Raw genomic sequence first — 72,089 nt, 5'->3', positions numbered from 1 at the left:
TCAGCAATGTTATCTTGTCAAGGGACAATGCTATAGAAAGTAAACTGGGACATACTTTAGAGAAGTCAATGTACAACTTGTATAGCAGTATCGCTGTACTGTCTACTGAACAGAGTCAACACACAGCCACTATTGTCTAAATAGCTGCCAACACAAGTGAGAAGAAAGATAATTGTGTCTTACCAACAACCAAGCATGGTCGCGGTAGTGTCATGGTGTGGGGCTGCATGAGTACTGCCACCAACTGGGGAGCTACGGTTCTTTGAGGGGAGCTATTGTCTAAATGGCTGACAACACAACTGAGCAGGAAGATATTTGTGTCTTACTAACAACCAACCACGGTGGCGGTAGCATCATGGTGTGGGGCTGCATGAGCGCTGCCACTAACTGGGGAGCTGCGATTCTTTGAGGGGAGCTATTGTCTAAATAGCTGGCAACACAAGTGAGTAGCAAGATAATTGTGTCTTGCCAACCACCAAGCATGTTGGTAATAGCGTCATGGTCTGGGGCTGTGTAAGTTCTGCCCACAACTGGGGAGCTGCGGTTCATTGAGTGGGAACATGAATTCCAACATGAGAAGCAGAAACTGATTTTTTAAATCATGATAAGAGCTCCAACACAGCTCCAAGATGACAAGTGCCTTGCTGAGTGGCCAAGTATGACTTTTCCACACTTGAACCCTAAGTGGAAGGAAGCAAAGAAGGTGGAGTACAAGGTCTGCAATATCCACCAGCGCCACAAGGCAGTGCTAGATAACAATGGTGCTCACACTAAATATTCACACCAAGGACACAATTTGGACATGCTCACTGTGAGGTGTTGCCAGCTATTTAGACAATAATTCACCTCAAGGAACCACGTCTCCCCAGTGCAGGCAGCACTCGTGCCGCCCCAGACCATGACACTACCACCACCATACTCGACTGTAAGCAAGGCACAATTATCTTGTGTTGCCATCTGTTTAGACAATAATGGCTGTGTGTTGACTCATTTTCAGTGGATAGCACAGACTTCAGTTAAATGCTGGGAGTAAACCTACACAGGGACCATCATCCACGCAGGAATCCACCTTGTTGCCATGAAAGGCTGAGCCTGCGCCGCCCCACCACTCCACCAGCGTACAGCGCTATCTGCGGGTGTAAACGCTTTGGCAAAGAATCTGTCGCTATGAGACCGCGAGGGCAAAATGTTTTTTCAGACGAGCGAGCGAAGCCATCTGGCATGCGGTGGAGACACCAGCTGGAGGGAGGCAGGAGCGTCGCCTCGACGGGCCCGCCAGAGTGTCGTGAATCATGTGATGTTCAACAAACTGGCCGAGAGGTTTGAGTGATAGTACGCACCTGCTCACATCCTCCTGTCCTCTCTAGGGGGGTAGCGTGACTCTGCTCGTGAAGATTGACCATTTTGAACATCTGAGGGTTGAAGGTTGTTATCCTCTTTGGATCACAGTGGTCTTGTTCGCCTAAAACGCACACAAACATTTCAACATTTGCTTTATCACACTGCACTATACTTACAAACCAGGGGTGTCCAAACTTTTTCCACAGAGGGCCACATACTGAAAAATTAAAGGATGCAAATTCCACTTTAATATTTTGTAAAGAAAAACAAGAGCCCATATATATTTTTTTAAAAGCTGCATCTCACCTTCATGATTAAGGTTCAGTCTTTGCTCTTCTTTCCCATTTTTGCCGTTTTTAAAATTTTCTCAATATTTCAACTTTTCTTCATAATATTAGTGTCACGCCCTGCAGGACAGGAGCGAGCGTCTCCTGTACTGCGTTCTTATTTTGGCGGGTCGCACTTTCTCCAGGGAGGAAGTGGCAGCCGCGTCATGCCTGGTGGCCGCGCAGCTGCGGAACATTACCATTAGTGGCGGTTAAAAGACCAGTGTCGTCAGATGTACGGCGCTGGTTTATTGTCGTTAATGTTGCTGTTGCCATTGTTCCTAATGTACCTCCTTGCCGGTGCTGTCACGTAGATCAGTTTACTTACCTTGATTCTACCTTTTGTATTTGTTTTCCACAGAGGCGTTTCCTCTGTCGCTTTTGTTTAGCTGCAATGTATTGTATTGTATTTGTACTTTATTTATCCCACAGCGGGGAAATTCACTTGTTACAGCAGCAAGCAAGAAACGCAAGTACAGAGTACAGTGTAAAGAATGCATATTGACTACAACATGGTTCAGGTGGTGCAGGTGTTGTAGAGCCTGACAGCGGTCGGTATGAAGGACCTGCGGAACCTCTCCTTACACCGTGGGTGTAACAGTCTGCTGCTGAAGGAGCTGCCCAGGGAAACAACAGTGTCATGTAGCGGGTGAGAGGTGTTGTTCATGATGGATGTCAGCTTAGCCAACATTCTTCCCTCCCCCACTTCCTCCACGGAGTCCAGAGGACCGTCCAGGACAGAGCTCGCTCTCCTGATCAGCCTATTGATCCTGCTCCTGTCCCTTTCCGTGCTGCCCCCTCTCCAGCAGCCCACAGCATAGAAGATGGCTGAGGCCACCACAGAGTCATAAAAGGTCCGTAAAAGAGTCCTGCACACACCAAAGGACCTCAGTCTCCTCAGCAGGTGGAGGCGACTCTGGCCCTTCTTGTAGAGGGCGTGGGTGTTGACGGACCAGTCCAGTTTGTTGGTAAGGTGAACACCCAGGAATTTGTAGCTGTCTACCAACTCTATGTCCGCTCCCTGGATGTTCACCGGTGTGAAGTGAGATGTTTTCCTCTGGAAGTTAATGAACATCTCCTTTGTCTTGCTGGTGTTGAGTTGCAGTTGGTTAAGCTCACTCCAGCTGACAAAGTCCCTGATGACCGTCCTGTATTCCAGATCGTTCCCCTCTGAAACACAACCCACAATGGCTGTGTCATCTGAGAACTTCTGGATGTGACACTGTGTGGAGTTGTGTGTGAAGTCCGAGGTGTAGAGGGTGAAGAGGAAAGGGGAGAGCACCGTACCCTGAGGGGCACCTGTGCTGCAGAGTACCATGTCAGACACACAGTGACGGAGCCTCACATACTGTGGTCTGTTGGTGAGGTAGTCTATCATCCATGCAGTCAGGTGTTGGTCTACTTCCACACTCTCCATCTTCACTCTGAGTAGTGACGGCTGGATGGTGTTGAAGGCACTGGAGAAGTCAAAAAACACGACCCTCACAGCGCTCCCGCTGTCCTCCAGGTGTAGCAGTGATCTGTGCAGCAGGTAGATCACTGCGTCGTCCACTCCGATCCGAGGCCGGTAAGCAAACTGCAGGGGGTCCAGCTGAGTGCCCACCAGGGGTTGCAGGTGCTGCAGGATAATCCTCTCCATGGTCTTCATCAGGTGAGAGGTCAAGGCAACAGGCCTGAAGTGGTTAGGCTCCTTGGGACGCGGTGTCTTTGGTATCGGGACCACACAGGAGGTCTTCCACAGGGCCGGGACTTTCTCCAGGCTCAGGCTGAGATTGAACAAGTGCCTGAGAACTCCACAGAGCTGGTCAGCACAGTCCTTGAGGATTCTAGGGCTGATGCCATCCGGTCCCGGGGCCTTCCTTGCCTTGATCTTCTTCAGCTGACTCCTCACCTGATCATCAGTTATGGAGAGGGGGGGTAGCGGATGGCTGGGATGGGGATGTGAGGGTGAAGAGTGGTGAGTTGGTAGGGGAGGGAGGGGGGGCAGACTCAAATCTGTTGAAAAACAGATTGAGTTCATCTGCCCAGATCTTGTCCCCACTAGCTTGGTCTCTCCCCACTCCTTTACCATGGCCTGTGATGGTCTGCAGGCCTCTCCAGACTTCCCTGGCATTATTCTCCTCCAGCCGCTTCTCCAGTTTCCTCCTGTAGCAGTCCTTCCCCTTCCTGATCTTATGCCGGAGTTCCCTCTGGACTCTGCACAGCTCCTCCTTGTCCCCCGAGTTGAAGACCCTCTAGCAGTAGTAACTGCAGTTGTATTATTAAATACCCTTTATTTTTGCACGCCAGTGCCTCATCTCTGCATACTGGGGGTCAAGCACTCGACAACCTCAACTCGTGCCTGACAGATCGTGACAATTAGGACTTTATTCCCATCATTTATATGTTTTTTGTTTGTTTCTCATAATATTAATAAAACAGCTGTTTTTCCATTTTTTCTGTTGTTTTTATTTTCCCACTATTTCAACTTTCTTGTAAATTGTCTTCTTCTAATTATGGCTTTATTCCCACAATATTTTGACTTTATTCTTGTAACATTATAACTTTTTCCGCAACCTAATTTTCCAAAAATTACAACTTTATTCATTGTTTTGTTTGTTTCTCGTAATGTTGTGACTTTAAAAAAAGACGTTCTATAATATTTCAACTTTATGCTCCTAAAATGTTAATTTTCCTGATAATATCACAACGTTATTCTCCTGAAATGATGACTTTTTCTCGTTGGATGACTGCGTTTTCTCTTAATATTTTGACTTTATTCTTATTGCTGATTTTTCTTTTTTTTTGTTGGTTATGTTTTAGTTTTCCAGTTAAATTATATTTTGAGAATGTGCTGCGGGACGCAAATAGCCCCCGGGCCGCCTTTTGGATGAAATGTACCAAGTTTTTTTACTACTGTATAGTAATACTTTAGGAACGTACAGTATGTTACCTGGAAATTGTATAACCTCCACTGTGCTGCTATAGCTGCATTTAGTTGCAGTGTGCAAAAGTCCTTGCTCTTTCATTGCATACATTGAGCACAGCTGGATCTTTCTGACCGGACATAGCAGGCTTTACAATATATTTAACGCCCTGCCAGTATTTTAAGAGCTAGGCCAGAGGGGTTTTTCATCCTCGCTCCTTCGATTAGCCATTTCTGTGTGCTCGAGAAGGTTATTCTCCATCGTGTGTGAGCACCAGGCTCCACAATTCTCAGCACACACACTGGAGGCAAATTGGGTGGTGGGGTTAAAGGGCACGAGCGACACCGGTCCCGAGGTCTCCGCATCAATACTCAGCAGAGAAACTAGCCAGAGGCAGCAAAGGATCCTGGGAGAGAGAGAGAGGGGTGAAGTTGGCCATCATTTATCAGCTGTGGCGAGCAGAGTGGGACACTGAAGCATCAATAACCTCCAGCCTCAGTCACGCTTGCATGCAGTGGTGCTAATGAGGGACAATGGTAAAAGGTCATAGTGGGGTAGCTGGTCGGTGGTGAAGGCCCAGGCTTAAATTGCATGTGATTCCAGTCCCTGTGTTTTCCATCTGTATGATAAAGAGTGATGGAATACCAGAGGTGGAGGGGGTAGATAAAGGGCACCCACGGTAGAAAACAGTAGGAGCGAAACACAGCCAAACTCCTCCAGACAGCCCGCCGCAAATATTGATTTTTGCCTTTGCAGCTCTCTCCATCAATGCTTCAATGCTAACCCCCCGCGACACCCGCCAACCCGCCCACTCCCTCCCAGCCTCCCCGAACCATCGACACTTCTCTTGTGTTAGAGTCCTGGGTGGTTTTTAAAAAAGTAGCACAGCAATGTCATGCTACGCTTCGCTCTCTCTTAACTGGAATCTCTGGTGCCTCCCTGCAAGTCCACTGTCTCGGCCCTGTGCTGCTTTATTTTATATCGACTGCACCTGAAGGCAGCACACAGTCCAGCCAGACCACCGTTTTATTCGACTCTGTTGCATATCGAATGTCCTCAACACGCCACACGGTCATCCGTACTGCATTTCTCTAGATGACCTGCTACAAATCTGCCAGCTTGACATTGCATTGAATCAATATTTTAACCATTGGAAGTAAACAAAATAGAAACAATTACAGGTTACAGGGTCAAACTGTGGCCTGCATCTCATTTACATCTCAGTTTAACATTTTTAACGAGCATACATGTGTAAAAACAATCTAACCACTGTGAATTACGATAAAGTGACTTTGATGAAGACTGAATTTGTATGTACAGTCAAACATCGCTTTTCATATGATTCCGTTTTCGATGAACATTTTCGTACACCGTCTCATTTATTGTACAATATTGCGCGTAACAAGCTAGTACGTTTGTCATCATTCTGTGAAATCGATTGCCCAAACAAGGCACCCTACGCGTTGGTGACTCACTGTCCGTACTGTGAGTCCGACTGCTAAATAAGTCGCCACGAGGCCAAAGAAAGTTGTGAGTGCCAGCAATTTCATAAAGAAGGTGAGAAACACTATAGAATTCAAGAAATAACTCATCTCAAAAGTACCAAGATGGCGTCCTCTGGCCCCGACGTGGCATTTGTCCATTTCATTTGTCATTTATGATTATTTTGCATTTTTTAAACTACATTTTTAACTCATTCAATACCAAAGACATCTTTATACATTTTTATAAACCCAAACGCCCAATCCCAAAAATGTATTTACAGTATATGTCTTTTACGTTTTTTTTTTTGCTCGAGAGGGAAAAACAGGTGGTGACGCAACTGCATACTAAAATATGTCACTTTTAGAGCAGTTTTACGCCATGAAAACGACCACAAGGCGGCAGAAGTGCATTCGATAAGAGCTTGGCCTAATGGTTAGCATGGTGGCCAGTCAGTCAGGACAGGACAGTCAGGGGATCTGGAAGACCTGCGTTCGAATCTCCGCTTGGGCATTTCTGTGTGGAGTTTGCATGTTTTTCCCGTGCGTGTGTGGGTTTTCTCCGGGTACTCCGGTTTCCTCCCACATTCCAAAAACATGCATGTTAGGTTAATTGGTGACTCTAAATTGTCCATAGGTATGAATGTGAGTGTAAATGGTTGTTAGTCTATATGTGCCCTGCCATTGGTTGGCGACCAGTCCAGGGTGTGTCCCGCCGTGCCCTGCCAAAGTTAGCTGGGATAGGCTCCAGCATACCCCCGCAACGCTAATGAGGCGGCATAGAAGTGGCATAGAAAATGGATGGATGGATATTATGAGATAATTCAAGCCTGCAAATAAAAGCCTGTTGTTGCGGCGATCAAGTCTGACGCCTGTTTGTCTCACCGGACATTACAGTAACTTTAGCGTACAATACTACATATCATCAGCTTTGAATGTGTCTTTTGAATGCCTTATATTTTTATGTTAGTTCATTTAGCCGTTTGTATGCTTCAAAAGGCTTAATTTAAGCAAAAACACTTAACATTTTAGGTCATTTTTCATATATTTTTGAAAAACCGTGATAGAACGAAACCACAAAATGCAAAGCACAAAGTGCCAAGGGATGACTGTACATAATAGATTTCGAATTGATTATTTAATGATGAATAAACACACTTACATACTGTACATTGTGACTGCGTTAATATTACTAACACGCTGCATGTTTCTATTTGATTTTCCACAGAAATGCACTTATTGCCTAGCTCGAGGCAAAGACAGCAAGCTCTAAAGCGAAAATGTAATACAGTGAGAATACATGTAAAAAGAGCAAAATAATCCTAAGATGTGGAAGCGGCTATAAGAAGTTGAGAGCGCCTAATGGCGTGAGACCTTTACTTGAAACACTTGAAGCAAAGCCAAGTCAACAGCATAATGTGCACCACCCACACTCGGCATATGGTCTGATCATATAGCCACCTCCAGAGATGGAAAAGTGCAGTCGCAAAAACCTGAGAATACTGCACATTACACAAGCAACGTATAAAAGAAAGGCACAACCCCCGCAGCATGAATGGTGGTGATTGGAATGTGCTGTGGGCATTAATATGTCAGAGCATCGGTACTAAGTCAACTGTATTGTACGCCTCATAAAAAACACTAAAATGTCTCGGCCTCTTTGCGAAGTTGGGGATATATAATTTAATGAGCCCGATCCAGTGGAGTGGAGCGGTGTACTTTGCTGTTAAACACACCCAAGATCCATTTGTGGCTCTTACCGTGTCACACTTATGTGGCCATTATCTGCTCTCTGCTTGTGCGTTGTTTACACATCGGAACCCGAAACTTTGTCAACTTTTACCACTGGGAATCCAAAAATATGAAAAAGTTGTACTGCTACAAGACAAAGAATACATGTTGAGATATCACACTACACCTGTAACACGCAGTAGGTGAAATATACTGCAAGCTATTTGTTATGTAAATATACCTTATGCACCTGCTTAGTAGATATTGACCTACAGTATATTGGCTTGGTTTTAGCCCAGAGGTGTCCAAGGCTCATTTTTTATTATTATTTTATTTTAGAAATAAAATGAAACATCAAAACATTAAAAAACAAGGATCTGGGCCACACACAAACGGAAATAAATAAACGTTACAAACAAAAAGTTACAAAAAATTCACGTCAATCATTTCTATACATTTTTCATGAAAAGTGTACCTTATATGATATTTCTTACCGCGGAAATCATGAGTCAACAATCATCTATACCGTCTATACGAAAGGAGCGCACTGCTGATTCTCAACATGACAGGAGCACTCTTCTGTTATTACAAAAACACTAGTCAAAGATCTTCTACTGTATATGACGAGACCAATCTGCAAAAACACTTGTCAAAGATCCTTTACGTGACAAAAGCCCTCGGTTGTTTTTAAGGATCCACTGCAAAAACAATTGCCATGACCCTCTGCGTGACAGGAGTACTGTTTTTAAGGATCTGTTGCAAACACACTAGTCAAAGACCTGTGGCGCAGCTGCGCCAAAATCATAAGAGTTGTGTTACTGTACATTCTACTTTTGGAGAATTAGCAACAAGTGTGACTGAGGGGGTACTCGTGGTGTGACAAAAAGGCTCTGAGGGTTCACGAGACAAAAAAGGCTGGGAAACACTACCCTATATGACAGGAGTGCTTGTCAACAATTTTTTAAGGACATGTTGCAAAAAGAAATTCTGCTATTTTTAAGAACCTGCCAAAACACTAAAAAATCCTTTATATGACAAAAGCGCTGTTGTTCTTAAGGATCTACTGCAAAAACAGCAGTCGAAGAGCCTCTTTATGACAGGATTGCTATTCAAAGATCTCCTCTATATAGTGCTTGCTGTTTTTAAGGACATGCTGCAAAAACAAATGCTAGTCAAAGTCCCTCTACATGACAGGAGCACACTGCCATTTTTCAAAATCTACTGCCAAAACGCTGGTCAAACATCCTCTATATGACAGGAGCGCTTTTTTTAAGGACCTGTTGAAACAACACGAGTCAAAGCTCTTCTACTGTACATGACAGGACCACTCTATTTAAGAACGTGCAAAAACACTAGTCAAAGATCCTTTATATGACAAAAGCGCTTTGCTGTTTTTAAGGACCTGTTGCAAAAACACTAGTCAAAGATCGTCTATATGGCAGGAGCACTGTCTTGAAGGTCCTGTTGCAAAAACACTAGTCAAAGATCTTCTACTGCATATGACAAGACCACTCTGCTATTTTTAAGAACCTGCAAAAACATTCTGCAAAGATTGTTTATATGACAAAAGCGCTCCATTGCTTTTGAGGAACGACTGCAAAAATGCAAGTCAAAGATCTTTCTATCTGACAAAAAATGCGCTTGTTTTTAAGGATCTACTGCAAAAACACTTGTCAAAATCCTCTTAATTACAGGAGCTTGATGTTTTTTAAGGGTCTTTTGCATAAACAAATGCTAGTCAAAGACCCGCTATATGACAGGAGTGCTTGGATGTTTTTTTCCAAACCGACTGCCACAAACACCCTCCATATGATAGCACCCTGCTGTTGTTGGGAATCTGCAGTAAAAAGATTGAAAGTGAACTTGTGGGTTGGTCTGACGTCATTGCTGGGCTGCCAGTTGAATATCAGTGCTCTGAAGCTGTAAAGGAAAGCTAGTGTGGAGTCATGGATTGCACGTGACAAAGTGGCTTCACTCTCACCTCAGCTTGCAACCCGACTTCAAGCGCACGACTGCCGATGGCCTGGCTGCCAGCGATACTGTCGATGCCATTTGGGTGATTTTGTTTGCGCAAACAGATCCTCTGAGGAAGCCATTATGGAGTGTCAAGACTGTTTTCCTATCAGCGCCTGGGAGTCGATGGGGCCAACTAAGGCGGCAAAGTTTCCCTTTCTTCAAAAACACCTCTTGCACCTGATAAGGCATGAGGGCAGAGGCTACGCAAACACCAAAAGGATGCAGTCAATTCAGCAGAAAATGCAAGATTGACAGGGAAATGGTTTTGAATTTTTTATCATTTTGAGTGCCTCTCATGTAGACATAAAAACTTTTGCTCACTGTTTCTGCGGACGTTCTGGAAAAGTTCATATAAAAGCTGCCATATTACAGTATTCTTCAACAATTTCAAAAGTGTCAGATGGTGCCACAATAGCGTGTGGTCCAAAATCTTGCCATCACGCTGGAAATTAGACAGTTTAAAAGTACTTTTACATCTACCCGTGTGTGTGTAGCTTTAATGCTAACGAGCTGTGTTTGCTAATGAGTGTGTCTCCAAGAAACACCATTGTTTACTTTAGCCACTTTTTACATATTTACGTGTCCAGCGTAATAGATGCCACGTATCACATACAACAATATAATAATTAAGGAGTGGGACAGGAGGACACAAACGTTACACAACACTAGTATAGCTATGTGAGCTAAAGTGCTAACATTCATTTTAATAGCAATATCATGCTACGTTAGCCTATTCGCTGAAGAGGAACAAAATGATCAAAGTTACAGCTCCCATGTCTGTAGCCGACTGATGGATAGTTGACCAAGCTCCAGGCTGTTTTAAGATGCTGTTTTTTACCGGTACGCTGTGGTGCTGTAAGAAAGAAACAGCAACGAGAAAAAAAGCAGACGAAAGTGTTTTTAAATGTTAACTAATGTGAAATCTGGGACTTGCTGATATTCCGTATAATACGCTAGGTTATTGGGTTTTTTTGCAGCTTTTGAGGCATACAACTTCAGGGGTGCCTTTTTGACAATCTACTCTAACTAAAATTCAATATAAATGTTAATTCAATAGTATAGCTGACTTTCAGATAGTTGGTAGAACTTTAAGATGTGTAGCGAAGCCTTTTTATTATATTATTTTTTTACAAAGCTATTCATCCTGAAGTGGTGGGCATGTACACTGGGTGGGCTCATTGAGCTACGGCTAGCATGTCCATAATGAAGGGTTTTTTTTCTTCTTTACATCACAAAAAGCCACAACTTCAAAAGCAAGCGTTTGTTCGCGTCTTCTCTCAAAAGTGGAGCAAACAAGTAAAGGGGATGACAATTTTTTTTCAAGTTTGATGCTCATAAACAGGCTCTAGGGACACATGCTACTGTTAAAACATCATTAAAAAAGTCACTTTTGCATAATATGGAACCTTTAAGTGAGTTAAGCCAGCACACATAAGGACGGCTTTTACATGAATCATCTTACCTTACATAAACGTCTCATTGGTAGACATTCAAGGCTGTAATGTTGTTGTGAACTCTGTAATGTAACCGTCAAGAACTTTCTTTTTTATTTGGTTAACATGATCCCTTTTACCTTTAGGATAAGAGTGCGCATTCGCCGCTCCCAGTATGAGGCAACGCAGGTCTATAGCCACTGTCACGACACCATCCGTACCAGAAACACCATCGGTTATGCACAAGCACGAGACCTACATCACTTTGTCCTTGGATTGAGGATTCATCAAACAAGCGTTACCTGTCATATGATTGAAGTTCTGAAATAATTGTACCTGTTGAGGTGAATGATATATTTTTTGTGACTGAAAGCATAAAAAAAACAGGTGTTAAGTGGTTTTGGCCCATACTGCATTCCCCAGCCGTTGTGTGCTGTCATGTTTTTTCATACCCGCTGCTGAAGTCATTCAATGATGGTGACGTTGATGGTGCATTACCATTACTTTTTGTACAAGCTTTTAGCAAAAAACACATTTTCTGCCAATTAACGTCTACATTTTCACCCCCCCTTGAAATGTCTCACGCTCCAAGTTGTGGGCGCATTAATGTCTCTTAATGTGTTGAAATACCAACTACTGTATGCGGTCGTCCCTTGTTTATGCCGGTTACTTGGTTCCAGACCCAACCGCGGTCAATGAATTTTCACTATATACGATTCAATCTTAATAAATAGAATATTTTCATAGAGCATAGCCTGTTTATGACTAACTAAATAATTTTTTTAAACATTTGAGCCCAGTAGACATAAAATAACACACCTATAGTCACCATTACACTCCTATTGTTCATTGTTTACATCACATTGCTCAGCTCTTATGGTGCAGGGACTCAAGACTGCTGCGAGCCAACCAGCATTTCTTCTAAACCTAAGAAGCCGATTACCGCTTCCACACGGCTTGGGAGAAGAACTTTTTTTCACTCGATCATGTCAGACATTCCTGACTTCATGCAGTGTGACCAGAATACTACATATCACTCATAGCCCATAGTCTACCACAAAAGTGCGATCATTAATTAATTAATTAATTTCTGAAAAAACGATACAGCGAAGTAGTGATAATTGAACTGCGATATTGCGAGGGACAACTGCACAGTAATCCCTCGTTTATGGCAGTTTATTAGTTCCAGACCTATGATAAGTGAATTTTCGTGAAGTAGGATTCCTGATTTATAAATGGAATATTTTCCTACATAGAGCACAGAAAACCCATTTAAAAGCGTTTTTAACATTATTTCAGTCGTCTAGACATGAGCTAACGTCCCTACGCAGTAGTCACCTTTACACTCATATTACCTAATATAGCGGACAAAATAAGAGTAAATAAGCCATTTTTTATATATATATATTGTGAAAAGCAAACAATAGCTCATTCAGGTGTCCCTGCTTTTGAGAGTTCCGTATTAGGCTAATCAAATGTATTTAAAACAAAAACAAAAGCAGAGAGAGCATGCATGGCTGGAGACCCATGTGAAGTTTAAGGATGGAGTTCAGTCAGCTCAAAAAACAAAACAAAACACAGTGAGTCATCCAGCCACACGTACCATTCTCCTGAGTTTAGACTTTCTAGCAAGTTGATTATTGGCACAAGGGTTGCTAGCCCTTGTACTGAGCAGTGCGGTAGAGATATGAACTATACAGTGCATGACTGTATAGCTGAAAGCATTAAGAAGTTGAGTTTCAGCTTGTCGTGTGTGACGGTAACAACAGTAGCTCTTATTTGGGATTATTGCGGCTGTTGTGAAATAATTCCGACCTGCAATAAAAGCCTTTTGTTCCGGAGATCAAGTCTGGTGCTTGTGTGTCTCACAGTAACATTACTGACACCGAGTGACCAGTGCAGAATACCACTTATCAGCACATCTTTGAATGCGTCTTCTGAATGCCTTCTATTTCTATTTTAGTTCATTTTGTCATTTTTATGCTTGAAATTGCTTCATTTAGGCCAAAAAAACCTAAAATCTGCATATTTATTTTTACTAAAAATAGATCACATTTAACCTCAAAACAACATGATTATTATTAATTATTAATTCATCTATTTTTTAAAAACTGTGATGGAGTGAAGCCATGACATTTGAAGTGCGAAGTGGCGAGGGGTTACTGTGTAGTGTATATTTATCAGTTTGGGTGACTTTGCTGCATGAATAACAGCTACAGTCATGCTGGAGTTAATTCGGTGCTGTTGCATGACAAACGGTGATGATGCACTAAGGCATACCATACAGGCTGGATAACAACGAGGAGGGGAAAACAGGTGGCCACCGACCTGCGAGAGTGGATGTCGCGCAATGACGGCAAAAACATGGCCGGGCGTTGTATTAATCCACTCCCATGGCAGTAATGTGGAAAATCCAGCAGCTGTCGGTGCTTTATATAGCAGGGCCTGAGGCAGAGGCAACCTGCAGTGATTCAAATGGCACAAAAGCCTGAAATACAGTCCTCTTCGGTGGGCATATGGAGCTCCCCATCTCCCCTCTGCCTTCCAAGCATGCTCATTTTGCTTGATTTTAATTTCCCTCCAATTTACCCCGGTAATCTGGTGCTCCTCCCGTTTCTTCCCCCCTTCGTCTGCTTGCACTTGCAGTCTTTCATGTGGACCGTACCACCTGATTGGCCGGCACACATCCATCTTGGTGTCCTCATTTTCCCCGCTTCCACTCGCTTGTCCTTGGCCTCTTAGGCACACGTACTAATGAGAAAGAACTAAGTTGATATTTGGTTTCTGTGAAGTGATTACTACTGCAATAATAGCTGAGCTGACAAAACCACGACTGATACATCCTTTGACCTAGGTTACCTGGTTGCAAAAATCAATAACGCTCTTGCTCTGACAAAGAGATGCAAGTTGCGTATAGATCCGCTGGAAATTGTCACTGGTAGATCCTGATTTTCATTTACTTTTTAATTAACCTCAGGTACCCAGGCTGCCATCTTGAGGGTCTCACGCAAAATCAATAAGGGGAAAAAAATAAAACGGACCCACCTCCTTTAATTTCATAGGAATGTGCCATCCCTGATTTTTCAAATGTTTATTTTATATCCCCAAAAGATGTCAACCATAATAGATCATCCACATGATGAGCCTCTAACTTTAATATTATATTTTTTATGACAAAAATTTAAAAATGTTGGACAATGGACAATACTTATTTAATTATTTAAGGTTTAAAAAAAAAGAATGGTTTGGACACACCTCATTAAAAAGCATGCCAATGCAAGTTCAAGCTTATTAAAATTTGTATCCCCCCAAAATTGTCAATAATAGTAGCTAATCTACAAAATAAGCCACAAATAAAACATTTTTATACACATTTTGTAGATAGAGTCGTCCCTTTGCAGCTTCACTCTCACACGATTTTTCAAAAATATATTAAATAATAAATCATTCTGTTTCACGGCCAAATGAACTAAAATAGTCTACTAAATTGTATATACCGTAGATACCGTACACAGCAACAGTGTACAAGCTGCACCCTCTAAACTTAGAGGAAAAAACAGATTTGAACATACATAAGCCACACTGGTGTATAAGCCGCACGTGTCCAAAAATGGCATATTGTGGTGTGCACGAGTCTGTGAGGTCCAGGCAACTCTTTACTTGACAGGAGCCAATCATGAGCTATGAAAAAACTCACGGCGAGCTTGTCAACCCATTGGAAATTACAGGAAGTCATTACTCAATATAACAGTCTGACTCACGGTGTCATCTTACATAGAACACTAAACTCATTGCACAGCAATTTAACACTCAAAAGGTACACCTAATAAATATACAAACATGTACCAATGCGAGTTGAAAATGAAAAAAGGTTTGTCAAGTTTTCCCATAATCCATTTCGTTTGAGCAAAGCACTGGAGGACAAGCATAGAAAATAGTGGATTAGTGGATGCCGCTGCAATGCTGTCTCTGTCCACCAGCGGGAGCCAGAGAGGCCCAGAGAGAGGCTGATGTCATTGCAGCGCCCCAATGAATGCGTCGCATAGCACTGGAACACATTTACACCAACACACATGAGCATGGTCTTATTTGGGTTTTAAATGCCTTATTTACCCTTAATTTGCAGTATGAGTGAACTGTATTAATTTTTTAAACAGAACAGCTTTGCTTTACAACAGGTGAGTCTGGTATACTCCTCACGTTCCCACTGCATTGCAAATTTGTTGTTAAAGTCAGTTAGGTCACATCATTGATTGTGATTGGAGTCTGAGTAGGGACTATTGGGGAATGGATGGGGAAGAGAAGGGCCCAAGATGTAGCCACTTCATCACCCCGAGTGCTGGATGGGCCAGATAGTTGTGAGAACCAACAGGAGAACCTGGGAGCTGGTTATGGAGCCTAGTTGGAGAACCCGGGGATGGATATGGAAAGAGAAGAGAGGGCAAGATATGCCAGCAGTCACAGCAATAACTAAAGTAAAAATGTCTTTCTGTATGGTTGTCATGAACCCTACAAATGCTGGCGTTACTACAATAATAATATATTAGCAAGGACAGAAATAATGCTGATAACAATAATATTAATATCAAGTGTCAAATTAAAGGTGCTAAAAACAGTCCATGCATGCGTGCTAGTCTGTGTCATTAAGTGTCTTAAAATGTGTCGCTTGGTGCCGTTGCTCGTTCCCCCTGGGGGCGCAGCGCCACTCTCGCGCTCCAGGGCAGGGCATCGAAGTCCCAGCCCAGACACATTAATCCCTACTAAAAATCTCTAATAAAACGGGCCACTGTTGCGACTGTAACGCCAAGCTAAAACTGAACTTTCAACCCCCGACGTCACTTCCTGTTTGCCCAGCACTCAGCTCAGCTCCCCAAGAGAAAACATTTATTTCAACACACACGAGCATGAGTCTTATTTTCCTCTTAAATGGCTTATTTTCTCTTATTATATGTGCTATGTGAGGTAATACAAGTATAAAGGGGACTATAGGGCTGTTACTTCATGTCTAGAGGGCTCTAATAATGTTAGAAAAACATATTTCGAAGGCCATAAACAGGTTTTCACTGCTCTAACTAAAAATATTCCATTAAGGCAGGGGTCTGGAATCTTTCTGGGTAAGAGAGCCAGGAAAGCCACATATTTTAAACTGTATTTCCTTGAGTGCCCTATAATATTTTTTAACATTGAATGCACATAAATGTGTGCATTTTTAAGCAAGACCAACAATATTAGAATATAATAAGTCTCTGAATTTATTATTTTTAATAACATTCTTATGCTGAAGCCACTCAATAATAATAAATACTTCTACCATTAATGTGACTTTTGGTGCTGCATGGTTTTGCACCATACTTCATATCTTTCTTTTTTTCCGCCACATTCTTGGTGAAAAGATACAAGATACAAGATACAAGAGAGTTTTATTGTCATGTGCATAGTAAAACAGCAGTTATACCATGCAATGAAAATCTTATTCTGTTCATTCTCCCAAGAAAAGAAATAAAACAAGGGTTGGCTCTGCCGAATTAGTTAGCTAACTATTTGATTAAAAGAGGGATGTTTACTTCTAATAATTGAGTTTTGGTGTCTGACTCGGAAAATATCGTAAAGACAGCTGGCATTGGCTCTGGCCACCCGTATTGGGCTAGAAAATGGATGGATAGATTAAAATGCATTAAAAAGTTTTAGATTTTGAGCATTATTTTGAACACTGTGATTTCTGTAATGTTTTACTGACATGTTAAAAACACATATTATCGTGTTAAGAAATGTCTGAGAGATGTGACCAGATGTGGCTCTTTTAATGACTGCATCTGGCTCCCGAGCCGGAGTTTCCTTAACCCTGCATTAAGAAATGCTACTTCATGGAAATTAACTTATCACAGTAGGTTCTGGAACCAATTAACTGTGATAAACGAAGGATTACTGTACAGTCGTCCCTTGCTCCATCACAGTTTTTCCAAAATGTATTAACTAATAAATTCTGATCACTAGGCATCAGTAATGTTACATTGATGGGACATTAACTTACATTACATTACCTTAACACTGTATGGAGACATGGTATGTCCAATATGATAGAATAAAAAAAGTTATCCCATTCTGTGTGGAAGTGGTAAGTTTTTGGCTTCTTACTTTGTCTTTCTTCCCCACTCCTTGTGAAACACGTTTTCAAGTTTAGAACAAATAAACTGGAAGCTAACTAGTTAGCTTGGCAGAGACGGCTGTCTCTTATGCTCGTGGAGTGATCTCATAGCCTGTGCATTATTGTTGCGCAATGTGGTGTAAACATAGAATAATAGGACAATAACAGGGGTTGTTTGTCTGCGCCCAAAGTCAGCTGGAATAGGCTCCAGCATGCGGCATAGAGGATGGATAGATGGATGTTTGTTTGCATGGTAACTTACATAGAAAGTGATTTGATGGCGCCATCTGCAAGGGGAAAAAAGCGCTATGAATCCAGCAGAGGGGGCTGTCTCATACGTCGATTCATGATTAATTTTCTAGCAGGAAGGTGCTTTTTTTCCCCCCGTCATTCGTCAAACAAATGTACTCAACTGTCTCAGTTGACTTTTTTAGCCTAATTTCAGTTTTTTTTAATTCAATTAAATAATTATACAATATTTGGTCTTTTAAAAAGCAGGTAATACTTTTGCACAGTAATGCATGCTAATATTGTCAAGTTAAGCATAAAATCAGTATTTTAGCTTTGCAGACTTCACACACATGACAATTGGGACAAATATCCAATTTGGATGTATTCCAAAGAAATATGCGTTCTATACGCCTTCTCCTTCGCTGTTGTCTTGTCCCCTGGCGGACTCCCCGCTCCCCCACCGCTCTCGGCATCGAGCTGCAGGTCAAAGAAATGACTGTGATAAAATGTCATGATGAGAAGAGAAAAATGTCACTCTTGTTAGCACTGGAACGTGACTTGAAGTTCAATTGCTGTTTGTGCACATGCACACACATGCACGCGTATGTCTCTGAGCTGCCCTTTTAACGCTCATAAAAGTAAAGCCTTCTTTGACTGACTGTACATGTATCAGCTAGCATAGCCAGTGTCATGCTGTTGATGAAATCAGCAGCGCCTCTGCTGGCTGCAGCCAAGTAGTGCACTTTAATTTGGCTTCCATTGCTTCAAAACATGATTTAACACATTTGCGTATATTCTGTGATTTATTCATATAGTACACTTATAATGCATTTTGTACAGATGTCCCGAAAATGTATTCTGTCTATGAGGATTAGAATTGGCAGCGTGAGAATCTCCCAATGGTCCGGTTCCAGTAGGCCAACATTTGATTCGCTATAATACCTAATAAATATTAATGTTCTTTAACATTCCCAGCATAACGACAGAGACTCTCAAGCTGAGCAAGCTATTTAAACGGTCCCGAGTGAGGCAGCAACTGTCACCTTGAGTGTATTTCCACAATGTATAATCGTATGTTTCCTTACATAATCAACTTTTTCTAGCAGATGACGTTCAACAATAAAGACCTAATTTCGCCAAAGTCTGATTGATGCCAGCGGGTTTAAATCGACTGACTAAATTAACCATTAGCCAATGATTTATGCTGATTTTAATGTAAATTAGAATGGCACCCAGAGTCCAGACCATTGCCAAGACCTAATTTGGATCAGCACCAGAATCCTGGAAGCACATCATGGTCAAAAGTTAATACATTCGTCCTTGAGTCTACACACCAAATTTCATCCACATAAAGTTCATAATTTTTAGAATCATTGCCCATCACGGCAAAGCATTGCTGATCATTTTCCTCGGGAGACTATGGGGGAAAAGTGTATTATTATTATTATGACAATTATCATTCATTATCATTATCAATATCTTTATTTCATCATTCTTAACTACTAAGTAATCCATGAAAGTATTATTAATCTACAGTTTCACCTAATGAATTAATAAATTATCACTGTTTCATGGTTGAATACGGCCTATTTTTTTTTTTTTAACAATGCAGATTTAAGCAATTTGTAAGTATTCCTGGCCTAAATTAAGCATTTTCAAGCATAAAAATGGCAAAATGAACAAAAATGCAAATGTAAGGCTTTCAGAAGACGTGGTATCTGCGACTTCTTTCAGAGGCGGGCCGGGGAAGTGATCTGTGTGATGTCAGCTAGCTAGAGTTGACTGTTTTGAGCTGGTTAACAGTGTGGAGAGTGCGAGTGACTAGCGTGAGTTGTGGCCGACAGCAGCTCCTTTGTAAATGTTCACTGCATATGTGTTCCCTGCTTGTTAACAAAGCACTTGAAGTGCACCGTGGGTTTCTTCTTAAACACAAGCAGCGGCATTACAGTAGTATTCTACACAGGTGATTAGGTGTCATTAATGTTACATTGATGAATAGCCACCACAGCAAGTATGCTGTGAGTCTATTTTAATAATCTTATTTACGTCTAAGATGGCTTATTTTGTATTACTGTATGTCTGCTATGTTGGGTAATACGAGTGTAAAAGTGATTATAGGGGCGTTCCAATCCTGCTAAAAACTGTGTTTAGAAGGTTGTAAACATTTTTTATGCTCTAACTGTGAAAATATTACATTTGTAAAGAAGGAATTCTACTTTTTGGAAATTCACTTATAACAGTCGGGTCTACAACCAATTAACCGTGATAAAGGAGGGATTACTGTATTACCTACATATGAATATGTATATGTTATTAAGATTTATACATATTATGACATACAGTATGTTATGCCATTGCACAGGGTTGTAAAAGCAATTTCTTTTCTTTAGCTTTTTGGGACCGCATTGCTATCGAAGAAGTAGTCAGTGATCACACAATTTAAAAGGTTTCCAAATTGTATTAAAAAATAAGAGCAATATTTGGATACAGTGCTGGACTCTTATGAGCAATGAGGACAAAAGAGCCAGAATGAAAGTGCACAGAATCTGCAGAAAGTGAAACTTAAGCTTGTGTGTCTTGAAAGTGAAAGTTAAGCTTTTGTGACAGAGACTGGCTCGAACTGGTTCTAACTATGCTGATAGCGTGTCTTTTTACTATCTTTTCCTCTCAATACTTTTCCATGGGTTATCTGGGAGTGTCGTCCAACTGTAGTTGTGCTGCGTGGGTGTGTGTGTGTGTGTCAAGAAGGCCTTCGATGAGCAGCTATTAGACTGACTTGACTGACACTGATTAGATTAAACAGTGTCAATATACAAATATACTGTATACACCATTTACTGGATAGTATTTGCATTTTAAAACTGCACCTGTGTTCTACATTAGTCTTGAAATGGTATGCTCCATTTAGAAGGTGTAAAATTAGAACAAATGCTGGAGTTTGTTTTTTTCGCCACGTCGTGAAAATTGGTGGTTATATATTGCTGAAAATGGTGAAAGGTTCCTGTCAGGCGCTGTTCATATCTTAGACAAACATGACAGTAATGTTTTCCAATGTGCATTTTTGCCAGTCCAAACTGTCGCTATTAAAGCTATTTTCAGGGATTTTGACCCGCAGAGGCGCGTCTATCGCTCCTGTTGACATCTTTTTCACTGAGTGCCACTTATTTTCCTTGCCTCTAAATCATTATTTGTTTTAACAGGCAGGCTGGGGGAAACAAGTCATTTGCATACTCTTCTGTTTTTTTTCTAAATTATCAATTTGAATTTGTAAGTGCGTTTTAGAGCGGGGTAGGGAACCTATGGCTCGGGAGCCAGATGTGGCTGTTGTAATGACTGCATCTGGCTCTCAGACATTTCTTAACATGATAAAATGTTTTTTGTTTTTTCGCTGACATTTTTAAGTAAAACATTACAGAAATTACAGTGTTAAAAATAATGTTCAAAATATAAAACTCTCTTATGCATTGTAAACCATCCATCCATTTTCTACCACCAGAGCCAATGCCAGCCGTCCTTCCAATATTCCGGCACCAAAACTTGATTATTACTGGTTCATGCGGTAGCCTACCTGGGTCATTGAGATGTCAAGAAGTAAACTTCCCTCCTTTAGTGAAATAGTCAGCCAGCTGACTTTGCAGAGCCCCTTTTGGGTTGAAGAAGATGGCGAAAGGAAGGAAAGATACGGAGTATGGTGCAAAACCATGCAGCACTAACAGTCGTATTAATGGTAAGAAGTATTTGATTTATTATTGGATAGCTTCAGTATAAGAATGTCAATTTGGTTCTCTCGCCAAAAAGGTTCCTGACCTCTGTTTAAGATGAAAAATTAGGTTTGTCTATCTACGAAATGCTGTCAGATTTTGAAACAAATCTAATTTTTAGCTAAGTAAAAGTGACCGTAATTTATGAGCTCTTTTTGTACAATTTATGTCCAAATAAGTGTGTGGGCGTGTTGTTGTTCCTGCATCGAGATTAGTAATATTTGACTCAGAAAAGATTGATTTCGCTTTGAGGTTGGTTGTGTTTTCTTATTTTTTAATATCAGTGTTGATTTTCAACCCGAAATTTGCAACAAATTTGAATTGAGATGAACTTGTCTTTATTCAAGACAATGTATGATATGCTGCTTGAGGCTATGCCTTATGGAACTCTAGAGGAAGAAAAACAAAACCATCACATAAAAAAGAAACTGTGGCCAGGGAAGATAAAGATAACTTGGGGTTGGTGGTACTTTGGTGGTGCTGGAAATGTCTTCAGTCAAGACACTGCATGATATGCTGATTGCTGCTTTCCTTCACTTAACTCAGAAGAAAGAGAAAAATACAGTATATGTGAACAAACTACAAAAAGGAAGATAACTGTCAGGCAAACTTGTGGCTAGTGGCACTTTAATGGTACGAGAATGGTCTTTAGGCAAGACAGTGCATGATATGCTGCGTGCTGTATGCCTCGCTAAACTCTGGAGTAAGAAAAACAAATACGTCACATGATCAACCTATGGAAAGGCAAGATAAAAGTCATGCAACCTTGTGACTAATGGCATTTTGATGACTCTGAAATGATCTGAAGTCAAGACTGTGTATAGTATGCTGCTTGCTACTATATGTCACTGAACAAAGAAGTCATGAGACCAAGCCCAGAAATCAAGCTAGCTTCTGGCTAGTGGTACTTTGATGACGCAAATTGGTTTATCGTAACGATGGTGCATGATATGCTGCTTGCGAAGAAAAAAAAGGAAAGCTGTCACGTCGCAAAGACGTCAGAAACCATGGGAAGGGAAGCTAAATGTCAGGCTAGTTTGTGGCAAGTAGCACATCCATACATATAGAGCAGGGGTGTCAAACTTGTGCCATGGAGGGCCGAGACACTGCAGGTTTTCTTTCCAGCCAGTCACTAAAGCAAGTGATTTTAATGATCAATACCTTCAGTTTGAGGGAAGGAGCTTATCAATTAAATCACCTGCTGAAGAAACTGGTTGAAGAGAAAACCTGCAGCGTCTCGGCCCTCCAGGGCACGAGTTTGACACATGTGATATAGAGCATACCATGCAATATGACGGGAGGTAGACAGGACAGGATGACTGGGCAATAAAAGGGGTAGAGAGGAGAGGGGAGGAGAAAAAAAAGCAATTCCAAACTACGTATGCTCCTATGGGTGAGTACAGTGTAGGACACACACTTTACAACATAAGAACTCGAAGACTTGCACCAGGTGTTCCAGCGCATGCCGGCAGCCAGCCACAGCCGTTGCAGCCATATCCAGCGCGTGTCGCAGACCCCGCCTGACAGCACTGATGGGCTGAAGCGGCAAAGGCATGGGATGGGGGTGGGGGTTTGTTTAGCACACGTGCATGTGCGTGAGTGTCTTTGGATGTTGCTCCGTCTAGTGCACAATCTTGGTGCCTCAGTCCGCAGGATATGATTGCGATAACACAGCAGTTGCCATGGAGATGACCGTGAACGTGCCCCAGACAGAGTCAAAAATCAACAGGCGTCCATCAAAAAAGGAGGAGGAGGAATCCAGAGCGTCTCACTGCAGCAGTCTTTTGGAGGAGTTGTTCCAGCAGCAACTGAGGCCGGGGGGGTGGGGAGGTGCAGGTGGAAGGCAGAACAATTAGATGTTTGGGTTCCTGTGAGTAGCTGCATTCCAATAGACTCGGCTACTCCGTTTGCCCATTCTGGTCTCTGGCTTTGCAAAGCCGAAATCTTCTCCAAGATTTTTTCCTTGTTGTGATTCATAGTCACAGTCAGAGTGCTAACGGCTTTACCCACTTTACCCCCAATTCTGCGATACACCAGGGTAGTGCCTAATCCAATCAAGAACAGACCTGCTATCATGGTTCTGAATAGGTAAATGTCTTCGATGTCCTCAACCGACAGAATCACCAGGCACACTTCCCCCAACTGTCCATCATGTAACCATGTAACCAGTTGTGAACGTTCCGTCAGGGCAGACAGGTTCCACTGAACTCAAACTTCTCGTCGAGATGATTTTGTCAGTTGCGTGGAGAGACGAGTTGATCAATTCCATGATTTGGATTTGGAGAGCAATGCGGAGAGAGGCTCTTAAAAGTATGAGCCAGGACAAAACAAGACGTGAGAAGCAAAGCAGGGAAGATAAGTGACAGGAGACAGAAAAGATGCGACCGCCTTCTTTGAGAGGCTGGAATGGTCTTTAGTCAAGATGGTGCATGATATGGTGCTTGCCGCTGTGACTTAGAACTGAAATTTTCAAACAAATCTGAACTCCTCCCTTTAAAAACTGTTATCTGTACGAGTATTAGCTGTTAAAACCACAAAACAACAGAAACTGATGTACTGTCATGGATGGAGTGATATAATTTATTAATACCGTAACAGAACACTGCTTCCTTACATTTATATGTCGCTTCCTATATCTAATTAATAGACATATTGTAAAGTAAGAAGTTAAAAAGAGCATCCATTACTGTCATGGGGCAACATTTTATGCCGCCAGTGTTGACCCCACAGATCCAAAAAGCTCTGAGGCAAAGCAAAGCACCTTCAGCATCTCCCAGCAAGCAATTAGCAAACAATAACAACGCCATGTGGCGTGTAATTAGTGATGGGGATCAACCTCTTCCCTGCTCATTACGCCATCCTGACCTCAACAAGTACCAAGAAAGTCAATTTAGAAGGGGGGGTGGGGAAAAAAAGAGGAAGCAATAATTCCAGAAAAAGCAGCGTAAAAGCTATCAGAGCTGAAGAGGCGCCGACCGGCCTGGCTGCTCATAAGAATGATAAAATTAGTGCAAATGGCCGTCACGTCCCTGGCTGGTCATGTTTACATCCGCATGCTTTTGCGTAATGAAGCATTTTGAAGTGTGCTATTGTTTGCCACTTAAATCCACTTTGACTAATCCGAAGGAAACTTTGGTTCAGGTTATTTCCCTCGCTGAAATACACACACACACATGCACACACGCACATGCACACACGCACATACACACACACAACACAGTGTCACATTAAGATTGAAAACATCAGTCCTTGTCAAGTACCAAAAATTGGATGTAATCACCATAATGTTCACAACCTTTTGTTTAGCATTTTTTGCCATCCCATCCCATTCGATTTTGATTTTTGTTTGTTAGAATCCAAAGAATGATACATTAAATTAAGTCAAACTGAGACTATCCCTATGGTGAAGTGCAAAACACGTTAACAAAAAGCAAACCAAATTACAATTACACAATCCGGAAAGGGAGTGTACCAAATCCCAGAGTTATAGGAAGTGATAATGTTTGGACCAATCAGCTCCGTGGAGTTGGTACATTCCTTTGCTAGTTTATCTTTATAGCCGAGTGGTACAAAACACAAAACAAAATGAAAAACAAAGTACAATTACACCACCTGCAAGGGTATTGTACCCCCATTATACCCTCGCTATATCGCAGTTTGAATTTTGCTCCCTCACTATATCACGGTTTTTCAAATAAAATAAAAAAATAATTAATAAATGGTCACTGTTTTGTGGTTGACTATGGCCTATTATTTGTCAAAAAATATTGAAAAACAAGTTATATATAGTAGTCTGGTCCCTATGCATCACAAACAGGCTTTGTATGCTCTAATTACAAAAATATTTTGTTTATTAACATTGAATCCCCTATTGAGGAAATTCATTTAACGCATTTGGGTCTAGAACCAATTAACCGCGATAAACAAGGAACTACTGTAGTTCTATATCGTGGATGTAGTGCCACTTCCCAGAGCTGACGTAATGTTGCTCTGCTTTAGACGTCAAACTAGTTGAGACTGAATCAACAGCACCTCTGCTGGTGATGGCCATTAGTGCACATTAGTTGCCTCATTTGCTTGACGAACCGATGAGTCAACCATCAATTCCACACTATGTGCTAAATTCTTGACTCTCAATCGATTGTGATATCCATCTCTGATTGAGACTAATATAGTTATCTTTTTTGCTGGCCAGTTGACAGAATGCAGTCATTATCCACCCGAAAATCTCAGAAAAAACTGATGGAGAACCATGTTTTTCCCATACATTAATTTATTTGTGGTGGCCACCAGATAAATCGAGACCGCTGCAAATAGATTTGGCATTACCTGTTCATCGGCTCATGAACACATGTGAATGAAGCGTGTCGTGCTGTAGGTGGCGGTATGCATTGTAAGTCCGCTTCTTAACACACCTCATACGCACCTGGTCTGCCAGACAATAAGAAGACGAGGAGGGATCAGTGTTGCTAACTTAGTGTCTTTGTCGCAGAGGTGGGAAAAAGTCAGTATTTTGCAAGTCTCAAGCTGCAAGGATGTGCAAGTCCAAGTCATGTCTCATCACTCAAAATACATTTTAACAATGTAACTATTTATTAAATTTGACAAATACAATGGATGTATTTAAATGTTTTCATTTCTTTTTTTACATAAACCAGTGACAAGACTTTGTCTCAACAAATATGCATTATGTATTTATGTAATCCACACATTTGCTTGTTCGTAAACATGATTGGACGCTAATAGATGCATTCAGTGAGGTAGATTCAAAGGGAACAAATGTTGTCTTGGTGGAAATGACATAATAACAATTGCGTTATTTGAATACTTTGAATGGGGACACATTTTACTCAAAGGATTCACTGAAAAAGAATTTTAAAGTCATCAGGCTAAAGCCCGAGTCAGGTCCAAGTCGAGTTGCATGTCTTTGATGATATTTTCAAGTCAACTCCAAATATGTGACTGGAGTTTCACTCGAGTCCAATTCGCATGACTTGAGTCCATACCTCTGCTTTGTCTCATTTAGCGAGTTTCCAGACCCCTCTAAGCTGCTAGCCTAGAGACTTTTTCTGGTGTTATTGTGGACTTTTGGAGCCTGACAGGAAAGCATGTTTCACTCTTCTCTCCAAGCAACGCGTGTGGGAAGAAAGTTCATTTGTATTAAACATATTTGTTTTGCTTTTCTGCGTTTCTCCCATAACATTAATCCTCTCTATTCCAACTTCCATCACAAATTTAAATGCAAAAGCTTCAATAAATAGCAGTCTTGAAAACTACCTTCTAAATATTGTGTACACATGTGAGACCAAACAAACAGAACATTTGAAGATCTTATCGTCATTTTGGAATACTCTCAAGCGTGGGCGATTGGTGGTTATTCAGCCAAGTGAAGGTGGTCTTACAGGCGGATTAAAGACAACCTTAAAGACAAATTAACACGAGTCCTCTTTTGAATGGACGAGTGCAAGTCTGGAAAGGAGCTCAGCTCACGTCCATCAGGCTGGCTTTTTAATTGAAAAGCTGGGCCTCCCCCGCCCAACCCCCCTTCTGTTTCCACACAGACACTCAGTCATAATTAAACTTGCCTCCCTGACAGGGAGGATGAGATTAAAAAGTCTGCAGGACAAACCTTCAGCAAAGGGCAGTTTTTTAGAGACAAAAAGTCTGCTCTTTCCCTCTGGCGGATTCATCAGACGATGTGGTGTCCTGCAGAGGTATCATCATTACTCCATAGACTGATTTGCCTGATTGCACATATTTCAAGGTTGACTAAACACGCATGAATTGGGTTATATAGTACAATTACTTCTATATACAGTCGTCCCCTGCCACATTGCAGTTCAAATTTTACGGCTTCACTCTATCACTGGATAATGCTGCCTTGCGCGCCACTCTCGAAGAAGAGAAAGCAAAGGAAAATATCATTGAGCAAATGAAAAATACAATTGATTAGATGGACCAGAATGAACGAATGAATGATGCGATCCTCATGGGGCTCCGTATTACACCCAGGGCAGTCCAGAACAGAGAACCAGATGAAATGGATGTTGCTTCAACAAAGCAACAAATGACCAATTTCCTCCAATCAAAGGAGGTGGATGTAGATATCGACACCATCGATACTTGCGTCCCACTATGGCAGAAACAACGCCACACCCATCATTAACGTTAAGTTGACCGAATGGGAATTCAAAACAGGGAAAGAAGGTGAATGGCAGAAACGTCCACATGAATGAGCATCTGACAAAACGCAACGTTGACATCGCCAAGAACGCACAAGACCTGAGGAAGCAAGGAAAGATGCGAAGTACTCAGTGCACCAATGGCAAAATCTACATCAAGCTACTGTAAATGAAGGACCAGCAGAGGCAAGAGTGCTTGTTGTCAAACATATCAACAATTTTGATCAATATTAAAGATCACATCAACAAGGAAAATAGAAGATACAACCCACAAAGAAAGAACGACCCTGTTGGAAGGATTAGATTCAACAACATTTGCCATCGCTACCATGTCGCAAGGGCCTGTTCAACAACAAGTACTAGCATTAGGAACCCATGTATCTACAGTCAACGACATTCACAGTATAACACAAAAGACGAAAAGGCAGGAAGACCTGGAAGTTCAAACCTTTAGCTATCCAGACCACAAACGATATAAACAACTGCTTTTATTGTATGGAAGAATATTGTAAATGGTGCATGTTGAATACAGGAAGTGAACAAATGTATTAGCAATTGATGTGCAACGGACAAGGGGTGGGAGTAAAGAAGCTTTGCGTCTTCCTACTCCTTTTGGACATGTGGAATTATGGATGGTAACATGAAGCATTTCACTGTAAACTGTATGCATGTTTGAAATCAATTAAACTATTATCATCACCATCATGGTTTTTCAAAAATATTTTAATTAGTAAATCATGCTGTGGTTGAATACGGCTATTATTATTTGTGAAAAATAGGAACATTTTAGCATATTTTACCTAATGTTTGCCAAAATTAAGCATTTTCAAGCATAAAAATACAGTCGTCCCTTGCTCTATCGCGATGCAAATATTGCTCCCTCAGTGTATCACAGTTTTTGGTCATTAGATATGAGTAATATTATGAGAAATGACGCTAAATTACATTACCTTTCACAGTGCATAGAGACTGGCTACTGAGCCAGCAGAACCTCTCTCCTCTCCTCTGTGTGGAAGTGGTACGTTTTTAATTACAATAACGTTAAATATGTTAAAACCCGTATTAAAACCCATATTTAGAAAGTCATAAACAGGTTATTCTATGCTCTGGCTACAAAAATATTCAGTTTATGAATATTGAATCGTACTTTGCGGAAATTCACTTATACCGGTCAGGTCTGCAACCAATTAACCACAATAAACGAGGGATTACTGTATAAGGCATTCAAAGACATGATGAGATGTAGTATTCTACACTGGTCAAAAGGTGTCAGTAATGTAACTGTAATGTTTGGTGAGACACACAAGCACCAGATGTGACTGCCAGAACAACAGGCTTTTATTGCAGGTTTGAATGATCTCACAACAGGCATAATAATCCCTAACATGAGCCACTGTTGTAGCTGTTATCCATGCCAAGCTAAAACTCAACTCTGAACCCCCGATGTCACTTCCTGTCCACCCTAGCACCAAAACACATTTATAGCAACACACACAAGCATGAGTATTATTTATGTTTTACATGTCTTATTTTCTGGTATTCTCGTCTTCCTATGAGAAAGCAGAGCCTGGGGACTCCACGGTGGGCTCTCCTATCTCTGGGGCTGAGGTTGCTGAGGTTGTCAAAAAGCTCCTCGGTGGCAGGGCCCCGGGGGTGGATGAGATCCGCCCGGAGTTCCTTAAGGCCATGGATGCTGTAGGCATGTCTTGGTTGACACGACTCTGCAGCATCGCGTGGACATCGGGGGCAGTGCCTCTGGATTGGCAGACCGGGGTGGTGGTTCCCCTTTTTAAGAAGGGGGACCGGAGGGTGTGTTCCAACTATCGTGGAATCACACTCCTCAGCCTCCCTGGTAAGGTCTATTCAGGGGTTCTGCAGAGGAGGATCCGCCGGATAGTTGAATCTCTGATTCAGGAGGAGCAGTGTGGTTTTCGTCCTGGTCGTGGAACTGTGGACCAGCTCTACACTCTCAGCAGGGTCCTTGAGGGTGCATGGGAGTTTGCCCAACCAGTCTACATGTGTTTTGTGGACTTGGAGAAGGCATTCGACCGTGTTCCTCGAGGAATTTTGTGGGGAGTACTCCGGGAGTATGGGGTATCGGACCAGCTAATTCAAGCTGTTCGTTCCCTGTATGACCGGTGTCAGAGTTTGGTTCGCATTGCCGGCAGTAAGTCAGACCCGTTTCCAGTGAAGGTTGGACTCCGCCAGGGCTGCCCTTTGTCACCAATTCTGTTCATTATTTTTATGGACAGAATTTCTAGGCGCAGCCAGGGCATGGGGGGGTCCGGTTTGGTGGCTGCAGGATTGAGTCTCTGCTTTTTGCAGATGATGTGGTCCTGCTGGCTTCATCAAGCCGTGAACTTCAACTTTCACTGGATCGGTTCGGAGCCGAGTGCGAAGCGGCCGGGATGAGAATCAGCACCTCCAAGTCCGAGTCCATGGTTCTCGCCCGGAAAAGGGTGGAATGCCATCTCCAGGTCGGGGATGAGATCCTGCCCCAAGTGGAGGAGTTTAGGTACCTTGGGGTCTTATTCACGAGTGAAGGAAGGATGGAACGCGAGATCGATAAGCGAATTGGTGCGGCGTCTGCAGTGATGCAGACTCTACATCGGTCTGTTGTGGTGAAGAGAGAGCTAAGCCAAAAGGCAAAGCTTTCAATTTACTGGTCGATCTACGTTCCTACCCTCACCTATGGTCATGAGCTTTGGGTAATGACCGAAAGGACAAGATCGTGGGTACAAGCGGCTGAAATGAGTTTTCTCCGTAGGGTGGCTGGGCTCTCCCTTAGAGATAGGGTGAGAAGCACTGTCATCCGGGAGAGACTCGGAGTAGAACCGCTGCTCCTCCGCATTGAGAGGAGCCAGATGAGGTGGCTTGGGCATTTGGTCAGGATGCCTCCCGGACGCCTTCCTGGGGAGGTGTTCAGGGCAAGTCCGACCGGTAAAAGGCCTCGGGGAAGACCCAGGACACGTTGGAGAGACTATGTTTCCCAACTGGCCTGGGAACGCCTCGGGATCCGCCGGGAGGAGCTGGACGAAGTGGCCGGGGAGAGGAAAATCTGGGCCTCCCTGCTTAGGCTGTTGCCCCCGCGACCCGATCTCGGATAAGCGGTAGAAGATGGATGGATGGATGTCTTATTTTCTGGTATTCTGTCTGCTATATTGCTTCGGGTCTGGAACCGATTAACCACGATAAACGAGGGATTACTGTACATCAGGATGTTGCCTACAGCCACAGTTGTTAATGCCAGTGTTTATTGACCTGGCACTAATTAGAAAACCCTAGTGGTTATTTGCTTTTGTCGATCACGTGCCCCAAAGGATTTCTTTTCTTGTCGTACTTTGTCTTTAGAACAGAGAAGTCTACATTGTGTACACTTTTTAGGACTTTTTGTAGGTGCGTCTATTATTTTCATTTTTTTCACCATTCGTGGGGGTCTTGGAAAGTAATGAATGGCTAATAGGTATCTATTGTATTTGTTTTGATTTTAACATAACTAACAAAAAGCATTTTTCTTTGAAATATATTCATCTTCTATGGATATCTTGACCTACATAAGAGATAAAATATGCTCACACTGTGACCGGCGTCCTCTGTGTAGACGTAAACATGTATACAAATAAAGTCAGGGTTTATTAATGAACGAGTAAAAAAAATGAAGAATATTCATTTATTATTTATTTATTGGTCCTGTGGAGAAAAACAGTCTGGACACCCATGCTTTAGAAAGTCCGTCCTCATTTTGCACCACCATACTTTGTTGTTGTTGCGGATATTTGTGGCTTTGACCTTCCTGGAAGAGTGAACTCCTCACCCACTGTAAAGGCCTCATGGGAAATCAAAGTGCTTGTACTTGATTGGCGATGCTAGAGTTCATGTAAACAAGAGGGAAGGCTCCCCGTGGGAGGTCACAACCATAACTTGCTTCCTGTTCGCCACGCAGGGTCCTTAAATAGTCATTCAGATAAAAGCCCGCAGGGTTGTTTTTTTCTAACATGCGACGGGAGCGCGAGAGATTGCGTGGCGATAGAGTGCTTGTCCATCACACTGTGTCTTGTTTCAATCAGCCAATTAATGCAAGCAGTCTGGCCTTATGGAAGCACATTAAAGTGCTGCATGGAACATCTCCCTCTGAATGTCCGTAAGGCCGACTGTCTCACAATCTGTTCTCACTGGAGAAACTTCCAGAAAGTCAATTTAATTTGGTCCTCATAAGAGATGTTTTATTGCTTGGAGAACGGCAGGAAAGTCACCTCACACTAGATGACCTTTCAAGCATTAACTTTTTAAGTTCAATAATTAATTCTTCTCACAATATCTATTTTTAATTTATAAAACCTATGCTGATAGAAGTCTTTCACCTCCTTTCTGGCCATTCTAGTTTCATTTGTTGGTCTAAGATGATTCTATTCATTGTCATTATGTTGAATTATTGCAGAAATAAAAGTCCCCTTGGGGCTACCACCCTGATTTATTGCTCGCTTTCCCTTGAAGGCGACTTAATGAATTGATTACTTGAAAAAACTAATGTTGTACTTTGACCAACTGCGCCAAAATAATAGAAACGATAAACACAGACTGTCAATACATTTTAATACTCATACCAACTTTGTACCATTGTTGATTTTTTATTATCTCTTCTTGTGAGTCTCATTTGTTTGTGTAACCAAGCAATGTGCAACCACAATATTTAGTCGGCTGTAAAAATACAAGTTTGCAAAAGGATAAAGGTGACAAACACTTTAAATATATGTATTTTTTTGTACATTCTCCGTGAACCAGGAAATAGCCTGCTAGCTAACAAACAGACAAACATGTTTTTTTTTCACTTTGGTTACAGAAATGTTTCTGTGTTTGCCGCTTGAATCACAATGGATCAGCCCCATCTTTGGACATGGTGCGGTCCTGTTTGTCTATTACCTATCTTTCTTTGTGAAACCGGAAGTAGCCTGCTAGCTAACAAATGGACAAACAAACTTTTTCACTTTTGTTACATAAATGTTTTTGCTTTCCTTTGAATCACAATGGTGCATAATCCGTCACGTTGGTCCATTACATCATCCTCCATGAACCAGGAATTAGCCTGCTAACTTGTGTACAGACAGACAAACACACAAAAAATGACTCTTCTAGTTTTTATTTTTTATATTGTTAGAGCAGTTTCTTTTTGCTGTTGGAGTCACAATGGAACTAGTCTCCCCGCATAGAATCAAACATGGTACTGTCCTGTTTGTCCATTACTTCATCCGCCATGAACCAACAAGTAGGCTGCTACCTGACAAATGGATAGGCAAATAAATACGTACAAATAAGACCGTGCCTGATTTTTTAACTATTGTTAGAAAAGTTCTCTTTTTGCTCTTTGAGTCACACTGGAGCTAGCCTCTCCGGCAAAAATCCAAAACTTTTGTCCATTACCTAATCCTCCATGAGCCAAGAAGTAGCCTGCTAGCTAAAAATGAATGGATGAGCAAACACAAATATGACCCTTCCTAATTTTTTCAGTATTGTTATAGGAGTTCTTTTTTGCTTGTGGCACAATGGAACTAGCTTTTCCCCCAGAATCAAACATGGCACAGTTCTGTTTGTCCATGACCTCATTATCTATAAACCAGGAAGTAGCCTGCTAGCTAAAATAAACAGGCGGACAAATACAAATATGTTGTGCTGTGATTTATTTTTTCCCCATTTTTTTGAGGATTAGCACAAATACGTACGAAGAAATACCCAATTTTAGTGTCACTAAAAATGCAGATGAAAGCAGTTTAGTTTGTCATTTTCACAGTTTGAGTTATGATAGAATTCAGTCACAACCACTCCGAAATGTAAATGTTCGAGTAAAAAACGCGAACCAGGAAGTAGCTAGCTAAGCTAAGCAGGAACGAACTACCTAAGAAACGAACAAAGAAATTATTTCCTCTTTTTGCCGTGTGTGTTTCAATAGAGCTGTCTCCCCAGACACAGAAACAAACATGGTACGGATCGATGAACAAACACAAATATGGCGCTTTGCAAGTATTCGATGACCTTTTCTATTTTTGTCATAATGTAACATTACCCACTACCTGAGAATCCATTGTCCATTACCTTGTCCAATGCATAAATGGCACTCTGTGATCTTTACGTTCAGTCTTGGCGGAGGCCTGCACTAGTTTCTACTTTATTTACCACCATGATCCCTATCAGCCTCCATCCCATAATGAGTTGACTTGGGCCAGATGTCTTTCGAGTGCCGTGTGGCTCGCAGTAATTGTATCTGACTGGTGTTGCTGAGTGATGCTCAAGTGTGACTCCGCCCCGAGGCCCCAAAAACCCCCTCAGGTGTTTTGCCCCCCACTTCCAACCCAATGCACAGCATGTCATTAATGCGCTTTCTTCACATTACATCAAAGGATCTTGAGTCATTTTAGGTGAAACTTAATTGGCTTAAAAAAAAAGGTACAAGTGGCTGTGCAGTGGTGTTGCGTGTCCTATCATCATTTATCAAAGACACAGCGAGTCATACATATTTATACTGTCAGATGACATTTATGCTTTGTAAATACTCAGCGGACTTCTGACTAAATGGGAAGGGAACGTCCAAGTAAATTAGTGTACAAAGCATCTTCCTTACTAGAGGCTGCCTGCACTCATGCCCCCCACTCTTTGCATAATTACAAGTACTTCTTAGGTGGAAAACTTGAAGAACAACTCACGCATGTGGACAAGCTACTGTTTTGTCTGTTTTTTTCAGTTTATATTAAAATAGTCGGCCAAAATGTCCAGCGTGGTTCAACTGACACAACTACAAACAACATAATACAGTCAGACCTTGGTTTTTTGACGCCACGGTTTTCTTATGATTTGGTTTTTGGTGAAAATGGTCGCCAAAATCGGTTATCGTACAATATTTATTGCGGGTAAGAAATTGTTGAATTTTACCTTTTGATACATTGATAGCATTGCTTGTTAATTCAGCCCTCTTGGATCGCACACCCAACACCCAATCTCATGATACTAAGTTTATGCAACACTATGGTGTTGTCCTGTAAGGCACATTCATTTAGCAAACTCAAATGAGTGTCGGAAATCATCTGAAAGCTGAGAAGATCCTCTTGCAATATATGGTCAATACGTGTAGTGTCCCTGCTTTCGGCTGCCACACATCCCATACTGCAACGACCCCTTTGACCCCTCCAGAGAGTGGTGAGCCCAATGGAGGGTGCTCAGCCAAAAGGGAAAGCGCTCAATTTTCCGGTTGATCTGTGTTCCTACCCTCACCTATGGTCATGGCCTTTGGGTAGTAGCCAAAAGGACAAGATCGTGGGTGCAAGTGGCCGAAATTAGTTTCCTCCATAGGGTGGCTGGGCTCCTCTGCATTGACAGAAGACAGATGAGGTGGTTTGGGCATCTGGTTAGGATACCTCCCTGGGGAGGCGTTCAGGTAGCGTCCAACCGGCAGGAGGCCTCGAGGAAGACCCAGGACACATTGGAGAGACTATGTTTCCAAACTGGCTTGAGAACGCCTGGGGATCCTCTGAGAGGAGCGGGACAAAGAGAGGGAAGTCAGGGCTTTTCTGTTTCGGCTTAGGCTGCTGCCCCCGCAAACCAACCCTGGCGAGTCAGAAGAAGATGGATGAATGGACATGTAGCATCCAACTAACCAACCAGCCTGAGACAATGCAGAACATCCAATGCAGTGTGTCAAATCCTGTGTTTCTATCCTGATATGGCTTTTATTGTCAGCAAAATATTGTTTCCTCACACTGTTGCCATCAGTTTGATGTTGCGTTCTAGTGGGCTTGTGGCAGAAGTATTTTTAATTTCACTGGAGATTTCAGTCATAGCTTCAGTCGTGTAACAAGTAAAGGTTCATTCATAAGGTCTGTAAGGAACAACCAAAAAAATAATCATTCTGGCTCGTTTTATTTGTTTGAGCATAGTTTGCGCTGTCTGTAACGATAACATGCATTAATTATTCACGTAATTTGCTTTGCCATCATGATTATATGCATTCATTATTCATGTATCTATCCCATTTGTTGCTATAATTGCAGTTTATCACAGTGTACTGGTGCTAAATGTATGTATGACGTAGAGCAGGTTGTGCAGAAACCGAAGGTTTTGCGGTGCAAACCCAGCTTCCCAGTCACTGATGTTGTGTCATTGGGCAAGACACTTCACCCACCAAGCCTCCAGTGCCGCCCACACTGCTGCATAAATGCGAATTAATGATTGGCAGTGGTAGGAGGGGCTGTTGGCGCAAATTGGCAGCCACAATTCAGTCAGTTTACCCTAGGGCAGCTGTGGGTACAGATGTAGTATACCACCACCAGTGTGTGACTGGAATGAACGAATAATGGGTTCTCAGGGTAAAGAACTTTCGGTGTCTCAAAAGGTGCTATATAAGTCCAATCGATTGATATTATACTCAAACACCCAGTTTTGAACGCCACAGTTTTCGTATGCGTTGGTTTTCGTCTGACCTTTTGGAACTGAGGTTCTCTCGTGTTATTGAATGGGATGTTTTTTTTCTCACCCGTGACCCTTTTGACGGACCCATGTGGATGGATGGATGGGATGGTCGTTGCTTAATAAAGCTCCTGTTATATGTAATAATCGAATCCTTCGGAAAAAGTGACAGACAGATATATGTTACAGATTGTCTTCAAAAGAATGACTCTATTAATCACTCAAAGCAAGTGGACTTCATTTAATGAGGCGTCTAATTTCAATGCTAGTCATATTACATTTATTATATTGTAGCTGACACAAAGGACTAGAAAAGTCTTTTTATGTGCAAAATGACACAAGGCTCGATGGTAAGATATACATGCCATTAATTCAATATATTATTTTTCTAAGGAGGACTTACAGATCAAAGTCAATATAATGTATTCAAAGTGAAACGACAGAAAACTGTTCAACTGAACTAATTAGAACTCCATTAATCATATAATTAATTACTCTTCACGATATGTACAAGAGGAAAGACCACTACAAATGCTGTTAATGTGCACTTAATTTGACTTTGCTAACTTTGTGCTGCTTGTTGCTTTTTTAACTAACTGCAAAAATGTGGATTACCACTTTAATATACAGTGTAAACATTAAAACATGATCCTATGTTTATATTTTTGTTTTCCAAACTCCCTCTAAGTGCATTTGCAGGTTATTCCCAACTAAGCATGGACTCCTGGGTGTCCCTCTTTAAAAAATGGCCTCTTATTATAGCAAAGCTGTCATCTTTGGGGGCCATTTTGAGGACAAGTCTAAAAACGAGTTCAACCATGAGCTAAAAAGTAATATAAGCGGATCTATTTGCTCCCCAAAAAAAACATTGCACCATTAACGCTGGTACTTACAGTCCATTATTTTACTCATTGAGCATTTAAATTATTTTTTTTTCCACTGTGTGGTACCTGCTCTGCTCACTATTGGCTGCTTTTCCAGTATTACCAGGTACTAGTAGTTGCAGTACTAATTCCATTACCTACATGGCTAGAAATAACCAAGATAAGCACATATATTGTACTAACATTAGCTTAACCTGTTACCTGAGGTGGGAGCAAGTCAGTGTTTTGCAAGTCTCAAGTAAGCCTCAAGTCTCGAGTCAATTCTCAAGTAACGACGTGTAAGTCCAAGACAAGACAGGTCGAGTCAATGCCGAAGTCATAGGCTTGAGTCCTTATTATTATTATTAAATAAGACCAGTGTGACAAGACAAAGCATTCTGGATTTAGTCAGTGGCCAGAAATGTAATGCACACAGTCGTTGTTTGCTCTTAAACTGACTGGACATGAATAAATGCAAACAAAGAAACAGATTCAAAAGGTTGTCTTCCTGGAAATGACATAATAACAACCATGTTAACTGGATACTTTGGATAGGGGCACATTTTACTGAAAATCTCAAATATTTTAAAGTCATCATACTAAAGTCCCAGTCAAGTCCAGAGTCATTGATGTCAAAGTCCAAGCCGAGTTCCTATTGCTATGCCTTAGCTCTGGACACTTGACAGTTATGTCAAACAATCTCCACTTGGCTGCTTTTGGCCTTCAGTGTCCGAATGGATACAATTCTACAGTGTTCTACTATTATTTTAAGTTTCACACCTTAATTCGGATGGATTTGAAATCTCTCATACAGCTCTATGCGGCCTCCAAAAACACTCACTGTAACTTCAGGGTGTTTAGCTGAATTACTGCAACATTTGGTATACACCGTCAGGGGACTGACAAGAACGGGTGCGTCAAATTTGAGCATGATTGCTTGAAAAACATGGCTGCCATGAAAAGGTTTTTGCAGGGGCACAGGCGGGTCGCAGCAACTAATTGTCCATAAGTCACTGACCATTTGTCTGATGATTATAAAACTATTATGAAGTATTACATGTATTGTATCTGTATTACATGTATGCTAGTGTAAAGGCTATTGCTTCTCCGTAGTCTTTCTTCCCGGTTCTTTGGACCAGTCAGGTAGTCAATGATCACACAATTTAAAAGGTTTTCAAATTGTATTTAAAAATAAGAGCAATATATTTGGTTAGAGCACTGGACAGTACCATTAATGAGGAAGATCGAGGAAGAGTGCATGAGTGAGAACGATGCATTTATTGTGTGTCTCCCAGTATTTTTCCATCAGTCACATGTATTGTTGTTCCACTCTGATTGTGCTATGTGAGTGTCTGACAAGAAGGCCTTCTATGAGAAGCTATTAGACTGGAAGTGCACTGAGCTAGTAGACTGAATATAAAAGTGTAATAATAATAATAGTATTTAACACTAGCATTTTGACCAGAATCTATTTCTGCTGGATGGCACAACAGTGCATGTTTTTGCTTTCCAAAGCAAAATTCTGTTCTATAGTTTGATCACGCAGGTTTTTAAGGTCAACGTCATGTTATATTACCTTAGTTTTTGTGTGGATGGAAGGGAGTGTGATGTCTTCAGGTGTGTTAGCACCTTCATCATGTCTATATTGCAAGAGATTGAATCAGGTCAGGGTAATGCACCGCATTAATGTAAGCGAGGTACAAGCTCAGCCTCTTGAACTCTGCCTAACCCACAAAACAACCTTAAATGTCTTTGTTTGCTGACTCTAAGCGCAGACTTTATCGTCATCCAGCTTGACGCGCACAAAGTACGGCGACGTTTAACGGCCGGAGGATCAGCGGCTCGGCCGGCTTTGAAGTCATATGTTTTCTTTACCTGCTGTAAAAGGCGCCTTATCGCCAGTGATAATGTTAGAAGTGCTCGAGCAGCAGCAGCGGCAGCAGCAGCAGCAGCAGCCGCCGCCACTTTCTGGCTAATCCCCTGAACCCTGCCAAAAGCAAGGCCACGGGTGCGTCATTACTCTTTCATGTGGCGGCCCGTGACACCATAGAAAAAAGTGTCAAAGTGTGTGTTTCCATCAAATATTAAAACCGTCAAGTCATAACCGCGTTGCTTCTGTCGTATTTCTTGAAAGTTTGTCCCTGAGCCGACCGTTCCCCAATTCATATTTCCGTATTGTTGGGAGTTCCACGGTCTGGATAGCAAACCTGCTAGGATGATGGAGAGATATTGCTTCTATTTATTTTCTCTTCAGCATCGTAAAGGTTGCTTGCCGAGGCTTATGGTGCTGTGTTATCTTGGAAATGTGTTTTGGGATTATCAGATCATGTTGGCCTATATTGTTTTCACCTTGTGACTCAGTGCGGGTGTTCCATCATGGCTGTTGAATGTTGGATGGCTTGTTTCTGTGTAACGGGCACCACCAGAAATACCTGAGGACACAGGAGCGAGAAGCTATCATCACAGTGGTAGTTGAGATGAAAACCAAAGATCAGGATCCAAAATGGTGGCCTCTAGTTGAAATGTATTAGTTGTAAACACAGTTGCAAATCTTGCAAGCTAACGTTACACTTAGTGTCAGTTGGTGTCTAACAGTTTTACATCTAATATTTTTTGTGCATATCAATTCCAAATGAGAGCAGACGAAGTGAGAAATGGTCAAAAGTTGTTTTTACTGTTGTGAAGTGTAATTAATGACAAATCTGACAAGCATGCATTTCATCATTTGCCCATAAAAGCAATACATTTACACATTTACATTTACACATTTTACCAGAAACACAAAAAATGTTTTGTTGCTTTATATTTAATTAACTTTTTGTGTAATAATTTTTTTTTGTTAGATGCATTAAAAAAGAAAATATAAAGTAATTATATTAAATACTAATTTGTTATTTGTTTCATAATTAAATTATTAGAATAGTAAAATATTTGATGTATGTAAAATAAGCTGTACTGTTATTTTATATATACAGTATATATATATATATAATGCCTAGTGAGGAGAAGCGGCATAGAAAATGGATGGATGGATGGATGGGTTCATCATTAAATTGTAAAAAAAAAAAAAAAGCCTTTTTTGTTTGCATATTTTTGGTGTAAATAAAATATTGATTATTGTTAATTGTTTGTTGTTTACTAATGAAATTAAGAAAACAATATAGATTACTATGAAATAATACTCTATGTATAAACTACTGTGGAACCTTGGTTAGCGTATGCCCCAGTTAGTACATTTTTTGGTTACCGTCGAAAATTTACGCCAGCATTTTACATTTTTTAGTTAGCATACAATATTTGTTATGAATACACTGCACGAGTCCAACTGTGTTCTTTATGTATGTTTATTACTAAACGTCCTTGTTAGCAACCTGTTAGCTTGGTAATACATGGAAACAGGAAGTAGAACACAGCTCCAACGCCTCCAACGACTGATGCTGTAGTTATTTGCTAACCAACATAATTATGCTGCTAATTAAGTCTCAAAAATGTCAACACAAAACCTGTATTTATAGTTTTACAATTATAATTTTAAATGTATAAAACAATTCTGAATGCATATAAATGATGAACGAAAGGGCAAAAGAACTTTTAAGGTTACTTTTACCTTCATTGAGGGCATGATTGACACCGATTGAAAGACACAATGTGGGAGCGAAATCAACACGGACACCACTTTCATGTTTTGAGTTATTTCTCGAATTCAATAGTGTCCTCATCTTCTTTATCAAAATGCTGGCACTTGCAACTTCCTTTGGCTCCATTGTGGGTTCTTTTGTGGCTGTGATCATGTGAGAAACACTATCACGTCTTCGGTGAAGGTAAAAAAGTAACCTTAAATGTACCTTATATTTACCTTATATTTACAGTCGTCCCTCGCTACATTGCGGTTCCGACAGCGCTCCCTCACTCTATCACATTTTTTCAAAAATTAGAGTGGAAAAAAAGTTCTCCTCCCATTCTGTGTGGAAGTGGTAAGTTTTTTGTCTTCTTCCTGTTTTTCCCCACTCCATTTGAAACACTCTCTTAAATTTAGAATAAGTAAATTGGAGAAGCTAACTAATTAGCTCGGCAGCTTGCTGTGCTATCGGTGGCCTTCTCTTACAGTGATCCAGTAGCCTGCGCAATGTGGTGTAAATAAGAGTAATACGAGTGTAAAGGTGGCTGGGGTGTCTGAAGGGCTATAATAATGTTAAACTTTGTATTTAGAAATTCATAAAGATGTTTTCAATGCTCTAACTATGAAAATACAGTAGTGCATCGCATAACATAAACCTCCTTTTACGTAAATTCCACTGAACGTAAAGAATTTATGTAAAGTTTTTGCATCGTATTACGGAAGAAATTCCATATAACGTAAAGCGTCATGTCGGGGCATTTGGTTAATAAAGTTGATTAAAAAAAAAAAAAAAAAAAAAAAAAGAGTACAATTGGTGACGCCTTCTGACGCTTCAAGCTCTCATTGGCTGATTTTCGGGGCACAGCCTACGCTCTCATCTCATTGGCTGATTATCGGGGCACCGCCTACGCTCTCATCTCATTGGCTGACTTACACAGCAGGTACGTGCGTGCGTTTGTGTGAGAGACAGGATTGTCCCTTAAACCTCCCTTCCTCTTTGTAGTCGCCCTTAAACTAACTTAAACAATTAAGTTAAGTTACAAATTAAAATTTTGCACACAGCATTATCGTGCGTGTGCATTTGTCTGTGAGACCAGCTGACTCTTAGACTCTTTGAGGTGCGTTTCGACTCCACTTGTGTGCTCCTGATCAAGACATCTCGTGAACGGTAAGATTGTTTTTGTTTTTCAGTTTTATTCATTTACAGTAATCTTATTACCTTATTTTATATTGGAATGTTACTCTACTATGTTTATGCTAACGTTTTCTTATATTTTCCCACCATATTTGGTGGACTTTGAATATTTTGAAGGGCCAAAGGGGTGAGTTTGGTAAGATCTTGGAACGGATTAGACTATTTATATGTATTTTACGCTTCGTATAACGTAAAAACCCTATAATGTAAACGCTCTCGGAACGGATTATTTACGTTGTAGGGGCGTCTACTGTATTCTGTTTATTAACACAATCCTACTTTGCGGACATTCACTTATCGCGGTAAGGTCTGGAACCGGGACGACCGTATTTATATGCATTTTTATTATTTTCTGCATGTAAAACTATAATTGTAGAACTATACAAACGTGTTTTGGGTTTCCCAGCATAATAATTGGATTTACTTTATTTCTTATGGGAAAAATTTATGTGGTTAGCGTATGTTTCAGTTGGAGTAGGACAATCTGTAATGGATTAATGATTAATGTAGGTTCCACTCTGTTACATTTCACTGGATCGTGAGAAATTGGACATTGCATCCAGTTTCTAATGAAGTCCAATCCCGGTTTTTAAATGCCACGGTTTACGTATGATTTATTTTTTCGACCAAAAATGTTGTAAAACGTTTTCATACACTGTCAAGTGTCACTGTCAAGTTTCAAACAATGGGCCTCATTCACGAACATCTTCTTAAAAGTCTTTTTAAGAACTGTACTTAAGAAGGCGTGGGTTGGAAACTGCGCCACATTCACGACACGTTCTTAAGTAGGGATAATCGTTCGCACCGGTGTTCTTAGGTTGATGAATGCCAATGCGATGCCCGTGCATGTAAGGCCTAAGGTAAAAAATGTGCCGTGCGCAACAGGCAGCTGGAGGCGGAGATGGCAACTCGCAAGGGCAAGACTGAGAAGCAGCTGGACAACAAACAGAAGAAAAACTTCATTTCTACTGAAATAGAGGTGCTTTTACAAGGAGTGACCGAACAAAAGACCACCTTATTTTCACGTGTATCCACCGGTCATCAGGCCATCCAAAAAGAGTCGGCATGGAGCACCATTGCAGGAAACATAAATGCCGTTTCCACGGAGAAACGCACCACCGCAGAGGTTAAAAAGAAGTGTTTTGACTTAAAATAGACTAAAACAAAAGATTAGACTGCACCGGAGGGATCTGGAGGAAATGGGAGGTGGGCCATCAATCAGAAACCAAACCATTTCGGAAACTCTAGAAAATATTTACACAATCATGATGGAAAAATAAAGTCAAAATACATAGTTTGTGTGTGACAATTTATTTTTTCTGTGGTTACATTTGATTAGACGCTGCCTAATTAATACAGCAGCCCCGTGCTCTGGCTCAAGACGTGGCTGGGGGCGCATGTCGTTATCTGGGGGTGCTCTGTGCGCAATAGACACACCACGTTTCATTGCGATGTTATTCTGATGATCCTGAACACCCGCAAGAACAGAGAGGGAAGCCTGAAGCCTGAAGCGGGACATCAAATATTCGTCGCTTTCAGCAAATAAATCTAATGGTCCCTTTACATTCTCTCTCTGCGCAGCGCACGTCCAGCCAGCTACTTTTTTTTTGATGAATTGGGATTTGAATATATATTTATCGATGGAGTATATTTTCGTTGTTTTGATGATAAATAATTGTTGGGATATTTTATTTGCACTACCGTTTTTGGGATCAGGTTGCAAAATCCATCATGAGGGCAACTGCGCATTGAAAGTGCAAGCTTTGCTTGTGCGTAAGAGTCCTCCTGAGCGTTCGTAGAATTTGTTCTTACATCTAAGAACTGTGAGTTAAGAACACGTTTCGTGAATGCCAAAAATCTTCGTAAGAAGGCTTTAAGAACACATTTGTGCGTAAGAACGTTTCGTGAATGAGGCCCAATATTCCGTATAATAAAGTAGTCTGTGTGCTAACTCACTGTCCATACATTTTTTATTGGGTCTCATTGGAGAAGTAGTGCAAGTGTACCTGATGGTGTGTGTGGTGAGCGCATGTGGTTGTTTGCACCCTTTCAAAATCTTTGTTTTTTCATCTCAAAATGAATACCAATGACGCACTTTGTTGGTCTAATGTTTTAGTCTGGCGTAGCTTAATCAAAGCCTATTGGCGAGGGCCGCTACGGCCCAGCTACCGCAGACGTGGACATCAGAGATGATAAAGCTGAGGAACGCTGCTCGCACCTGAGTCATCCGCCAGACGCGACGCAACTCTGTGTGTGTGCGTGTGTGTGTGTGTGACACGTGGCAGACGAACGAGTTCCCGATCTGCCGCCACGCGCTTTGTGGAGCATGACAAAAGGTTCCATGCGGGGGAAGGGAAGCTTTGCGCATCACTCGAGCTGTCAGCGAAGTTCAAAGCAGGTTCAGGAGATGAGTCACACTCCACACTTTTGACGGCAGTTCTCGCCGCGGAGAAACACTCCCAGACTCCGCCTGACGTCTTGCATCCTGCAGACACGTCCTGTCTTTTGACAAAGGCAAGTTAACACTGAAGGAACCTCCAACCTGAGGAGTTGCCTTCTGATCTCCAACAGATGGGAGATGTTTGCTTTTGGGTGTTTACAGCAGGAGAAACCGTGGCAGGAGAAGATGAAAAGCCAGGTTTTTTTTCTACTGGGAGGTGCACTGTTGGACGGTGAAGCAAAGAACATCTCCACAATGTTCCGTCTGCTTTAAATCACAATTTGGCCTGTCAAGGTTCCTACTAGTCACACTCTGTCTGTATACATCCACAAGACAGAACACTATTGATTTGGAATGATAGCCAACTCACCAAGGCTGGAGTAGCTAGAGTCAAAATTCAGATACAGTGCTCTGCCAGGCACGAGTTTCTACTGATCTTCTTCACACTGTTGTTGTAAAGCATGGCAAGAACCCTTTTGATCTTAACAGGATGATGGCAACAAGATCTTCAAAGCTATCACACGGAAGATGAGTTTAAAGTATGTTTTGGTCTACAAATGCTAACATTAATGTTGCATGAAGGTAGCATGGACCCCTATTGATTTTAAGCACTCATAGCAAAAACCTGATTGATTTTGAGGGCTGTCCAGTGATGGATGCGAGATTGAAAAGCGAGAACCCAGTGAATTTTAAGAGCTTTTCAGTGATGGATGTCTGAGGTGATTAAAGGATGTTTTTGTCTTCAGATGCTGACACATTCATGAGTGGCATGGCTTCTATTGATTTTGAGATTGAAAAGCAAGAACCGAGTCTATGTTGAGGGTTCTCCGATGATGGACATTTGAGATATCGGACATCAAAGATGAGGTTAAAGTATGTTTTTCTCTGGAAATGCCATCGTGTCATTGTTCCATGTGAGTACCACAAGACCTATTGATTTTATGCGCTTAGTGCGAGAATCCATTTGATTTTTTTTAGGGCCAGTCTATGGTGGATGTCTGAAGCCAACTATGAGAGTTGGGAACATTATTGCTCCATGTGAGTGGTGTCATCCCTATTGATTTTGAGTTCAGAGCAAGAACACAGTTGATGTTGAGGGCAAAGATGGATGTCTGAGGTACTATGGCTTCAAGATGAGATTAAAATATTTTTTCGCCTCTAAATGCTAATATGTTAATGTTCCATGACCTATTAATTTGGAGCACTCATAGCAAGAACCTGATTGATTTTGAGGGCTGTCCAATGATGGATATTTGAGGTATCTGAGGTCAAAGATTAAATTTAAGTATGTTTTGGTCGTCAAATGCGAACATGTTATTGTTCCATGAAAGTAACATCCTGCTGATTTGGAGCACTCATAGCAAGAACCCAATTAGTTTTGATGGCTGGCCAATGGTGGATGTAAGAGATATCAGAGGTCAAGGATTAGTTTAAAGTATGTTTTTGTCTTGCTCATAGCGAGAACATGTTTGATTTTGAGTGCTACTCTCATGAACAGATTATTGTGATAAAAACTATGTTACTTTTATGGTATCTAATGTGAGATACTCAACTTTCTTGTTGGTCATATATTTCTTGTCAGCGCCTTGTTCATCTTGAAATGCTAACTCGTTATTGTTCTATACAAGTGCAAAAATCCTGCTGATTTTGAGTGTTTTGTGATATAGGGCATTTGAGATAAGCTACCTGATGTTGAAAAGAAGTAGGTACCTAGGTATTAGTTTCTTTTTGGGATGGTGTCATTATCGGGTTCTGATCATAGTTCACTTTTCGGAACAAACAAGGTGATGCCACCGGAGTGAGCCACATCTGTGCTTTAATGTTGTCAGCTTTTTGTTTGCAACCGTAGAAAGAAGAATATCAGCAAACTTAGCGAAAACAATATCAGCAAACGTTGCTAGGACAATGTCAACTACAGTAAGTGATATTCTCTTGGCTATGTAGCCAGCTTAGCTGATATTGGGTTCCAAGTTTGCTGATATTCTTCCGGCTGTGTTTGCTTATATTCTTCTAGCTATGTTTGCCGACAACATTAAAACATACACTCATGGATTGGAAATCTATGCAGAAAGTATCAGCAACTTTGATGCATACCGCACATATTTAAATATTGTTGTCAGAGCAAGATGTCTGTCGGTTTTGAGTAAGATCTGACGCACGTTTTGCATGATGGGTATTTCTTGTCAGCACACAGTTACAGTAAATCCTAATTCTCGACCGAGTATACTGAAAGAGATCGTTGTCCTGCCTCACAGCAAGAGCTCTACTGATTTAAATGCATTTGAAGGGTAAAATTGCTGGGGGGTTTTCTTACTTCAGCTTAAAACCCAAAGACACACAACTAGCATCTGCTCCTGCATCATCATTGTCAGTCATTGCACCTCCACGGATAGCTAAAATATGACAATGACAAAGCTCTCCAAAAACGATCCATGCCAGCGCTGGGCTGCATTTTGGTTGCGGTGGTATTCCGCCAGATGGATGATGGATGCGGGATCAGGCGGGGTCATGAATCTTGTTGACGCCTCTGCTCTCGCTGGAGGATCTGCCGATGAAGGCTGGAATTTTAAACGTGCATTAAAAATCCCAAACAGCTGCATAAAACCCCTCGTGAGGTCTGGAGAGCGCACAGGTCAAACGCCATGTGATTTGATGGACAAGATTACATTTGCAAAGATAATCACGCTCACTTTTTGATTGACACTGTCAGAGGACACGGGGAGGCGGCTTGAGTGTTGATTACACTTTGGAGGTGTGCCGTCTTGTCAGAGTGTGAGAGTGTGTGTAGCCTTTCTGGAAGGTGCCGTTGCTGTAATTAGCAGATGTGACACTCTTGGGTGCCTCTTGTAGTTACACGGCTTTAGTTTCCTGCATCACAACAGCCCCTGCCCTGCTTGGCAGCTTGTCATTGATGCTGAGGCTGACAGCTCAGAGGATGGAGGGATGGAGGCAAAGGTTCTTCGAGGTGCTGGAAGGACTTGCTTATGGTTTGCTTGACCAGTTTGTCCATTTCTTCACGGATGACACGTTTAAACATCAGTTACTAGGGATGTGATGATACGCCACAATCACAGTTTGGTACGTACCTCACAGTTCAGTTCATTTTGGGTAATGAGTAAAATAAAACTGCTTAGCTTTTGTGTAAACAACTAATTATTTTGTCAAATGAAATGTGAAAATTTGCAATTTAAATAAAACCGGAATAATAGTTAACAAGTAGAAACACTCGATATTGGCTTCCTTACCGATATTTGATGTACTGATATTGTCCAGTGTGGAGAACGTCATCACTCATGCGCCACTATCATCTTCGGGAGAAAAAACAATACGAATATGAATGGATATCTAATTCATATGATAATATGATATATGATATGATAATATTGGTTGGAATTGGACATCCTTGCCCCCCATGACCCCTGCTGGGCTGCTCTGTGGTGGTGAGTTTTCACGACTCGCGATGTGATCATCGATTGGGCAGCAGCTAATTAGCCAAAACGCAGGACACGCACGAATGTGTGCGTGGCAGTCGGAGGAAAAAGCAAAAAGTGGTTGGATTTGTCGGACTGAATGGCCAGCCATCGTTGGCGGTGGAGGAAACCTGGTCTGCCGACTGCCAGGGGTTCCTGCTGGAGCGCCAGCAAGCTGATCTGCCATCCAAAGTCTCCTTTAAAAAGGCGTTGATCCCCTAAGTTTCACCAGTGATTTTGAAAAAGTAAGTCAAGTATGTTTTTGTCTAAATTTGATGGTTCCACTTTCATATCATCTATCCCAGGGGTCACAAAGTGAGCCTCCCCATGACAACATGAGGCGCCTGCAAGCCTGCTTTTCATTCAGGTTTTGAGTTAATAATGTGAGAACACAAGAAATACAAAACGTGAGCTGTGGATACCAGAATATTGTTAATGTTTGTTTGGGTTGAAATAAACTATGAAAATAAATGTTACAAAAATGAGTAGCTCTTGGCCATTTTCATTTTGTAAAAAAGCTCTCACATAGTAAATTTTAAAATGTACGAAGGTAAATTTTAAAATGTACACTTAATCTATGTGATCGGTATGGGCCAATTTCACTCATGGATGATCGGTATCTATATCGGCACCATAAAAACCTGGAGCATCTCTGTTTTGTGTTTGAATATGGCCTATTATTAGTTTTAAAAAAAGAAAATTATTTAGCACATTTGACATATTTTGGGCTTAAATAAACCATTTTCAAAAGTGCTAAATAAACAAAAATGCAACTATAAGACATTTAGAAGACATATTTAAAAACATGATGTGTAGTGTTCTTCACTGGTCGCTGGGTGTACTGTATAGTTCTGAGCTTCTGCTTAGACTGTGGGTCATAGAGGGCAGTGATGTTCTGCATGCTGAGTTAGCGCAAGCTCTTAGGAAATCAGTCCATAGAACAAGAGAACTAGGAAGTGTTGAACTTCCTACCAGATGTTTTTTGAAAAGAAAAGAAGCTTCACTTTTTTTCCATTTTGAGCAATGAATGAAATATTTTGAGAGTAATTATTATATGTTATTTATAACATAGTCCGCTTGCGATTCCTTCAGCTTCATGCCAAATAATATGTTGTCCATCGTGAGGGTGTCCTGTAGCTGGGTTTTAGAAGAAAGCCAGTCCTCAAAGTCCTCCCAAAAAGAGAAAAAGATGGTCTGTGGTTTCAATCTCCGAGTCACAGAAAATACAGTTGTTATGATCAATATTAAATCTTACTCTTAGCATTTAACTAGATGGATAAATCTCATTTATGGTCTTAAAATGTACTTCTTTCACTTTGGGACTTACAGGGAATGATAAATATTGGGTCCTCCATTTTTTTTAACCTCTACATCAGAGAACTTCTGCATAATGGAGTTTCTATTTGAACATATTGGACATAGAGTGTTATTCAAATGATTACGTAGGATTTGGTTTGTTATCGCTTTGTTAAGAAAGTCTTGCTCATTGATGTAGTGTATTGGTATATTAGGAGAGGGCAGACTCTCCAAATCAATGTTTTGTACAAGTTGTTTGACTGGTGTAGGAACTGCTTTGAGCACTTTATTAAATTCAGATTTCTTACAATTAATACTATGAACTGAACAGAAGTTTTCATCTGATAACCAGGTGCCCTGGTTATCCATAAGATGAGATATTGACCAAATACCTTTATCTATCCAGTGTTGCAAAAAGAGAGATTTTCTACTACACAGAACTTATCTATTATTCCAGATTGGTGTTTGTTGTGGCGAAAGCTATCAAGACACACGAAGATCGCTGTATACAAGGCATGCATCCTCACTACCTTGCTATACGGCAGTGAGACGTGGTGTTTATACGCCTCGCAAGAGCAACGGCTCAACGCCTTTCATCAAATGGAGCGACTGTATCACCAACAACAAGGTACTCTCCCGTGCAAATTTATCTATCCTATTCACCCTGCTCCGTGAGCGCCATCTCCGCTGGGTGGGATGGAAGAATACCGAAAGATATACTATACGGAGAGCTTGCATCCGGAAAACGAGCTCAAGACCGGCCCCATCTCCGCTTCAAAGATCTGTGCAAAGGAGACATGAAAGCTCTGGGTTTGGACGTGAACAACTGCAAGGAAACTGCAGACGACCGAATCCGCTGGAGTCATGAGCTGAAAAATGGACTCAGTCAGCCGACGAAAAACAACTGGCTCGAAAAAATGTATTGGAAAAGACACCAAAACCAAGCACCTACGTCTGCAACCGCTGCAACCGTGAGTGCCACTCGCGTATCGGGCTATACAGCCACAAACAAAGTTGTCGGAATCCCACTCTCCCAGCTCAAGGCGCAGACCCATAACCTTTCGAGACTGACAGATGCCAAGTTTGATTGTACAGAAGTTTCCAGTATAACAGAACCTGCTTGTGAAAGGACGACAACTTTATGGATAGTTTTTCTATATTATAGTCACATTTAAGGACAAACTCTTTGCCTCCAATTTTTTCAAATAAACCTCTGGAGAGGCAAAAGCAAATACTATTTCTATCTAACACAAAAGATTTTAACCATTTTATTTTTACGACAGCATTTAGACATTCAAAATCGATTCCTTGTACGCCACCTTCTTTATATTCTTTAATAATTTCAGGTTTTTTGATATACTGTAGTATATCTGACGTATGCCCCTCGAGCCTTCCGTTCATAGATTTGGTCTAGTTTTGTTTGTAGTTGTAAAAGCCTTATATGATCATTCTCTGACAATAGTGAGTGAGTATTAATTGAGAGTATATCGTTTATAATACTTTCCTCTTCTATATTATTTTGATTTTTAATTTGTTTGCGGAAAAATTATTGAGTATTGGCGGATTTTATATTTTAGGAATTCCCATTTCTGAGTGTATGATAAAAGGGATTCATCATGTAAAACTTCTTTAATAAGATCTTCTATACCATTACAAAAGTCATCATATTTTAATAAACTAGAATTAAATTTCCAGTACACTTTTCTCCCGCGGGACAGTATTGCGGGTGCAACAAGTAACTCAAGGCAACAGTGATCAGTTAGAGTTGCGGGCATTATTGTGTTAAATTGCAACACCTGCTGATATTGATGTATCATGTGAAAAACTAATTTTGTCTCTCCATTGATTTGTCCAAAACTTTTCATCAGATTCATTTGAATGGGTTTCCTGAAGTAGTATACATTTGGAGCCTTTCTCTTCATACTATCTCTTAGACCTCTAGTGTTAACTGTCAGCAGTTTTAGATTACACTGAAAAGACATTTTCATTCACACTCATATTCACTCAAACAAAGACAAAAATAAGGTGTAAAACCTTAAAGAACAAAAAGCTTGCTTTTGAAGCTGAACTTAAACTTTAGGTGGGTCCTTAAAAACAGTGCAGACAATGTCCTCAAATAATTCTGTATTCAGAGGAGTGAATATCTCATCTTAGAACTTAGACACTCCATAATTAAAAGACATTCCCAAAGAGGAAATTGGGAGAGTATGACAATTTTGATTCAATTTGAACAAGTAGAAAACAAAACTATTTTGTATTATTATAAGTAACTTATAGCTTGTAAAGTATCAACTTGCTCTATGATCAAACTCCATTTGGTGCAGTGACTACACGCCCATCAATAATTGCTATGTGGCCTTTGTAAAAGGCCATCTTACCCTAGGCTCCAGCGTGCTTTATTTGTGGCCATCGTTGTTCTCTAGCCAGTTTGTCCTCCCTGGTGAAGTCTTGGGCGAAATAGACCCCTCGCTCCTGGCAGATCTGAGAGTCTTCCAGACCGCATCCCGGTGAAGTCTCCTCACAAACTGCATGACGACCTGCCGACTCCGTCCGTTTTCTTTCTTGCCTACACGGTGCGCCGAGTCGATCACGTTGCTGATGTTGTCCGCCTACTGTGGAAAAATATTCAGCAGGAGCTCTTCAGTTTTCCCTCTGATGTTTTCTCCCTCTTGTTCTTTGAGCCCTGAGAGTCGCAGGTTCCAACGGCGTTTATAACGTTCCATCTCAAGCACCTTTTGACACAGTGTTGCTTTCTCTTTTTTCAGGTCGGAGTGCTCTTTCTCCAAAATGTCTATTTTGGATTTGCTTTCTGTGATTTCCACAGACAGTTTTGGTCTACACGTTGCACAATGCTGTTAAGCAACTCAGAGTTCTCTTTAAGTTGTTTTCCAAAGCCATCTACTTTGTCTGCCAGGTTGCGAATAGCTGCCAGGACGTCAGCCAAGGAAAACTCGGGTCTGGTTTCGGTTGCCATTTTCTTAGCGGGTGGCAGTTTTGTCGGCGTGGTGTTTATCGGTCTTCTGGTGCCCTGTGTGTTAGTATTTGCTTTGCCTGGTTTTGATGTGTCCATTGGAGTAGCGGCATCAGCTCCTGCAGTGTTGCTAATGTAACACTGCAGAGAATGATGGGCCAACTCATCTCCCGTGCAACATATTTATTTTTGCAAAAGCTGCAAAACAAGGAAATATAGATTATTCGTGGGCACCTTCGATGTGTGTCTGCACACGTCTCATCACGTACTGACTAACAAGTTTTTCTTCTAGTATTACAATAACCAAAACACAACACACGTGTTACGGTATGAGCACATACCTTAATCAACTCAAAATACAATGTTACAGTGTTTTAACCATTGTTTCCAATCACTGTTTTATCCTCTTTTCCATTACTCTCATGAATTGTATTTATTAAACTAAATTTATGTCCAACAATATACCCCTTTACTGTATTCTCATTGTAATCACTCTGAATGAAACAAACACCAAGTATTTTACACTTTCGATGACCACACAGAAATTACATAGTGTAGCTTTCGCTTCACATTCACATGTGGATCATCCTTTCTCCATCACAGCTTCCTGAATGGGTTAGCAATAGCACAGCACATGTGCTCTTAGCCTAGCTTTGCCTTATACTTAGCTTAGTATTTACAGGAACACAAGCATCACATGACAATACATGTTCACTCTGTTTGACAAACGTTTTGGCTGTACATGTATTCACCTGACTCATGTGCGTCCCTTAACAATATACACGTAGAATTTGGTCATTCACACATTGCCAAGGACGACGAGTCCGCCATTTTCAGTACACAAGAGGAACGTCACTCTAACGAGCTCATTAACGTGCATATTCACTCTTTAGCTTGACACCTGTTACACTCTAAAGCGCTAATTAACTGTTACAACTGCTGTCTATTACTTATATATGGTTTACAAGTCGTTTTACCTGCAAAACAAGGAAATATAGATTATTCGTGGGCACCTTCGATGTGTGTCTGCACACGTCTCATCACGTACTTACTAACAAGTTTTTCTTCGTCGTTCACCAGGACGTCAGCTACTGATGCACATGGCACCCTCTGCTGGCGGAAACCTATATTACACTAACAGCATATAAACAGCAATAGACATCAACAGTGGCTCTTATAAAAAGTGACTTTAAACATCAAAATTAAATGGGGGGGCAACTATTTCCATGTATTCATCTATATCATAGTGCCACACTAACGTTAGCTTTGCCTGGTTTAGCAGTGCCTATTGGAGTAGTATCTGCATTTGCTGTGTAGGTATGGAAGGCTAGCGGGTGTCCGGCCTTACTGTTAGCTGCTTTGAGCGGAGGAAAATCTTTGTCTTTGAGGGCAGACATCATCATACGTCACTTTCTTTCGTTCCAGCAAGTTGAAAACTACATAAAGAAGTTACAAAAGTTATTTTGTGTGAAGAGGACAGTTCAAGTCAAAGCTTGGGACCCAGCAAACACAGCTTAAAAAGTTGCTTGTGCCCTGATCGCCATCTTGCCGGAAGTGTTGAACTGTTTTGAGCACCTGCCTGTAATAATAAAGGATTACATTGTATATAGTGCTTTCAAGGTCACTGTAGCAAGTATACTGTCTGGAAAAAAACAAGGAACTCTCCTAAAGCTAATATGTGAGTCTATGTTACGTCTTATTTATATCTATTATGTCTCACTTTCTGTTATTATGTCTCCTATATTGGGTAATAGGAGTGTAAAGGTGACTATAAGGATGCAAATTTCATGTCTAGAGAGCTCTAATGTTGTCTAATGTTAAAAAAAAAAATTATTTAGAACGTATTTAGGTTTTCTATGCTCTAACTACGAAAATCTGTCCATCCATCAATTTTCTTCCACTTATCCGGGTCTGGGTCACGGGCAGCAGTCTGAGCAGGGAAGTACAGACTTTCCGGTCTCTGGCCACCTTTTCCAGTTCCACCAGGAGGACACGGAGGTGTTGCCAGGTCAGCTGTAAGACTTATCCACATGTCCTAGGTCTACCCCAGGGCCTCCTCCTGACTGGGCATGCCAGGAACACCTCACCAGGGAGGCGTCCAGGAGGAATCTGGACTAGAAGCCCAAGCCACCTCAACTGGCTCCTCTCGATGTCAGAAGCAGTGACTCTAATCTCTTCCCTGATAGCTGAGCTCCTCATCCTATCTCCTAGGGCAGTGATCCCCAACCCCCGTGGGTCATTTGGTACCGGGCCGCACAGAAAGAAAAAATAATTGCCATTATTTTTTTTACATTTCTTTTGATGCTTTATTTTGAAAAGTGGCTGGATTCTCTCTGTTACATCCGTCTCACTTGACGCATGTCCATTGTGCGTGTGCTAACTTTATCTCATGCCGCACAGATAGACTACTACTGTATTTTTACCATTTTTCTTTCACCTCATATTTGGTGTCAAATGCTGATACTATGTGGGAATGCATAAAGGTAAGTTTTGATGACTTATTGAGTGCTAATGTGCACATTTGTCTCAAGTTAATTCATGCTAGCACACTGCCTTTTACCACACACGTCAAACAGCGATGTAATCATCTCTCTGGAAAAACTCCAGGATGGAACTGCTGGATGGTGGGTCGTCATCCATTTTGTGCTTTTAATTTGATGTTTTTCATGTCTTAGTTTTACACAATACATACAAAATAAGCTAAATTAGATCGCTATAATGTACGAACAACCCCGGGAGATTTGTGGGAACACAAGCTGGTCCGTGAGTCAAAAAAAGTTGGGGACCACTGTTCTAGGGTGAGTCCAGCCACCCTACAGAGGAAACTCATTTCGGCCGCTTGCATCTTCTTTTGATCACGGCCCAAAGCTCATGACCACAGGTGAGAGTAGGAACGTAGATCGGCCGGTAAATTGAGAGCTTTCCCTTCCAGTTCAGTTCTCTTTTCGCCACGACGGGCCAGTACAGCGACCACATTATGGCAGACGCTGTGCCAATTCGCCAATTGATCTCACGATCCAACCTTCCCTCACTTGTGAACAAGACCACAAGATATTTGAACTCCTCCACCTGGGGGAAGACCTCGCTCTCAAACTGAAGGGTGCAATCTACAAAACAAATGTATTCTATTTATAAAGAACAAATCCTATCATGCTCAAGTCTGGCACCAAATAACCGCGTTAAATGACGGATTACTGTATATCCATATCCAGTGCAATATTCAAGCATTAAATATCCCCAAAGAGATGTCTCACTCCTCCACACAAACAGGGACAGGTGAGTGGCTGCGTGGAGCATCACACATATTTTAACAAACAACCTAATCCATATTTTGTCGTTTGCTTTCAGAGAAGTCCAGTAAGTTTGTCTGTCTTTGCATTGAATTAACGTTGCATTTCCATTGTCGCAGTTGCATTCCATTGAGTGATTGTGCAGAGTGTCACTCAGGACTCCAGCGTTGCGTGACAGCTGTTAATCATCATCACGGCTGAGAATACGGACCACCAGGTGTGAGACATCTTAGCCGTCCCATCAACCTCCTCTGCAGCATGAATATGGAGATTCGCATTTAATTATCAGCCATTGTGCTGGAGTTCCCGGGAAGACGGCTCAGTTGGATTTGAGTCTGGGGAAAAGACAAGAGCCAAACACCTGACAAACAAGTGCTTGATTTTTCTGGAAAAGTTCAAGGCGAAGCTCAAAGTCAAAAAGGAGCGTACTCCATCGGCTGCGTGGTGTCAGGACTCAAAGATAATGGATATCCTAAACAGTCGTGACAGACTCCCGGCACTTGTTGTCATGCTGCGGGTAACGCGCTGCAGTGTTTGCTTCATCAAGCCGCCGTGGAGCTAAATTGTTCTTCGAGTGTGATGATGAACGTCTCAGCTTAACTTTGCTGACTGCCAATTAAACAAAGCACAGCCGCTGTGGTTGTTGATGTTTGAGAACGTCAGGGTTTGTTCAAGTAGGCCGCGTCACGCTATTGTTATCTCCGCAAAGCACGTTTGTGGACTTTGGCAGGGCGATCGCAAACACCGTGTGTGCGTTTTGCATGTGCGTGTGTATGTTGTTGGCTATAGAAAGGAATAAAAACTCCACGTAGAAGAACAATGTAACTCTAAATAAAAATACACATTTAAGCATAAACCGTAATAACAAGTGCACTTTGAAAGATACAATGAATGGATGCAGGTCCAGAAGAGTGGGACAGTAGTAAACCATCCCACTCCAGTCCTGTAGGAGGCCGTCATGCAAGTTACAAACTGCAACTTGACAAACAAATCAAGACCACATGGCTGCCATATCTGTCCAAAAAAAAAACAAAAAAAAAACAATCTTAGTGGATTATTCCACAGGCCAGTCCTAATTCTACATATTTTGTGGAATCGTTTGTTGAGTACAGTACAAGATAGATTTATGTTATGATGTGCAACTGTGTCACAGATATACTGCATTGAGACTAGCAGACTTCTCTGGAAAAAAGTCTGAAAAAATAGGTTGTCTTGTTTTTGGGCTCTAGAGGTTTATACTGTACATGCAAATGTTAGGAATGGAATATTTTCCACTTTGTTCTGGATTCTGCAACATGTATGTGCTTATCTACAACTGAGAGATAACACATTCACCAAGACCTTTCACCTTGTTCTTTTTAATTAAGCACACACACACACACACATAGTTTCATATGTTTACATATATGTACATATATTTCATACATTCTAAACAGTTCTTTTCACAGACCAGAGTTAGCTAGTTTTTCCTACCTGACATTTTCGACTGCTCACTCTTTTTCAGAGTGGTCATGTGATGTTCCTGTGATGGGTCAGGAACATCAGTAGTCAATGATCACGCAGTTGAAAAGGTTTTCAAATTGTGTTACAGCGCTTGCCTCTACATTGACAAGGAAGATGGACAAAGAGCCTAAATGAAAGTACACAGAGTATATATAGCAGCTCCCACGTCCCTCTAGAAAGTAAAAGTGGAAGGTAAACTTGTGTAGAAGTGAAAGTTAAGCTTGTGAGTGAGAAGAATGCATCAATTGTGTGTCTGCCGCTTCCAGTATTTTTCTATCAGTCATATGTAACTGTTGCGCAACTCTGATTGTGCTATGTGAGTGTGTGTGTGTCAAGAAGGCCTTCTATGAGAAGCTGTAGAATTAATCTAAAAGTGTAATCATAGTATCTTACAGTGTAATCAAACTTAATAGACGTAAAACCAATAAAGTACCCACATGTAATGGGAGCAGGAAGGAGTTTGCAAAGCGATACTGTCACCTAGTGGCCTGTTATTAGTATTGCTGGAACAAATGAGCACTATGCTGACGTTACGCGTAATGGATCTTCAGCCCTCAGGTTTTCTTGGACTTAAAAAAAAAAAAAAAGATTCGGTTGCACTTGAAATGGTACAACGTTTGGCCTTGAATCTTCCATCGTAGTTCAAATGTCCTGACAACATCTGGTCTGAGTTTGGAGCTCCAGCTTCTCAGTCCTTTGGAGTGTTGTCTTGGTGAAGTAGAAATGTTGTACTTGAAGTTATCCTTTGTCATAGAGTTCCCTGGCAGAGCCCACCTTGAGAAGAGTAATCAGTGTTCCGTTAGGGGAAATTTACACCTGTGCTGATAAACACTGACTAGTGTGTTGGTGCCAGCACCCATAAAATCAAGAGTCTATTTCATCACAACGCTGCCATCTAAGTCTTTCCCTTAGCCTTAGCGCTGTCGCCACTGAGCTACAGCCGCTAACATTTAGGGTCATCCCGCAAGGCCCCTCATAAATTCCTGGCGTTACCCGTTTTTCGCCGCCTGCTTGATGACACTCATTACGGCTCAACGACCTGGAAGGCGAAGCTTCACTCTGGAGCCTTGTTGTCCTCGGGACACGCTCGTCCAAGGCGTCCCCCCACTACCTAGCGTCTCACCTTCTTTTCTAAAAGCCATAAAGCCATGCCCTCCACCCCCACCACGCAAGTAAGCTAGGAGACGAAAGTCACAAGCGGTGATTATTAGATATTGTAAAGTGAGTTACGTCCTCCACTGTCCTCCCTAACGCGGAGGTATCATTCCCGAGCGCTTAGGGGGACGTGGCCAGGATGTGTGGCGCTTTATGAGACTCCTCAATCACAGTGTGGGCTCAACCCAAGGTACCAACGGAAGCTCTGTATCTGAAAATAATAAAAAGCATCTGCAGCAACCATTCCAATTAAAAATCCATCTATGGGTGATGGCCATGTGAGTATTCAGCGGCGTTAAATGGCGTTTGCGGATGAAGCACCTTAGTATGGCGGCGTAAACACTCCTCTTCAAACACTTAGGCCGGAGTAGGGAGATGTTCAACACAGGGGATGAGCCATTTCATCAGCCAAATAGAGCGAGAGAGCCCTAGGAGGCCATTCACACTAGTGCTGGAGCTTGTTAAAGCCCTGTGTGCTTCACTTCAAATGGCTTTAGAACAGCTTGTGGATGTGAGCGGGCCAATAGGGCAACATCCAAATACACTCTGGGAAGTTCACCTCAGGCTCCGCGATTCGCAGAGTGTCCCACTCAAAGCTACCCAAGAAAGCCCATTGATTCTATGCGTGGAGTTGTTTCCATTGAGGAATGGGAGAACAACACAGAAAGCACTTTTATCTCAAGGCTTCCCAATAATCAAAGCTTCAATGAAAATAGCTAAAAGCGGAATAGACAGTGTAACCTGGGATAAACAAACACTCAAGTAAATAATAGTGCTGGCTATTTGTCATTCTGCTTGTTTTTGATTTGCCCCAAATCCATGGATGGTAGCACTGCATGAGTCCTTTCAGCAGGCCACGACTGGCATTCAGTGCTAGAACAATGGACTCTTGTAAGGCTAAAGTCCATTCCACCTTGTGTTTATTTGACAAATATCCTCACAGTTTGATAATCATGACACAAATGCTCAGTGACAATTAGTTGTTAAGTTCCGCCAATGCCACTGCAAAGACATTTTGCTTTATTTTGTTTATTTTTTTTTACCAATCTTGCTCAAATGTGACACACAAGTGCTTGCTAGCATACACTCAAAGTTGCATGGTTGTATGTTATAGGCAATTAGTTAGCTGCCCCTGGAAAGACTTTTTGCTTGACGGCGGCCACGTTCTGCAACCAATCTTGCTCAAGTTTGACACGTCACTCCCCCAAAGATTCGTACCAAATTTCGTGGTGATTTGGTTAAACACCGTAAAGTTAAGGTGGGTTGTTTTTGTACAGCAAAATTGTGAGAACTTGCGACTTGTGGGTTCATATTTTGGGGTTTAATAAAAAAATGCAAAAAAACGCAAAGGACAACATAGATGCTCACCATCACAGTATGATGATGGTTCAAAGTTTGGTTTGACTTTTGAGGCATACTTTCACCACAACATTTTAGTTTGCACTCCAAATTGTACCACTTTTATGACGTTTGACATTGGGACAGTTTTCTTGTGAGAGCTTCTCTGTTTGATCGACTTTTATCGTGGTGCCATTAAAAGCTTCCGCTTGTTGGGTTTGTTTATCCTGCAGTGTTGGAGTGTGTACATAGAAAAAGTCAACATTTGTTAGACGTGGAGCTCCTTCCTCTTTAAAAACATCTGCTCAACGGTGGTAGGCAATTAACTTCTTAATTGCTATTTGATAAAGTGTGTGTGAGATTGGGTTAGTTAGGTTAGCGTGGCGTATCTGTAATTGACGTACATGTGTTAGAACGGGGCGGTGCATCGATAGCGGTGCCACGATTCTCAAATACCCAGAAAATAAAGAGTAGCTGATCGGATAAATTATTTCATAGCAATTACACAGTGATTTATAGTGTTTAAAATATGCCATTTTTCAAATGGCAAATGTCTTTGAAAAAAAAATTCCAAAATATTTTTTCTGATACTTTTATTAACATGATCATGATGATAATAATTATTAGATAATAATAGTAATAATTATGATAATTATTATTTTTATATCTCATTTGTAATATGATCTAATTATAATTAATAGCTACATGTATTACTTGTAGTAGTGCAATTATATAATAATAATAATTGCCATGCTGCTTGGGTCCCTTGTGCTCAATGTCATACATGTGGCCTCCCAAGAAAGCCACTGTGCCGCCATCACTGGAACACCGTTTTTTGGGTGAAAAATGGACACAAGGGGCTTATGGTCAGTCGATAGGGTAAGCTTTTGTCCATACAAGTAATGATTTAATTTTTGGACGCCCCACACAAGTCTTAGGGCCTCCCTATCAAGTCTGGGCATAGCATTCTGCTTCTTTCAAGGTTCTAGATGCAAATGCTATTGGCCCTTCAGGCCATCTGGGAACTTGTGTGATAACACAGCTCCTATTCCATGAGGGGAGGCATCACAAGCCAGGGTCAATGGTAAGGTGGGGTCATAGTGCACAAGTACTTTTTCTGTGGTTAAGAGCCTATTAGTTTCTTGGAAAGCGCACAGTCCAAATCCATGGTGTCCCCGCTTGTAGCAATGCATTTAGAAGATGTAGAACAGTAGACAGACTAGGCAGGAACCTGTGGTAGTAGTTCACCAATCCAAGGTATACTCTCAGTTGGGACACGTTTTCTGGGGCTTGTGCCATGTGCCATGTGCTTGTGCCATTTTTATTAATCACATGTCCACAGAATGATATCTCCTCCTTGAAGAACTCACACTTCTCGCGATTGGCTCTGAATCCACACTCTTGTAATCTGGTGAACACTTGTTCCAGATTGGCCAGATGTTCATCACCATTTCTTCCGGTGACAATAATATCATCTAGATAACATTGTGTGCCTGGAATTCATTGGAGTACTTGGTCCATTGCTCTTCGCCAGATAGCAGGAGCTGATGCAACTCCAAACACCAACCTTTGTGTGTGTTTATAGTCGGGCATTTCTTGGATTCATCATCGACTTGCATTGGGAGATAAGCTTGGGCCAAATCAATTTTTGAGAAACGTTCCGCCCCGACAGGGAAGCGAAGATCTCTTCAATACAAGGTAGAGGATACTTCACCTTGTGGGGAACAGGATTAACAGTCACTTTAAAACCTCCACATATATGGACCTTGCTAGGAGCCTCTGGTTTTTGCTTTTTCTTCATCACTGGTACCATAGGTGTGGCCCATTCGCTCCATTCAACCTTCGATAGGACGCCTGTCTGCTCCACATTTTGTAGCTCCGCCTCCACTATGGGGCCAATTGCATATGGGACACATCTGGCTTTGTGAAATTTAGGAGGCACTTCAATCCTTTTTTTTCATTTCTTTCAGCTTCCCTATCTCCTTCCCAAACACGTCACTGAAGGTAGCTAACACTTGTGACCGTCTTTCTGGTGCAGCATCATAACGTCCTTTTCACTGACCCAACAAAGCCAAACTGGAGTTTTCTAAGCCACTCACGACCCAGCGGAGGTGGACCTCCATTTTTCAGTACATATGCTGTAGGCTCAGCTCCTTTGACTTTTCTGGATACGTCAGTGTCACTTTAATTTTTCCTTTAGGATGCACTTTCCCTCCAGTGTATATTTTGAGCTATATTCTGGTTGGCTTTAGGGGAATGTGTGCGAAGGATAACAGATAAGGCTGAGCCCGTGTCCAACGCCATTTTTAGTGCCACGTCCGCCACGTCCATATTATCCGACAATCATCTGTATCATCAACACTGCTGAGCTACAAACAAGACAGTTCGCTGTCTGAGTCAGCCTCCTCGTCAGAACTGCTTTCTTTCATTTTCTGTAGTATATATTTTTCTTTTGGTGGTTTCTTATTTTTCTGCTTGTCCCTTTTCTCAGTTCTGTCCATTTTCTGCGGCTAACTATCTTTGCACAGTCTTCCTATGTGGCCCTGTTTGCCGCGCTTATGGCATTCTTTGTCTTGAAACCAATAGTCGATCGGGTCATGTGACATGTTTCCACAACGGCAGAATTCCTTTCCTTCTTTCCTGTTCAGTGACATTTTGTTTGTAGCATATTCCAACACACTGAGTAAACACTTCTCTTCGCTTATGTCATTGGCAGTGCAGTATAATTCAACTCTTTCAGTGTAAGTTGGCCAGTCTTCACTGCCACTGTCAAACTCTGCAATGGATCCATCTTCACTACAGTGCGACTCTATCTTCTTAGCACATTGCATTGTCTTTTTTAGGGTCACTCATTAATTACTTACGCCATCCGTCACTCACTTTTGACAGTTTTATGGCTCTTGTTGTCGCTGCTTGCTTCATGCTCCGCGAGGATGTCTCTCTTTCTCTCTAATTATTATTACTGTTATTATAATATTACTATATCAAATATGTTGTATAATTTTAAATAATATATATTTACTAATATTTATAAGAAGAACAATGATTATTATTATTATTATAATGTAATAATTAATTTTTATAATTATATTTTAATAATAAGAAGAATTAGACACTTTTAGAATAGTGATAATAATGATTATTATTACTGTGTTTTTGTTTTTTGTTTTTGTTTTGTCCTGTCCAGCCATTGGGGCAGATAGTATTGTTGACCTAAATGCCCTTACATGCGAAACAGATTTGCTCTGCCAGGGTAGTGTAGTGAAGTGTAGGATACTCGTCTTCTGTTATATAGATTTTATTTGACTTTATTCTGTGTTTTGTTGTTATGCAAATTTGGAGCGGCTGGACCGGAGCAGGAGGGGATAGAAAAGAAGACAGAGGGAGGAGTGCCGGGACAAGAGGGGGACAATACAGAGAGAGACAACAACAATTGCAATGACAATAACAAAACAACAGAAACAAACGGGACAAAGACCATAATGGAAATGACAAGATAATATCAACAGCCACAGTGATAATACTGAATTGAAACCGTCATAGTTATTAGTGGTAATAGTGGTAATGACAATTTTAACCAAGATAGTGAACAAATGGACAACAACTGTAATGCACACAACTGTAATAACTATAATCATATTTCCGACATCACCATCTGTAATTGTCACTGAGAATGTATGAAAGGAAAGGGACTGCTTCCTAGCACATAGCAAGCCCCGCCCCACACAGCCAGGCCGAGCCACCAGTCCCATGGGGGTGGGCAGAACCAAGACCGGCCCCCCAACAGCCAACCCACAGAGATAGTGCCCACAATGCCACCGCCAAATGCCACGGACCAGCCACACGCCTCGAGGCAGCCCAAAAGATCATGAATCGAGCCCACGCAACACACACACACAGTCATTATTGTTATAGTTAGTATTTTTATTATTTTGGGTAATAATAACAATAATAATAATAGTTGGGGTTACTATTATATATTCAGAATAGTAACAATACTAATAATCTAAATAATTATTAGTCATAATGAAAATAAATATAAAAATATTAATAATACTACTACTAATAATCATAATAATTATTATTGTTGTTATTCTTATTTAGATTTAGATTAGTAGTAGTAGTAGTTTCCACAAAATTCTTAAAACTAAAAGTACAAATAGATGTACAGTACGTACAGAAGGTGTTTGCCCCCTTCCTGATTTCTTATTTTTTGCATGTTTGTCACACTTCAATGCTTCGGATCATCAACAAATATAAATACTAATCAATGACACACAAGAGAACACTAAATTACATTTTTAAATTAGGGATGTCCCGATCCGATCTTCAGGATCGGGATCGGCTGCCGATCCTCTGTATTTGTGAAGATCGGATAATATCAGCTTCCGCCACGAGCTCGGGCCAATCCGACTGCCGTATCACGTTCATAACTCCAACGTGGTAGGTGCAGTGATGCGCATGAAAGCTGGTTGCCACTCGACTCGCTCCACCCGCAAGAAGAAGAAAACACTACACCACCATGCAGAGATGTCCGCAGTGTACCGTGGTGAAGTTAGTTTTTTCTGAAAGACGAATTGCCATTCTCAACACACACCTTCAAAATAAGAGCACTCTTTGCCATATAGTTGTGTAAACAAAATAAGGTTTTACTGTGCATATGACAATAAAAGTCTTGAATCTTGAATCTTGAATTCCAATATCTTACATTAATAACACGATTGGAATGACATCTGTGACTACATCTTCCTTGATCACAAGCACGGGAATTACAGTTTGTTGAAGGTTTTCTAGCAATATGTGCTGAGGCTGACATCCCATTAGAAAAGTTAGCTAAGCTACATCATTTCTCAATGACTGGACAAAATGGGTCAATGATGTATTGCATCAGTAAATGTAAGGATTTTTGCATTTAAAAAACAAATCCGAATAGCACACACTCCATGCTGGTAAAATAAGTGGAAAAGGTAAAAAACTGAAAAAAAACAAAATAAAAAAACGGAATTTGGGGAAAAAATAAAGCGGATGACATATGGCCCTGAAAGAGTTGTGTCAAAAAAAATGTCATATATTCGAAATCACACCACAAATTGATCTATAACCATGTGAAATGATTAGTCCTACCCTAAAGGTATTTTGCACGCCCATTTTTTCCAATTTTATCTTTTATTGGATGGACTTTTATTGGCTCTTTAATTGGATTAGGGCAGGGGTCACCAACGTTTTTCCTTGTGAGAGCTACTTTTAAAAAATTATACATTGGCCAAGAGCTACTCATTTTTGTAACATTTATTTTCAGAGCTTATTTTAAACCCAAACAAAGCGAATATGCTTGTTTTACCAGAACATGAACAAAATGCTGGTGTCCACAACTCACATTTTGTATTTCAGAATGCATTTCTTTCTACTGTTCTTTCATTATTAACTGAAAACCTGAATGAAAAGCAGGCTTGCGGGCACCTCATGTGGTCCTGGGGGGCTATCTGGTGCCCGCGGGCAAATTCTACAAATTCATATTTGAAACAAAAGCTTATTATTATTAAAAAAGCAAACAAATGAAAAAAAAGGTATCGGATCGGTTCGGCAAGACTATAAATAAAATCGGATCAGATCGGAAGCCAAAAACCGTAGATCTATTTTAAATTAAACTTTTTATTATTAAGGGAGAACAAAAATCCAAACCTGCATGGCCCTGTGTGAAAAAAACTAATTATTGGTTGGCAGCAACAACTGCAATCAAGCGTTTGTGATAACTTGCAATGAGTCTCTTACAGCGCTGTGGAGGAATTTTGGCCCACTCATCTTTGCGGAATTGTTGTCATTCAGCCACATTGGAGGGTTTTTGAAGCGCCTTTTTAAGGTCATACCACAGCATCTCAATGGGATTCAGGTCAGGACTTTGACTAGGCCACTCCAAAGTCTTCATTTTGTTTTTCTTCAGCCACTCAGAGGTGGACTTGCTGGTGTGTTTTGGATCATTGTCCTGCTGCAGAACCCAAGTTGCTTTCAGCCTGAGGTCACCAACAGATGGCCAGACATTCTCCTTCAGGATTTTTTGGTAGACGGCAGAATTAATGGTTCCATTTATTGTTGGTGTGATGTTCTTTTTCTGAAATGCGGCGTTACTTTTACGCCAGATGTAATGGGACACACACCTTCCAAAAAGTTCAACTTTTGTCTCGTCAGACCACAGAGTATTTTCCCAAAGGTCTTGGGGGTCATCAAGATGTTTTCTGGCAAAACTGAGACAAGCCTTAATGTTGTTTTTGTTCAGCAGTGGTTTTCGTCTTGGAACTTTGCTATGCAGGCTGTTTTTGCCCAGCGTCTTTCTTATGGTGGAGTCATGAACACTGACCTTAACGGAGGCAAGTGAGGCCTGCAGTTTTTTGGATGTTGTTGTGGGGCCTTTTGTGACCTCTTGGATGACTCTTGGAGTCATTTTGGTTGGCTGGCTAGCTGGAGTCTCGAAGCTTTAGAAATGGCTTTATAACCTTTTCCAGACTGATGAAAAAAAAAAAGATATTAGGAAGGGAGCAAACACTTTTTCATGTATGTATGTGAAAACAGAAACAAACCCCCAAAAAATGAAGCACTTCACTACCAGAGCCATTTATTTAAAAAACAACAACAACAAAAAAAACAGAAACATTGTATAATGTCATTTAAAAAATACAATATATATTTATTTGTGAATTTTAATTATTGAATAATTACTTGCTAGTAATTTTCAGTTTTTTTGTTTCCGTTTTTCAAATCATTAAAGCTAAACAGTTTTATTTTGCATTTTGTCCCCTTCGTATACCCAAAATTAACCGAACCTTAATAACGACTCTGCATCGTGTGCGCGCTCTTTGTGACATTGTCATACTAATACACTTTCTCACCCAAAGGAGACGTGAATGGCGTGCGTGTCATCCTCCAGAAACGACATAATTTGTATTCACTGGCAAAACGACGTCCTCTGAAGGAGGCCAATTAATGAAGCTGTCACTCTCTCTCACGGAAGGATGGCCTCCAAAGAGGAGAGCAACCCTGACCTCTGGCACACGCTTGCATAGTTTGAATATTCATGAGGATTTTTGGTGTAATTTCACCCTATAAGTAATTTAAATGTGTTGTGGTCTCCTCAAACCAAAATTGGGCAATGTCTTGCCTTGAATGAGTTTCAGCTAACAGATGGCGCCAATGCACGAGAAAGATCCGTAAACGAGTGTAAGAATGAAATGTAGTGACTTTGTAGTCATTTTGATGGCATACGTTGAACTGTCTACGTTTTTTTCAATACATAGCATATTCATAACGAGTTTGACGTATACATGATGTATTAGTAACTTATATAGAACGTTTCTCTAACTTATAGACAACTTATACCAACGAATGCGTAGCGTGTTGCCGGCATTCACAACTTATGCCCAACGCCAGTCTAACTTATGCAAACCGCACGGCAGCGTATGACCGACGATCACGTGTCGTAGCCTATAAACAGGCTGCCTTGACTTGATGACTCAAATCATAACCTCACTAGACATCGCAGTGTCAACATCACCATCATGCCGAAGAAAATTTCGAAGACCGTTGCCAAGAAGTATCAGGGCAGTGACGGAGGGATCCATCACCACCCACAGCCTCCCCCTCCCACTCTCACTCTGATGGAGATGACGCAGGTTCTAACGCCTCTCAGGCATCGTCAATGGTATCGGAAGCTGCTTCCCCAGTGGTCTCCATCTCCTCTCAGCCAACCCTTGCCAAGAAGAGAGCCAAGAAGACACAGTTTTGTCTCAATGTCCAAGAGGAGCAGCTTATGTGTGATTTCCTTCGTGAGAACACCATCCTCTGGGACATCAAGAAGACTGACTACCGAAGAGTGGACAAGAAGGCAAACGTACGCTTGATATTATCTTGACGTATTACGACTTGTGCGTAACTTACAAATAACGTGTGTGAACGGGCGCTAACGATCGCATAACTTATTGCCCGCGTATGCGGGACGTATGAATCATACGTTGATATACGTCGAAAAGTTTTGTGCATGCACAACATTTTTGGACGACTTGGACGGACTACGACGTATGCCGGCGTGCTTCAGCATTCTCTTAACTTATACAAAACTTACCCATAACGTATTCAAAGTAAGCCAGCGTATTGGCCAAATTTTTCATACGTTGGCGTATGCTGGCTAAATCTTCAAGGTGTGATAGGGCCTTTACAAGTGTAAAAATAAATGAACCGCTGTTAATAGTAAAAGACAGTAGAGATGCACTATGAGCATCTATCCTTAATTGTCATACGAGTGTAAAAAGAAGCTCAGCACTGTTAAAATCAAACAAGTTTGCTTTGACTTTCTTGTTCAATGCCCCTTGTTTTAGGCTGCTCCTTCTACTGGAGGTCGCGAAAAGCTCAACAAAGAAAAAAGCGAAACACACCTTACTTTGATGTTTGCTGAACTGACAACAAACAGACGACCCATTTTAATTGTCGTACAAGTGTAGAAAGAAGCTAACGACTGTTAATAGGCTGCTTATGTACGTGGAGTAAGTGTTGCAAAAAGCAGAGGAAAAAGCAAAACGCACCTTCCTTTGATGCTTGCTGAACCAAAAGCAAGCAGAGGAGAAAGTTGGATTGCATTTCAAGTGTAAAAAGAAGCTAACCTCTGTTAAACCTAAAAGACGATAAAGCGACACAAAATAAAATCTTATTGAGGCTGCTGCTTTTTTGGAAAAAGAGTTGCAACAAGCCAAAGGAAAAGACAAACGCATCTTCCTTTCATGTTACATTGCCTGACAAGTGTAAAAAGAAGCTAATATTAAAATAAAACAATTAACTGACAAAGGCCTAATGACTTTCTTCAATGTAGCAAGTTAACCGCTGTTCATAGTAAGACATAAAACACTTAAAACAGGCCACAAAAAGCTAAACATGACTTCCTTAGGATTGCCTTACAAGTGTAAAAAGAAGCTAATGGTAAAATGTTTTTTTCAAGCTTCTCTTTAACACCAATTCAGGTTGTCCCAAAAAATAATAATAATAAAAATCTCCTTCTTGTAGGCTCCCAGTGAGACGTGCGGTGCAGAGCCACTACTGTAATCTTTAGAGGACTACTTCCTGGAGTACTCCATCGAGTACTTTGAGGTAACAACACAGTGGAAGTGAGTGAGTGAGCGTGCAGCAGCTGCTCAGGAAAGAACACACACGCTAGTTTGTCCACCTTTGAATAAGTGGCGAGTGTCCATCCACACGTGCACGTTCATCAACAAGTGTATCTTTGTTGACATCTGCACTCGGTGGTCCTGCCGGGCTCGCCAGCTACAAAGACGCTTTTGATGGTGACTGTGCTCGCTTGACTAAAAGCCAAAGAGGGACACTTTGATGAATGCCTGGATTTTGGCGTCCAACGAGGCTGCAGGACTTTGTGATCGGCGTCCTCTCGCATGAGGGAGCCGCTAACAAATATTCTTCTTGACGCCACGCAACTAGCAAACAGTGTTTGGATTTGAAGTTCCAAATGAAAGCTTTTTTTTTAGCGTGATACAGTTCACCAAAAGTACGACAACGGAAGCTTGGTTCATGCCGACAAGGAACATTTTGGACATTTTTTTCACAAACCAAAGCGCGTTTTAGGAAGGCTCAACATCTTTTACCAATAGGAATGGTTCACCTAGTATCCAGTTAGCACAGGAACACATTTCTTATAGTTTATGCCCAAATTTACACATGAAAGACTAAAGAATGTAATTGAAATACTATTTTATTTAAAAAAAAACACAAAAAAACACATCTACAGTATCTTAAAAGTGTAGTGGCATTTTCATATTTTAACAGTATTCCATTTTATTGTATTAAAATTAGTTGTAATTTGGAGTATACGTACATATATAAAGTATAAAGGATAGGAAAGGATAAGGATAAATAAAGTACAAATACAAATATATGCACTTTGTCACTTGTCTTGGCTTTGATATTGTGGCGGCGACCCCAGGATGGAAATGAGACCCAATAGTTATTTTTTCATTACTTTTTATTACTTAGTACTAAATATTAATTGTGTTTTATTATTACTTATGATTAATATTTCAATTAGTATTTTTTTATTTTGTTTAATCGTTTTATTCATCTTTTTTATTTAATTTTATTATTTTTTATTATTATTATTGTTGTACAATATTTTTAAGTGAAATATTTTTTTATGTTCTCTCTTTCTCTCTCCAATACAGCACATTTACTTGACTACTATGTATTACATACATGTTTCCCACACCCCTTTATATTTATGAATAGACTTTTGTTCGTATACAGCCCACTTCGCATTCTGTCAAATCTCTTGACGTCGCACAAAACCTCCCTTCCATTTGTTGCCTGTCCTATGTCTTGTGTAATGTGTTTTATAACCTCCACACGTATGTTATACATGCACTCTGTATGTCTATCACTGTTGGAAATACACACTCAACGTTTGCAAATAAAAAAAACAAAATAATAAATAAATACAAATATTTATTTTAATGAATTAATGCTGCAGTGTCGCGGCAGGATAACCACAAAGAGCGGTCCAACGACAAGCTAAATAATCCAAACCATAAATTGGCATCAGGTGCGTTAGAACATAAAAGTAAAGCTGACCATGAATAGAACAGGAAGTATAACAAAATAAGATCAGGAAACCGGAACTAAGGCATATAAAGGGAACATAAGTCAAACTGTCAGTGTATTATTATTTATTCATGTATTATTTAAATTGTTGTATTTATTTTTCCTTTTTGATTAGATTTGTTTGTACATCTTATTTATGCGTATGTCTTTGTAAATGTATTCATGTATTTTTTTTTCCTATATAGATTCAGCAATCAGCACATTCTTATGAGGGAAAATAAAGAATATTGGCACCTTGACTCAGGCGCCCCTCTTAAAACGCTCTAATCGACTTGGGGCAAAAAGGGACGCACTTCTATTGTGACTCAGAGACAGAAGAGAAACTATAAATGAATCTCTGTCGACATTATCACTCAGATTTACACCTTTGTCGTCAGGTTCTTCTGCGCTACATGCTATTCCTACACACACGTGTGAAAGCGTGGAAATCTGTCGTGTCGTCTTTCATATTCCTGCTAACTACAAGAATGAGACAACATGTCCTCAGTTGACATGTTGTGTCCTCATAAGCTCGCTGGCGCATGATCCATGAATGTTGGGGCCTCTCCGTGGTTGCAGTGAGGATGAAATAGAGGCGGCCTTACAGATTAGCGAGTCCTGCAGCTCCATGTGTTCCTGTCCTGCTTGCAAGTGACAGACTGATGAGGAGGGTTTCCTATGGATGGTTACACAGGCCAGCCACTGTCTGCCCTCCTCTTCGACATGGCCAAGCATGAACCTCACTCTGATGCATGTGTGTGTGTGTGTGTGTGTGTGTGTGTGTAGACTGTAACTGACGACCATGATGTCCTCACGCGGGCGGAATGTGACCTATTGTAAAAGATGGATGTGCAGCATGAATGACTTGGGCTTGTCTGATGGCCGCTCTAGCGGTGGTGAGGTTTCAAAAAAATAAAATCATCGTAAAAAAGTAAAAACAAAAGTGCACGGGTTGGAAATGCACGCATGAATGCCTTTCACTCATCATTCAAAGTCTTTTGTTAATGCTTGTTTATATTTTAGGAGGGGTAAAAAAGTCGATAAAGGCAAAGTGAAACACCAAATGGATCAAAAATTGTGGGAGATTCTGGAAAGGGAGGGCCTTAGTGGAATCAATCAGCCAATCAAAGACCAGTTTTGGGTCATATAGTTGCTAAAAGGATATTAACATCCACAGAATTAACCAGTGGTGTAAGGGTGCAAGATATTCATAGTTTGGTACGTATTTTGGTTTTAAGAATCTGTTCATTTTGGGTACGGCAAGGGAACACAATACAGAACCTAAAACCGCTTGGCTTTAGTGTCCAAAGTACAGCCCGTGGCTGTTTTTTTATTGGCCCGCTATACATATACGATGTGGGCACATATAAAATATAATTTAACATGAAAGCTAAAAACAAAATTAACAATGAAAAGAGAAAATTCAGCAGTAATTTTACAATAATAATTTTACATAATAATTTGTTTATGAATATTATTTAAGAAGAAAGTTTAAATATTTGGAAAATTAAAAAACAGAAAAAAAATTGAAAAAAGTTTGTATTAATTATATGCTTTTTCACTAATATCACAAAACTGACATACAGTTTTTTTCTTGAAATATACTTTATATAATTCCTCAGCATGTGTTGCTTTACAAAATATCAAACTGGTCTTTGCATTCTTACATTTTTCACAATGTGGCCCTTGGTTGAAAAGATTTGGAGACCTCTGCTTTAATGTAAGCAGCTTAAGTAATTTTGTAAAAATTAAACATAAAAAAACGCAAACTGCTAGCAGGTATTTCCCAATAAATAATAAGACAACTAAAAAAATAAATAAATGAATTAATAATTTAAAAAAAATTACATCATACAATGTTTCTTAACATTTATGGAACCAAGCCACGTTATTTACATCAGAGAAATCTCACAGCATGACTTCTTCTGTTGTATGAATGTCTTCTTTTGTTTTTCTTCAGCCATTCAGAGGTGGACTTGCTGGTGTGTTTTGGATCCTTGTCCTGCTGCAGAACCCAAGTTGGTTTTAGCTTGAGGTCACCAACAGATGGCCAGACATTCTCCTTCAGGATTTTTTGGTAGACAGCAGAATGAATTTATCACAGCAAATCTTCCAGGTCCTGAAGTAGCAAAACAGCCCCAGACCGTCACACTACCACCACCATATTTTACTGCTAGTATGATGTTGTTTTTCTGAAATGCGGCGTTACTTTTATGCAAGATGTAATGGGACCTTAACTGAGGCAAGTGAGGTCTGCAGTTCTTTGGATGTTGTTGTGGGGTTTTTTGTGACCTTTTGGATGAGTCGTCGCTGCGTCCT

At 41.0% G+C, this 72,089-nt stretch overlaps 1 long non-coding RNA gene across 1 annotated transcript; it reads right to left on the bottom strand.

Moving 5' to 3' along the window:
- Positions 1-33,917: 33,917 nt before the first annotated feature.
- On the bottom strand, positions 33,918-52,114 carry LOC129180883 (uncharacterized). Its single transcript, XR_008570312.1, has 3 exons — positions 51,266-52,114; positions 39,217-39,299; positions 33,918-35,069 (listed from the first exon to the last, which is right to left on the bottom strand). It is a non-coding gene; the product is annotated as an uncharacterized LOC129180883 (long non-coding RNA).
- Positions 52,115-72,089: the final 19,975 nt, after the last annotated feature.

The sequence above is a fragment of the Dunckerocampus dactyliophorus genome, chromosome 5, assembly GCF_027744805.1.
Source record: "Dunckerocampus dactyliophorus isolate RoL2022-P2 chromosome 5, RoL_Ddac_1.1, whole genome shotgun sequence".
Taxonomy (NCBI): domain Eukaryota; kingdom Metazoa; phylum Chordata; class Actinopteri; order Syngnathiformes; family Syngnathidae; genus Dunckerocampus; species Dunckerocampus dactyliophorus.
Note: the sequence above shows the minus strand (reverse complement) of the source record. Positions and strands in the feature narration are given on the sequence as shown.